General features: G+C 39.2%; 1 protein-coding gene across 2 annotated transcripts; it reads right to left on the minus strand.

Moving 5' to 3' along the window:
• Window positions 1-4694: 4694 nt before the first annotated feature.
• OPRK1 (opioid receptor kappa 1) lies at window positions 4695-31710 on the minus strand. 2 transcript variants are annotated; one of them, XM_033076124.2, is made up of 5 exons: window positions 31355-31700; window positions 27861-28235; window positions 27060-27386; window positions 12793-13145; window positions 4695-8351 (listed from the first exon to the last, which is right to left on the minus strand). In XM_033076124.2, exons 3-5 carry the CDS (start codon window positions 27317-27319, stop codon window positions 7819-7821), a joined length of 1146 nt encoding a protein of 381 aa, XP_032932015.1. In that variant the 5' UTR covers window positions 27320-27386; window positions 27861-28235; window positions 31355-31700; the 3' UTR covers window positions 4695-7818. The 2 variants fall into 2 exon arrangements, with proteins under 2 accessions (XP_032932015.1, XP_042635818.1); XM_042779884.1 differs by lacking the exon at window positions 4695-8351 and adding an exon at window positions 10822-10940 and having other exon boundaries at window positions 31355-31710.
• Window positions 31711-72089: the final 40379 nt, after the last annotated feature.

Raw genomic sequence — 72089 nt, forward strand, 5'->3', positions numbered from 1 at the left:
CTTCCCTGCTAAGTGGCAAATTTCCATTCCTTTCCTCCATTTGTTAAAGCAATGACTCAGAGGGTTCTTGAAAGTCTGAAACACCCAGGATGTGTGAAATATTCATATCAAATCAAGACACGACAGCCCACTAATTCATAAAAAGCTGCTAATATCATAGTAATCCATAAACATTTTTCTCTTTGACAGATTTTGACCCCTGTTTCTGTTTGCAGGGGAGAGGAAATTCATTCTACAGCTCATGAAGACCTCTTTCCCCGAGCAGCTACTTTAAAAATTAAATGACTCTCTAAGCCCTGCCTGATTTTTTTTCCAAGCCTTTCAGAGAACAAAAGTAGGTGGCAGAGCTAAAATAAAATGTATTTCATGTTTTCTTCTGAACGAAAAATAAAAAAAAGTCTATCAAATAGTGGATATACATCAATAGAAAAGATATGCAAAATCTGTAGCTCATTTCAAACTTTTCTATACCATCTTCTGGCATGGTATGTGCTCCCAAATAAGAGCAAACAGGCAAGTCTCCTGTGGTGGGTTGACCATAGCAGGACACCAAGTGCCCACCAAAGCTGCTCTATCATTCTCCTCCTCCACTGGGAAGTGCAGATGAAATATAACAAAAGGCTTGTGGGTCAAGATAAGGACAGGGAGAGATCACTCAGCAATTATTGGCACAGGCAAAATAGACTTGACTTACCTCAGGGGAGTTAATCATATTGCCAATCAAATCAGAATTAGGCAATGAGAAATTCTTGCTACAGAACAACATAATGCTTGTCCATTTTTTTGAGCCACATAAATACCATTCTATAAAACCTGTCTACCTTTTCCTATACAAAATAAGAAACAAGCAAAAATGTTATACATGTTGTGCAGTGTTTGTATGGGAACCTACTCTGGCATATTACATATGTATCATATGTAGGATTACAAATCTATTTATTTCTGTCCAGAACTGGTGTGAAGAGTTGAGCAGGTGAGTTCATAAAAAGAGCTCTCTATTACTCATCTGATGCTAATGGGGTTTGACTTGCAGCTGTGATCTTCCTGAGGTTATCATTAGGCCTATGTGACTTATCTGTATTTTTTCTCTGTTTAAAATTCATCTACCAGAGTGAAATCAGAAATGTAGTTTCTGTCACACATAGAGCAATTACTCTTAGTACAAAGCCTGTGGAGAGAAAGGCCTGCTGTTGTTTAAAGAATAGGTAGAATTTAACAGCAGTTTTTATAGCAGTAGCAGACTTTCTGTGTTTTTCCCAGTTGCCATTTAGTAGTACAGAAACCTACAGTCCTATACATGTCCAAATGTTTTGCTTTTTTTTATACCAAGCCTGTGCCAAACTCAAACAACTCCTTACTGAGCTCATTCTTTTGTCTGAGAGTTGTGGTCTGGAAACCTCTCCCACAATCTTCTCAGGCTTCAACATGAAGTGCAGTTGCAGCTGCTACTATTTGGTGTTCAAGCAGACAAAAATAACATTGTAGTAAAAGCATTAACTTTACACGTACATCATGCTTGATACCTGATCTGAGTCCCACCACATAAGGTTTGAATTTGAATCGATTGCTGAAAGCAACCTGAAAATGCACATGGAAAATCCTCTGTGTTGCAGAACATTTGTTGAATATGGAAATTGCAGTTTTAAATGGAAAAGCTTTTGTTTCTCACTGTATAAAACCAAAAAAATCCCAAGGCCATAACTGAGCATTTCCCTGGGATGAGAAGGCTTCTGTTCTCCCCCCAGTCCTAGAGACAGTCCTAGAGACAACTTTTACTTTCATTAAGTGAATGAAATGACGCTACAGTCTTATTTTGTGAAGAAAAAATACTATTTTCATAACAATCTATGTCATTCTATTATTATTATTATAATTACTTTTCACTTTTATGGTTGCCACTCTGAGGAATCAATTTGTAACCTGTCTGGGTTATGGCACTATCAGCAACAAAGCACTTTTAAAATGCACAAACACTATTAAGAACCAACTACAAAGTGCGGTAGAGTGGCTAAATGTCACTTTGCCCTGTCAGGCAAGAAAAAAGAAACTCCATGCCAGGGAGCACTGTATGTGCATATTTACTCATGGGGCAGATCTGTAACACCTGACAGCTCCCATAAGGCAAAAGCATCACTTTCATGTGATTCATATAGCTGGGGGTAATCTCTGAGTTTTAGGCACATGTATGAGTTAATAAAATGGAAGACAAAAAAAGAAGAAAAAACATAATATGGATTTACAGATAAGTATTTTATGCCTGTGGAATGTCTGTGTCTTCTTTTTCTTTTTTTTCCCCACTAAAAAAGAGAACTGGAACTCAAGCAGGAGTTGAAAGAAGAAGGATACAGTAGGTAAACCCAATTTCTATAGGAGCTGTCCACTCCAGATATTTCCTGCCCCATGACACAAAACAGAGATAAGAAATAGCAGACTAAGGAAAAAAGTGCTCCAAGAGCACAAAATACGAGCTTACCTGCTACAAATGGCAGCCTATTAATGCTACTTTCAGCTGAATAAAGGCATTTTTCAATTAGGGTAGTTTCTGCCATAAAAATTCTTCTTCAGGGAAGACAGGAGGAGGTACATATCCCTAAAGTGCATTCTGCCACTACCAGGGCTAATTACAGTGGTTTTGCCAAGTACTTCATTACAACTTCACAGTACAAGGGTATTTTCAATCAAATATTTGTCCAACAGATGCAGACTTTCAAAGCTGTGTTTCAGATATCTGGAAATAGAAGATAACTATAGTCAACAGATTTTTTTGCCCACATTAAGCATTTACTGAAGAGCAAGATTTAGTGGCAGGTCTGTCATTAGACTTCCTTCACCAGTTTCCTGGTGCTGCTTTCTGAAAAGCTTCTTGTACAGCAAAGTATTTTAAAAATTATAGTGGTTGTTTTGGAGACAGACAGCTAAGTATTTATTTTAATGAGAGACGGTTTGGGAGAAAACGCTTCAGCTGTAATTAGTACTTTTCTTCCAGGACATGATTGCCTCTACCAAGAACCTCTGCAATATTTCACAGTAGTTTCCAAACTCTTCTTTTATCTTGCACTGTTCTCCCACTCTGCCAAATGTTTTGTACTTCAGTACCTGTGTTGTCTACTTTATCTCCACATGTCAAGGCCCTCTAAATTGTGTCTTCAAAGCTTTTAGAGCACATTTCAGCTAATTTGAAGAGAAATTGATTGTTTTACAATATATAACTAAGAATAAACGTATAAAATCAGAGTTTGTAAATTAAAAGCAAAATGAAATCTTGTACACCCCTACATAGGTATACATGTGCTCACAACCTCTATTTTTATGTCTCCTAGTTTCTATACACTTTTTCTAAGCAACTGCTGTCACCGCCAATACAATTTTCTCATACTGTGTACCCACCATCATGTCTTCACACCACTAAATCACTAATAGACAATAACACCTCCAGGAGGTTTACTACAGGACTTGCTGTAACTTTTCAGAGGAGTACAAAGCTGTAGGTATTTTTGATATTCCTTTTAGCAAGGAAGATTCTTACAGCCATCAGTCTGCCCCGGAGCTTTTTTACTTATGAAGGAGATGGGTATTTCTCTTCTGTAGATCCCTAAGCCCATCTGAGATGTTCCCATTGGGATTAACAGAATCGGAAACTGAATAAGAGACCTTGTATTTGCTGCCAACTAAAAATCAGCATTGGAGGGAAAGCAGAGTGAAGAGACTGGAGACTTCCATGATTATTTTCCAGAAATTAATGTCCTGATTTCAGTGGGGTTATCATTAATTTTCTTCCAAGCAGCAGGTACAATGCTATGTTTTGGATTTAATAAGAGAATATATTGATAACACACTGATATTTTAGTCATGGCTAAGCAGGGCTTACTCTGAGTCAAGACTTTCCAGTTTCCCATGCTTTGCCAGCAGGCAGGTGCACAAGAAGCCAGGAAGGGACACAGTCAAAGCAGCTGACCCGATCTTGCCAAAAGAGATATTCCATGTCACAGGATTTCATGCTCAGTGTATAACTGAAGGAGTTGGCCAAGAGGAGCCAGGCACTGTGTGGGATGGGCTGGGCATTGGCCAGTGGGTGCCGAGCAATTGCATTGGGCATCAGGTGTCTGTCTTGGGTTTTATTTGTCTGTCTCCTTTTTATTACTAATAGTATTAGCATTAGGATTAATGCTAGTATATGTTACTTTGTTTCCATTATTAAACTGTTTTTATCCCAACCCCCCAGTGTTTTGGAGGGGCGGGAATGTGAGAAAGCAAGTCCATTGTTCCTTGTAGTCAGGTGAGGTTAAATCACAGTGGTGTAACCTAAAGCTGAGCAGTCCTTGTACAGTGTGTGGCAGGTTTTACCCAATGCACCAGGAGAAGCAGCTCCTGCTTTCAGCTCCTTCCCTCCAGCAAGCTGCACCTAGAGCTTGCCCATATTAGCCACACAGTTGGACGTCAAGACACTTTTAACTGAAAACACTTTTAACTAAAAAACACTTTTAACTAAGTGATCAAAATCTTCAGTCTGAGATAATTCCACCTTGCATGTCAGGGCTTTATGCAACAACAGTTTCCAATCCACATGCAGTCCAACAAAAAGAAAAACCCAAGCCGAAATACTTTGATTCAGTCAGTTGAAACATCTTTCACTCTATCTGGCATTGAATAGATGTACTCACTATATTGTATTGCACAATTAAAAATTATCCAGGTACAATTAATTTTTTTATTTGACAGATTACATAACTTACCACAAACTCAACCATTTTTTCTGAATCCACATTTTTTTCTGAAGAAAAAACTTCAATGGGAAGAAAACAGCCACATTTACAATGATTATGTTTGATTCAGAATTGATAAAAAATTAAGGAAAAAAATATTCCAGCACACTCTCCCTGTCTTTTTTGCAAAGATTACATTAATTTAACAGAGCCAAAGGGAATTCTGGCTCAAACTGGTGTGTTTTCCTTTTGTCTTTCACAGAAGAAAAATTTCATTTTCAGTTTCCTCTGAATTTCTCATCATGTTGAGATATTGCTCATTAACTACACTTGAGGTTGTTTCTCAGCATCTGAGCATCATTTCTCTGCCATATGTTGGTCTGTCCTGTACCAGAACACCAATTATATTTTCCAAATAAAAGATTTCTCAGTTAAAAGAAGCAGAAAAGACAAAAATTGACATATTAACTATCCACACTAGTTGATTGATTGGAATTTAGCCCCACAAACAGGTCCATGACTTTCGCAATACTGAATTTTTGGAACCTCCAAAAAGAAAGGGAGGTAAGAGTGGTTTCAGCAAGTACAACTAATTCCCAGGCTTCCTGCATGTGTCTGCCCCAAGTTATCTTCCTCCAGGGCCCATGGGACAGCACAGCCTGTCCCTGTTGTCCCATTCCCCACCCAGACAAACTCCTGGGCCAGGCAGCTCCTACCTTGCCTTCACCTCTTGCTCCCTCCTGGAGACAACATGAGAGAGAAGGCAAGGCCAGGAGTTACAAAGAAAATGAAGTGCTTTGCAATGGGAATTTAATCATCTACAGGCATATTCTGAGTAAAACCATTGTATCATTTTTAATGTACTTTCTCATGTGTTACAGACACCTTGGCCAGTTTTCTGCTGTTGTTCAGTGAAGTGTAATAAGCTGCTTAATTTGACAAGAAAACTTCTGAGACACCTTTCTACTGCATTCAAACTAACTTGGTGTTAATATTCCAAGAAAAAAATAAACTTTTAGGACACATTCTTATAACATTTTGTAAGCTTAATTGTTAGGAAGTTCTACTTTCCTCCCACTATGATAGAAATTATGATCTCCTTCTTAAAAACATAAACCTCCAAAAATATTATTAGAAGCCTCCTTTTTGCAAATTAAGAACATTGATTTTTCATTACAATACAGAGTATTGCACATAATGTGTAGAACAAAATTCTATTCAAGTACAGACATACATATGCAAATGGTAAGTCATTAAAAATAACACAGGTTATTTTGAATTAAAATAGTTAATTAGATTCTAGTTCTTTCCCATTTCACTTGCTCCTAACTTGATAAATATCTTAGATTTTCAACTTTTGTCTTAAACATTCTCTTTTTGTGGCCATTTAAAGATCAGGACCTAATTTAGAAAGGTGGATGCATGTTAAAAAATGAATGAATTACAGAATAGGAGGTGACACTCATTCAGCAGTTGTGTGAGCATCATTCATTTCCTCAGGTAAAGCAAGCATGAGGGTCAGCCATTCATTCTTCATGTAGAAACAACCAGAAAGTGCTAGAATTGTCCAGAAAGAGTTACCTTGAATATTCAACCACAACATCATATATCAACTTGATATCAATATTACACACATGACTATATTAACAATTAAGTGTATGGAAGTCTTGCAGGCTGAATTTCCGCAACTCTTCCACAGAAACTGGACTACTAGCTAGTCCAAGATAAAATTCATTATTTGTACTGGCGTGCATAAAGAATTTTTGGTCTGGTAGGACCAAATCAGATTGTGTTTCTGAGAAAATCTACCATGAGATGAAGGCATCCACCTTATTCTTTCTTTTGTATATAGAACAAAATTAACAAGAAGATATACGGTGTATCTGTTAAGGGTGAAGATAATGAGAGCATTCCTCCAAATTTCAGCAATAGCAGTAGTGGGAGTTGTAATATATAACATCAGGAAGACAAAAGTCTGCAGACTGGAAATTAGGCTCAGTTTTGCCTTCAGCAATCTAGAAACTTATTTTGCTCTGCCTTGATACCTCCATCTTCACAGGAAAACAGAGAAAATTACTGACTTCATAGGACTGTGTCAAAGAAAATATATCAGCATCAATAAACCAGGAACTTTTTCTGTCAAATGCCATTAAAGCATCCAGTAATATTTAATTTCCATTGTATCAATGCAGTTAATTCATGTGCTACTTCACTTGTTTCTAATTTGTCAAATATTTATTTCAGTCTGCTTACATATTGTCCAGGAAAACAAGTTACACATCAGAGTGTTTCCTCCATGTAATGCATGTAATACAGCTTTTCATCACTTTTTTAACAAGTGAAGTATTTGAAGTTTTCTAGATTCTTGTTCAATATACACTCTGAAAATGCATATATTAATTATTCAGACTCAATAAAGAAACAACCACCTTGGAAAATCACACATACAAAATATTACACATAGGTGATTAAACATGTGATAACAATTCTCCTTAAATTTCAATGTTTTTGATTGCCAAAAGGCTTTACCATACACAGATACAATAAAATCACTTTGGTATGTAGGTAGATCATGCTTAAATTTCACAGCACAGACAAGGGTTACAGATATATTAATTGAGGACAATATTTATTATAGCTCTGGCATTGTTCACAGAAACCTAACACTCTTCACTGTTAAAGAGGATCAAGTTATCAAACTCTGTACTTTAGAAGCAATCACTGTTGGAGCAGAAGTTTCTGGTGTAGCTCAGTTTTCTGACCAAAAGTTGCTTACTACAATGTTATATATTGTAAAGAGAAGAGCCAGAAGTATTCTCATCCAGAATCACCAGGTGAAACACTATCTCCTCACCCTGCAAAAGTGTGTTGTAGTGCTGGCTCAAGAACAACAGATGTGGTGCCAAAACCTGACCATCATCCAGGTCCTCTTAATTTGAGCTTGTTTTCAGGAGATTCTTTTTTATTGATAGTAAACTTGCTGGGATTTCTGACACATTCCAGAAATGTCTGTCTGGGTGAGTCGATTTCAAACTGCAGTGGTAATCTGCGTCAGTCCGAGGTCGTTGGACTCCTCTCTCTCCTGAGGACAGTAAGATGACATTTCCACAACTAGTCATACAGGTTTGTTTGTCCCACCTGCTTCCCTCATGTAAGCTGGGTCTTGCACAGTGTTTCTGACTCTGCTGGTGCTCTGCCTGTCCATCCTCATCTTGAAGGGGAAGCAGAAGTCCTTGAAGCATCTCTTGAAGTTTTCATCCAAAAACGCATAAAGGATTGGATTGAGGCTGCTGTTGGTGTAACCCAAAGCAATGCAGAAGTAATAGCTGGATATGGCAGCAGTACTGTGGGACACGTCCCCTAGGGCCTCAACCAGCACAAAAATGTGAATAGGAGTCCAGCAGATTATAAAAACTGCCACAACCACGAGAACCAACCTGGTGATGCGACGCAGGTTTCGATCTTTTTCTCGAGACCCGGAGAGAAGCCGTACGCTTTTCAGGCGCAGAATCATCAGAGTATAGCAAACAATTATAATGAGAACTGGAATAACAAATGCAAAGACGAAAACACAGATTTTCATGAAGATGTCCCACCACACATAATCTCTGTCTGGAAACTGCAAGGAGCATTCAGTGCTAGCAGTATCTAGAAGTGAAGGAAGTAACAAGAAAATTTCTTTGTTATTAGACATTCTAAACAATGTCATTATCATAGAATAACCTAGGAAAGATGATTAACATGTACTGTGATATTAATAAATGGTGTTATCATTAAATCACTCTAAGGAAGTTTTCAGTTAGCATTGAAACTGGTTTTATGCAGCTGTCTCTAGAAATTACTGCGTTTTGAGCTTTTTTAAAAGCAAAATATTGTATGAAATCTCTTTCCCATGGGAGGATCTAAAAAAGCAGAGCACAAAAACAAAATCTGTAAAGTTGTTTCTATTTGAATCTCACTGAAAGTTAAAACCAGACGGAGTACCAAGTTTGGCAAAGTAGAAATCTCACCATTATTATCAAACTACGTATGTTTTTGTCTGTGGGTGGAGAAAGATTTTTGGTAATATGAATGGCAGAAGCTGAAAGAGGTTTCGAGAGCAAGAAAATTTTGCAAATATATGATAATTGTGCAATAATCTTTTCCCATGTGGCTTTTTACAGCACAAATAGAGTACACACAAATGCTTACATTCAGAAAAACTCCTCGAAACATCATCTTTTCTCTTAAGCAGGAGCAAGCTAAATACAGGTGTGCATGGAGTCAAATGGAAGCTACTCTTTTTGAAGATCATGCAGTGCAGAGACTGCAGGATCTGGGCCACAGAGATCAGCCCACTCCTTTCCCATTACCCATGCCAGGATTCAGTCACAGGCTGTCACTTGAATGTATTTAACAGAAATATTTCATCTGACGGGAGGCAGCTAAGAAATTAAATACTTGAGGTTTCATTTGCTGACTTCATCGGAGCCTTCCAGCATATAAAAACATAAAAATAAGCAATAAGATAAATGAAAAAGCAAGAGAAGGGGTAAATTCACAACTACTCTCAGTAGTTCAACTCTGCTGAAGTCAGGGTAACACAGGGATTTTTCACTCTGAATTGTAGCTTAGATTTTATCCTGTAAAATTATTTGGATTTTTTTATCATTTTCCCCACTGAGTTTGTCATTCCTCTACAAATTATTATGTATTGTCTTTCATAGATTCAGATCTAAGAGTGAAATACTCCTGCGCATCACTTTTTCATATCTGTCTCCCTCAGGACACATCAGACAAAAAGAAATCAGGCCATATTTTCTTGTTATAAAAATGTTTCCCAAATAAAAAAGACACTGTAGAGAATTTGTTTTGAAAAACAGTTAGGGGTGAAAGTTATCATTAGAGTGCCATACACACATTTCCATGGCTAGAAATCAGAAAGCTGTTACTGGGCAATATTGACGTGAGATTTTATTTTAAATAATATGTGTGGCTCCGAAAGCTGAAAATGGAAAAGACATATTTTTCAAGGCCAATGCAGGATACTCAGATGACACCACAAGTATGACTTGACACCCAGTGAACTTATCTAAATGCTTTGTGATGTAAGTTTTCATAAGCATAGTTGCTTTTGCTTAATTTCATTCTAGAAATGCGAGCAATCATCTTCAAAGAAGTTTTCCTGTCAATTATTTGTAGTAGATCATGGCTTAGCAGTAGACATAAAATCAGGATGCAGCTGTATTATCTAAATTAGTAAAGATGCCTTCAGATGCGTGGATAAAAATGAAAAGTGTGATCAGGGATGGCTGCTCTGGGCCACATCCAGCTACTCACTGACTCACTCCCAGAAGAAATGGCCTCTTCAGATCTACTGACATATTTTCACATATTTATCAAAATTATTAGGTCATCCTCACTATATTTTTTGTTATAATTTGTAGTTGGCAATTTTAGAATTCCAAATTATCAAATAAAAAATTATTATCTTACATCTCATTGCAGTTTAATTTCTAAGGAAAATCTTATTCTAAATTCATGAATATTCAAGTATTGAACCTGATATATGTAATGCTACAGCACAGTACTTTATGGAATCCATTTACATTTTCACAGCTTACAAGTAGGAAACAGTCAATAAAAATTCTGGTCATAATGCACAATACCACATTAATTTTCTGGAACTTTGGAAGTGGAACATAATAAAATCCAATTTATATTTTAGTTTTACTGCCTGAAAAGTTGCAGAACTATGAATAGCCATAAACTTCAGATTTAATTCTGACATTTTCCACTTTGAAAGACAAATATTCCAAATACATTGATATGTTTAAGGAAAAACCCTGAACTCTATATGGTATTTGGTGTAAACATAATGTGCTTGATAAACTACCATTTAAGATTTAGCTTAATCTTCATCTAGGAAACATACATATTAGATACATAATATTGATTGTGCCACTTTCATACCCTTCATACTCTGACTGGCAGTATGAACAGTTAATTTTATACCTTTATTTTTTTGATAGCTGAAAATTCTTCAGCAAGAAAAACTCCGTTAAGGCCAGAGCAGAGAAAATTTACACAGATGTAAAATTTATTCAGCAGGAAAAATGTATCTAGAAGGACACACCTGGGAGCAATTCTGAGCTGTGATAACAAAATGGATTAAGTGAGCACGGTGATGGAACTTCAAGTACAACCACTTTCCATTTGCTGTTCAGTTGTTGCTTAAATGTGAATCCAACAGAGGCCCTGAAGCATATAAACAACAACTGTTTTAACCAACATAACATCAAGTTTCAGGCCTGAGCTCCAGCTGTCAGGCATAGGGAGCATCCTCGCCTTTCCCCTTCAGCATTTATCAGCTCAATTCGTGAACACACCAGACAAGGTAATTGGCACTAAATGCTCAAGAGAGACTTAAGATCAGACAAGCAGGCAGGAACAGTAGCAGCTGACAAGCAGTTGCCAATATTTCCAGCCTCATTTAGTCCAGCTGTGTTCTGTGTTACCAGCCTCTGTTTCACAAGTTAAAAAAAAAGGAGCTGCCTTCTACATGGCATGGAACAGACATTTAATGATTGCTGGCCCAGAGGACCCCCTTGATCTAAACGTGCTGCTGACATTGAATGACAGGAATATTCTGTTAGTTGAGCATGCTCCAGCAAAACACCTGTCTCAGCCAGTGTCCCATGACCTTCAAGGTCTCGTATGTAGCAAGACATTCTTCCCAAATATGCCTGAAGTTAATGTTCCCCCAGCTAGACCTTGTTTTATAGAGCCTGTCAAAACTTTACTGGGGAAAAGAGTTGCAGCAGAGTTGCAGACCAGGACACATGATCCCCCAAAGCACTGAATGAAGAACTTCCAGAGGACTTTTCTGTCACCTACGTAAGAGAAGACTAACAGCAAGGACAAAATCTATATATCTTCAGCCAAATCTATCAGCACTTGAGCAGCTATTACTTAAACAATTTTTCACATTGGTCTATGCCAAACAGCTTAACATACAGCATCTATTTTCTCTGCCTGATGAAGCGGTGTCCTTAGGTAAACATTTGTCTCAAGAGGAGTGAAACCATTCTAAATAGAAAAGGTAGATAGTGGAGGAAATTATGAATAATTTTTCTAAAGGTTGTTTACATCTCATACAAGACTCCTACCAAATAAATGCCTTGTATTTTATCCAGCCATCCAGTAATGAAATTACCCCAATCCAAGGACACCATTAGAAGTCTCCAGCCTTTTGAAGACAGCAAGTTGTCCCTGCACTGCATTTGTACCTGTGGGTAAGAAGCATACGTGTGTGAAAATGCTTCTCCCCCTCCTTCTCCAGGAAGATCTTGAAATCAGATTAACCCCTAGCAGAGCAATGAGTCAGGAGTTATAGGGGTTAAATTCACAGTCCTCCACGGCATAGAAATTTCAAGCAAAGCCTACACAAGGTTTTCATTGCCTTTGTGTTCTTGTGGCTGTTTCCCTGCCATAGCCTCCATAGCCTGAATTTCTGTGTCCTGTGACACTCCTTATTCTCAGCTTTTCAAGTTTCCATAGAAATTACCACCCTTTTAAAAATATGATCTTGAGATATTGTCATAAATAATGTATCTTAATTTTCTCTCTCCAGCTACTGACTTTTCCTTTCTTCACCATGCCTTCAAGTTCTATGAAACAGCTGGTGAAAATAAACTCCCTAAGAATTCTAGTTTCTGATCTTGAGACTTCATTGGAACTACTCTCACAACATCTGCAAAAAGAACCTGAAGCCCACATTTCAAGTTTCAGTCTAAACTGATCCTAGATTTATTTGTCCATTGTGATTAAACTCCTGATAATTTTCCTCTGCTGCCTGCATGTAGTTTTTGATGGACTCATTCTAGCACAGGCAGTGCTCCAAAGTGCATTTTGTTCTTTCATTTGGCACAGGCATCTGAACTTAAATGATTTATATGCTGTATTGTGATGTTCCTCTATGTATTTTGAAATGTCAGGAATTTAGATGTACTTTTGAAGAAGGACTAAATAAGGTTTGAGCAATATTTGAAGCTACAGTTTATCATCAGCTGAGAAATAAAAAGACTGAATTTTGAATGCTCACACTCACCTTCCCTGACTTTGGTGCCTCCAAGAACTATTGCTGATATACCAACAGATGAGGACAGCAGCCAGATGCAGATGTTGATTATCTTTGCTTTGAGAGGTGTACGAAAATCCAGAGCCTTCACAGGGTGACACACAGCAATGTATCGATCAACACTCATCATGGTGAGTGTGAAAATGCTGGTAAACATGTTGTAATAGTCAATAGAAATCACTATTTTACACAGCACATCACCAAAGGGCCAGGAGTTCATCAGGTACTCGGTGCTTTGGAAAGGCATGGTCGTGGTAACAAGAGCATCTGCCATAGCCAGGTTGAAGATGTAGATGTTGGTCGCCGTCTTCATCTTTGTGTACCTGCAGAACAAAAAAGTAAGGCTTTATTACTACAAGATATTATTATGTTCCTTCAGATATGTAACAGTCAGGTTTGTCCATAGTTGGGCATTTTCTCATCTGTGATAGAAATGCATACAAATGCAAGACCCTAGGGGTAAAAGTGAACACATTTTATTCAATCTCTCAGCACCTTTGTTAGCAGTTAGAGCTATTTACCACAGGCAAACCAGGTATATGAATACATTTACAGTAATTTCAAGATTATAAGCTGCACCATTTTGACTAAAATTTTGGTCCGAACCCGAAGTGCGGCTTATAATCAGGTGCGGCTTATATATGGACAAAGGATGAAAGGTTGTTGTTTTAGTTTGGAGGATAAGTGTCTGCTGAGAAAGGCAGGAGCTTCTCTTTGAAATGGAGAATGTAAACCCCCTCCCTCCAAATTATTATAATTCTGAAATCAAGCGGCTCTCAGGCAAAGATATGGGAATTAGGAATAACAGTTCTTTTCTAGGGAAATAAAAATAGAAATACAGTCCTACAAAGAAACAAACTCCAAATCCTGACAAAGTCAGAATGCAACCTGACACCCCATCAGGCAGGGTGTTGGTAGCAGTTCCATTAAATGGTGGATGCAGTCCCCTTGCAGTGACAGATGTGGTTCAGTTGAAGCAGTGCTCCTGTAGAAGGTGCAGTTTCCCTCTAAAGGTCCAGTGGTGATGTGGAGAAATCCAGTTTCCCTCTGGAGTCCAGTGGAGAAAGGGGTTCCCTTAGTGTCCCAAAACCAAAGTTTTTATTTTGGTAGAGAAATGTTGGGCTCTTCCCCCTGGCTGGAGCAACTTCCAATGGGATGAAGTAATTTTATCAGACCCACAGTGGGACTCAATGGGCCATTAGCAGAAAATGACTCGCTGGAGGAAGGATGGGTTGTGAAAAGATAAAGAACAATGCCCCGCCTGGTTTCAATGGATGGCCCATTAGCAGAATATCTCCCGTGGAGATAAGGATCACTGCTCCCACCCTCAACAGATGGTGATAGAATAGATACCTTTTATCACACTCTGTGTTGTAATGTGCGGCTTATAATCAGGTGCGGCTTATAATTGTGAAATTGCTGTAATCTAATTAGACAAATTTCAATTCTATTTTCTCAAATCCCACTACAAGAAAATATCACTGTTTAATTTGGAATTGATAAAAATGTTTTTTGTTTCCTTTTCTTACAGCTGTCAGTGATAGTGAGATATCTGGGTTTGGTTTGTGGAAGAAACTTATCCCATTCTCCAGTAAGAAAACAAGGTAATTGCTATTTCTGCTGGGCCAGATTGCCTTTTATATGATAGTTTGTCTTTCTTGAATTGACTCGAGTGCCAGCTGATACAGTTTTAGTAATTTCCCTTCCTTTTTCCTTCGCTGCCTATTTCTTCTTCTTTCTTATCATCAGCTTTTCCCAGTCCCCTTTTATGACTGATAATGTAAAAGATCACTATGTTTAAGTAGGATACCACAGTGGGGAAAAAACTGTCATGGCAGTATTTTTTCCTGCATTCTTTAATTTTATCAAAAGTAAGCCATTGTTTTGTCCAACTATTAGTTACCTGCCTACATAGAAGAACAGGATCTGATTTTTGAGATGACACCCTGCTTTGTTCAGAGACAGTCTGCAGAGGACTTCCCTTTATGGACACAACGGATGAAGAGTTTTCTAACATGGGAATTTACCTATCACTCCTTTCTGAAATGCTTCTCCTCAATACTTGTGTTTGCTCATTGCTGTTCATTTATCATTGGATTTAATGAGATTTTCTTTCTCAAAACTGCTTCAGTGCCATAGTTTGAGTGTGTGTCCAAACTAGAATGTGCACACGTAACACACATAGAAACACACGTAGCTACATTTTGTATACTAATAATTTACAGTGGAAATACAAGATTCAACCACTTTAGTCAATGAACACGTAGGACAATGTGTCTATTTGTCTTTAAAACTTTGACATGTAGAATAAAAAAATATTTAATAAGGAAATAGAGCAATGCTGCCAAATTGTGCCCAATATGTAAATTCTCTATTGAATAAAATGTAGGCAGGAATTTAATTTTATGACCAATACGAAATGTTAAAAATAGAATTGTTTTTTCTAAGATCTTCTAATTAAGATTTATCGAGGAAATAAAGCCAAAATAGTGGTTTGAAGCAAAGGGAAAAATAACACAAGGGAAGAGAGAATATCTCCTTCTCACCCACGTACCAACCCATCAACCCCCCACTAGATGAATCTCCTCAAGAGACCCATCAGGAGAGGAGGTATTCTGTACTGTAGGTTAAATTATAGCCCTTAAGGCAGTGTTCAAACACAAATATGAGTTCTTATGGTTAGAAAAAAACAAATATGACATATTAACAGAGAGAAAACTTCCCTCCTGGTTTAAAAAAAGGGAAAGAAAAAATATTATCTTCAAGTATATCTCAGCTGTAAGACCAAATAAAAGTTCACTAAAAACTCAGAACGCTCTCCTAAAATGGACTAATTTTCATTAAATGAAATAGAATAGTAGAGGGGCAATTTTACTTCTACGGACATCATGATGATATTTAGAATTGCTGTCTTGTTCATATAGTAATAAAAAGACCGTGGAAAGTTGGAATGGTTGTATAAAAAGCACTAAAAATAAGTGAAGGGACTGAAAAAAATACTTTGACTAACTTAAAGAGCTGAGCACATTTAGTTTATTAGAAAGAACACCAAGAGGTGACTTGATTACAGTGTCTGAAGACCTTCACAGGGAGAAAATAGCAGGTACCAAAAAGTTCTTTCAGACTACACAGAAAAGCATAACAAGAACAAATACATAAAACTCTTCAGAGAGAGAAATTCAGCTTAGAAACAATGACAGCTCTTTCCTAAGAGCTAAGGTGATTGTTATGGGGAAAAAGAAAGGGGTAATTTTTCCATCCACTGATGCCTGCAAATCAAGGTCTGCTGCTTTACAAAGGATTTGCTTCAGTCACATACAAGTTACTAGACTCAACACAGGAACATTCAGAAGAAATGCAATGACCTTTGATATGCAGAGGTGATACAAGTAATCATTATCCTTAATCATTATTTCTGTAGATCTTTAAAAACTTTGCCAAGGGTTTAAATTGGGAAGGTTTTCTTTGAAAATATAGAAGAATTAGTTTGACCTTTTTTCATTTAAGAAAATCAGAAAACTGGGGGGAAATGTTTAAGAAGATTTTATTAGCCTTGAAAAAGCAAATATTTGACAGTTTTTCTATCGCACATTTCCCATTCCTTGCAACCTTAATTCAATTCTTCGATGTGCATATCTTACAACTTCATATGCCGTATTCTTCCAGCACCACCACCCTTTTTCTTCTCCCTAGCCTTCCAGTGGAAGAATAACCAAGAAGTGCTGTAAAATAGGGCTAGTAAAAAGCTTGATTACTTTTGCCAGGAAATATTGACCTATGTATAAATGAGGTATTGGCCTTTAAATTTATTAGGCAGTTATTAGATAAAGTCATACATTCATTTAGAAGTTTATAAAATTCAGAAATGCCTTTGAGAATCTGGACTCAATCATTCAAACTCCTTTGAATGTTTTTAATTAAACAACTAAAAATTATTAAATGTCTACCTGCCTCTGAAGATATGTGCTTGCAGGTTTAATCAAAAGTCTTGATAAAGTAATGGAGTGACTGCTGTAGCTGTCAGACCCTTTCAAGTGGATCCTTATCAATTCCACAAGATGAGGGATTTGCCTGCTTTCCTACAACTCATTCAATTGCATCAAATCATAGAAAGAAATATATTTTGTGGTCTGGAGTTTTCTCACCATATTCTGCATTCATTTGAGCAAGGTCAAAACAATGGTTGTGTAAGGGAATCTTGTCTTCCTTTGCAAAATTAAAATTCTTGATCAAATATCTGAATTCATTTAAATTAAAAATATTTCTATCTGCTTTAATTAATTCAGCAGAACAGATAGCGTAAACTCAGACATAATTGTAACATTGGTGGCACAGTAGGAATTAATGACATTTTCCTAGTGTCTGTGGTACAAGTTTCAAAGACTGTTATAATATTTATAAACTCCTGTAACCTTTTAATAAAAGCCATTTGCCATCCACCACATTGGTGTCCACGAGCACATGGACAGAGTGGTCCTGGGGTAGGGTCACCGTGCCGTTCCTGAACCAGGTCGCTACGCCTTGAGAAGGCAACAGCCATGGTTTGTTGTTATCAACTGCTCATGGGAAATCCCATGTCTAAAAAATGGTTTGTTAAGTACTGGGACTTCTTAAGAAAATGGCAACATCTCTAATACTACATGAGAACAGGAAGTCCCTCTTTTAAACCAGGCGCTAAAATCTAATTTCAATTGCCAGAAAATATTCTGATCACTTAAGCTGGTGGATCTCAAGACTGCTTGCAAAGCTATAAGCAGGCCTTGAGCCTCTGTAGACTAAAAATTGGAAGATATATCAAAGCTACAGAAAAATAGTCAAGATTAAGCATAACACTTTAATATGGATATGCTTTTTTTTAATGGGCATATGATGAAAGCTTTTAAGGAGCAAGTTTTAAATTATATCTACTTACCTGTCAAAAGTAAAATTCTCAAAACTATTAGGCATCATTCATTTTCCAAAAATGCAAATTTCTTTGAGACTAGCTTTAAGCTGACCCCTAGAAATTTCCCTCTATTTCTTGTCTGATCATTGTCTGTTCTTTTTCCCTCTGGAGTAGGACATGCTTTTAAGACAGTAAATAAGAAGAAATCACACCTCCAGCCTATGCTATCAATGAAATTGTATTAACAGAAGAGGGGAGCATGCTACTAAGGATTTGGTGTGCTTTCAGAAAAAAATCTGCCAGTAGAGCCCCTTAAAGTTATTATCTCAAGCAGAGGAGAGGAGTGTGATTCTAAAGTACATATTACATTATAAAAGCTTATAAAAGGTGAGAAAGAGGCTCTGGTCAAACTTTTTTCATGTAACTGTCATAGGATGAAGTAATGAAATGCTCCCTGCAGTGTGAAATGAGGGATGGGGAAGGGAGCAAAACTAAAAAATGTGCTAAAACATTCTCCAGTTGCAGAGGGAAAGTACAAAGGCATCAAATACAATGAGGAATAGCAAACACAGATTTTTCACAGATACTTGGGTAAGTGAATGAAAATTAAAGCTAAAGCACATCTAAAGCAAATTGCAAAAACACCTATCAGCAGGATGCAGGCTCTGTTCCACTAGGTTCCTCTGAATGAAGTATATGGAGATCAAGCAGCTGAAAACCTTAGTCAGGAAAGCTCTAAATCTCCAGGCTATATTCTGAGTACACTCACTATAATATTGCGTCAGAACAGGAGGAAAAAAAACAACAAAAAAAAAATACAGGAGGATCTATTCCAAACCCATACATGTCGAAAGGATGGCTCTCTCTTGGATATTCATGATCCAATATAAAATCATATGCCAATATGAAATGAAGGCTAAGGTCATTTAAAGAATATATAAATTAATATGCTACGCTTTTCTTGCTTGTGTTATATGATATTAGCACATTTTGAATTGCCATATTTTAGCAGTAGATGACACTTTAAATAAAGGAAAATATTCTTACTGCACATATTTAATGGTTGCCATCTTAATCATCAAATCTTTTAGGACATGACAAAAAAATTTCTGTCTACAAAATTATATCATAAAGTGGAATTTTCTTTACTAACAAGCATCTAAAGATACCAATTTTAAGGTAGTTCAAAAAAGAAAAGCATAACTTTGCCTTTTATTCCCCCCAGACAACATAATCTATGTGAATGAAAGGCAAAAACTTTACAAATTTTCACTACCATTTCTTCTCTGCACTAGCCATAAATTGAGCCTGAACAAGACCTTCTGGATTCAGATTGGAAGTTTTTTTTCCTGAGCTAAAGAACCAGGCTCTGAATTTGTTATACGTATATTGTGGTCAATGTGGAAGAAAATTCACACTACTTAACAAAAATGAACTCATTTTTCTCCATCTATGATAAAGGCTTTTAATATTTTTATGTGAGCTCAAAAGCCTCTCTTTGAAGAAATTAAACAGTAGAAAAAAAGTGCTGTGAAATTTTTGCTTCTATGACTGATAGGAGAGCTCAGAGGTCAAGGTGCTGTGATTCACTGCAGATTAAAATGAATCAGTGAGAATGCAGAATTTCACTTAATTGGTACTTTATCTAAAGCCATTATGTCTAATAATATTATGAAAGAGCCTGGACAATTAGCTTAGACTATGTATCAAATTTTTTTGTTCTCTATTGGTAAGTAGAGATGAATACTGACCTTGTCAAGTAACTTATTCTATCTCTTGAAAAACTTCATGCTGCTGCAGATGTCTCCCAGGGACCAGTCATGCCCTGGGGAGTTCCCAAGGTGTTACACAGACCATCCTAATTCTTTTTACTTGTCATAAGTGCATTGCTCTAGTGAACATTGAATCTCTGTCTCTGGTAACATCCACCTTTCCTGTTATTCTTCTTTCTTGGAAGAATTTTTTTTTTTTTTTTTTTTTAATAAAGGGCATGAGTTTCCCGTGGTTTTGTGGGAGAGGGAATTGAGTAGAACAGAGATTTCCTGGAAAAGAGAACAAATCTCATTGCCCACGGAAACAGAGATAATATCTCCAGGAAAAGATTTCTCAGGGTCTTTCTTTCCTTGTTAGATGCAGACAACTTTTATTCAATGTTTGCTTCCCCTAGATGTTTCTGCAGGACAGAAAAAAAGGAAAGAGCTCAAAAACCATTTACTCAAGGGTCTTGGGGTATGGGTATCACTCTTCTTCCCAGAATAATGCACCTGGTCTCCTTTTTGCCACAGGGATGAATAACAACTGACATAGCTGGGAGTGTTCTATAGGACAACTACACACACAGATGTGTGGAGACCCAAATCTCTGGTCAACACTCCCATAATAAAGTTTGGGAGACAAGGGATTTCGCTCTATACCAAGTATAAGATTACGTGGTAAGAGAACAAATGCACATATCAGTAGTGAACCAGCTCAGGGAGAAATCATCAGTGCCTCTTAGGAGGCAGCTGGGAGGCTTTCTCTGGACTCCTCACATTTATCTCTTTTCCTTACCTGCCTCAGGGAAGCACACAACACAGACCAGCTGAACACACACATTCCCGAAGGAGATGATTCAAGTGAAATGCAGAAAACTTTAAGTCACAGTCAACAGAAGAGCAGAGCTTGTAGGTTCCATGGTGAAAATATTCTCCTGCCTACTTTAACAAGTCATTCTGAAAGGTGAGTCTAACAGTAAGTCCTGATGCAAGCCAGCAGCATGATGAAACAAAACTTTTCTCTGTGTGAACACTAAATGAATATTGAATAGATTGTCTGAATTAATCCTACCATGCAGCTTCTCATCTGTCACTATTCAAGGAGGTTTTTGCCAGTTGCCCAACAGTGGCCAGAGTGGCTGGACTACCAACAATGCAGTGGGAAGTGCATTTAGCAAATATAAAATCCTCTGTGTTCCACATGCAGCACAGCTAAATTTGGGAACCCTAGACACTCATTCTTAATGCACTGCTGACTTGTGGAGCAGAGATGAGCAGCTGTATGTTAGAAAGGTGGATTGGTATAAAAAATGGAGAAAACATGAAGGTCCTGCTCACTTTCTTTTGCAGAAGAATTTGCAGAAATTCATACACTGAAGAAAATTGTCTTTTCATACTCACGCAAAGATCAGAGATTTAATTGAGAACAATGTCTCAAAATTGAAAGCAGCAAACTGCCCAAAATGAATTTTAACTTCCATGAGGATTAGTAGGTGAATCTAATGAGAGCCGAACCCTCTGGCTTTGGGAGAAATAAATATTTCAAAGGTAATTCATAGCTTTGCATGACAACTTTCCCAATAGAACCATGTCAATTTAAGGCAAATTAACAAGTAATATTTTGATGTAATCAAAATCTAGTATTAATTTCAACCAATATTTTAAATCAATTTCATTTTTGTGCACATTTTTTTAAAGTTTTGTGCCCCTTTACATATTCTTTATTTATATCTTTTTTCAGTTTGTGGAGTGTCAGCATGGTCAGATATCCCTCTTCCAATATCCTTGTTGCATCTGTGCACAGTCTTTCCCCACAACTATTCCAGTTTGTGCACTCATGTCTGTCTGTAGAAAAATTATATTCCTACTACCTTTTCCACATGTCTCTCTAAATTCACAAAAGAAGATAGCAATAAGCAAAGCACAAAGTCTTCTTTAAGGAGAAGAGCACAGATCCCTCACTTTGTGAGAATTATCTGATATTTAGAGATGGGAGGTCCAAAACAGAGACCTGAAGTATACTTCTTGGAAGTGAAGTGTAGCTGGGTGCTTTTTCTTCAGAAAGAAATATGTAATTGGAATCAGAACTCTTCTTGGGAACCCATCTGTTTCAGAGAATTTAATTTAAAAGGGCAAATTTATCACAATTTAGGCAGTGACAGTGGGCAAGACAGGAAGATTATCTTCCCTTGTCCCTAATATCTTCCAGGAATTCAAATCATCTAGTTAAGAATTTCCTTTTACAACATCCTTTCAGCAAATTCAAAATCCTCTGTCCACAAAAATCTAAATTAAATATCCCCACTCATCCCTCATTTTGTCCTCTTCCCCAGAAGGGCTCAGCCAGTCTGCCCGCCCCAGCTGTGCACCCTCCCCATGCTTCATCCAGGATCATGAGCTGCCCACCACTCTCCCATCTGACAACAGGAAAGTTATCTCGAGCTTTCTGCCTTGCCAGCAGCCAAACTGGAAAGTTCTTCTAAGTTTTCACTTTCTTCCAGTTCAAAAAGGTTCTCTATAATTCATCGTGCTTGCAGACACTGATTCCAGTTATGCCTTTCTCTGAACTAAATGATTACCTGGCTGTTATCCCAGCGGAAATGTCTGGATGGATACCAAATTACTTTTCAGAAGCCAAACACATTACTCACTATAAGCTATAGCCCCTCTTTAATACTGTCTCTAGTAAATATTCCTTTCAAGCCTTTCCTCTGCTCTCCCTGCCTATTTTCAGTATCAGCTCTTCTTATCACAGCATGACCATGAGCTGGGTTTCTTGTCAGCTTATAAATCCCAGGTCTCACTTAGTCACTGTCTAGCTGGGTTTTAAAAGTATTAGAAATAGTAACATTTTGTTTAAAAGGTCTGTGTTTTCAGACTATTGATACCCTTTCATATGCCTGTCCTCTTTCATATTTCCTGTTGCCTTGTTCTTTGTGCCATCTGTAAAAGCTTTCGGTAATGATCAGTCTTCAAAGTCGTGATGGAAATTATGTCACGTTTGAACTAACACTGCAGAACTGATCAAAATTACCTCCATTCAGTGAGGTAAGGCTAAAATGCTCTTTGAAATCTGTGATGAATTGCTATGAATCCATTTGATGCCTTTCTGCTGGTAGTAGTAAGCTGTCAGATTTTTGATTAGCAAAGGAAAGGTTAAAAGTCCTAAACTTCACAAAGTATAGTACAGTTCACCTTTTGCCTTTAGCAGCCAAACCCTTGATTTCATAAAGGAACGAAATCATACAAACTACCAGCAATAGGGAACAGGTAATTCAGTTAGACTGACTCTTCTGGAGCTTAAATTTTCATTTCAGAACAATATTATTTCCAAATATAATTTAATAAAATTAGGAAAATAATTTAAAGCAATTTAACAAGTGATCTTTTGATGGTATCACAATCTATTATTAATTTAAACCAATGTGTTGAATCAATTTCATTGTTGTGTACTTTTTAAAAAGAAAATGTTATTCTTGTTTGGAATGAATGATGAAGAAATTTTAAAAACAATGTGGCAAGGAGTCAATTTTATATGACATTAGTTAATACACTCTTCCTGTTATGTAAGATGCCATTCCATTCAATGAATACAAGAACAAAAATATATTAGTGGTAAAATATTTTCTTCCACATTAGACTAAGCAGAGGATTATAAGGTCTCTCTTTTCCCTTAGGAATCAATCTATGTATATGTAACACAACCTCTTCTTAAAAATTCTTGAATGTAGAAAATTATTTAGTTCACTGGAAGCTTGAAAGAAGCTTGATCCTGTTGATATCAGTTGGTATCAGTAAATTACTTCAGGAACAATGTGGTTAAGATAAATACATAGAAAAAGTGCATCTGGAGAGGGTAAGAGAGAGCATCTCCCAGAGTTATATCAGAGTATGTTTATGGTTTTGATAAGTACAAATCCATAGCTAAAGCTATAACTTTAGTCAGATTTTCTTCTCTGTAGCGGTCACAAGAAACTACCATTTTGCTTACAGACAGCATTGAAGTTTGAAGAAAAAAGGTCATGAGGGAAGAGAAATGGAGAAAAAAGCCCTTTTGCATCCAAGGACAAATAGTTCTTTTTTATCCCCTCTGGCCAACTATTTTACCTCCAGAAATATCTTCTGAGACCTCAGAGGAAAAGGTAATCTCAAAAGAAAAGGTTTGGGGTTGAGGCGGATTCTGGTAATGCCAAGAACCACACAGCTTCAGGACTTTCCTCAGGTGAGGTCAGACAACTTTACCTGGTATCTACAAACCCATTTCATGCTTCCCCTCCTCCTCCATGGGGGAGGACTGTGCTTCTCACACAGTACCTGTATTTCCCACCAGTACAAGTGGCAATGGGATGCCCTCTTTTTCTCTTACTCTCTCCCCAGGAAAAGCAGCAGCCATAGGACAGCATCACATCCCACGTGCCGTGGCTCAGCACAGACTGTCCATCCACGCAGCTGACAGCAGAGCTCCTTGGGATGGTGCATGTGCTCACAGCTGATCCCAACATGGGGATGGTTCCTGCAAACCACCCACACTGGGAGAGCCAACTACCATGGCCAGCAGCAGAGTGCCAGTCCACTCCCTACTCAGCACAGAGCTTCTTCTGCACATTAAAAATGACCACTCTGTCTGTGTCTGAGGAGCCCAGGGTGTTTACAATAGACCTGGTCTTTCTCTGTTATAAGCTTTAGTTTCACTTTGGCTTTTAAATCTAACTTGTGTGCTATGTGTTTAAAGACAGTAAATGCCAGCATCTCTATTCTACATGTGAGAAGACCATGAAGTGACCTCATCAAGACAGGAAAAAGTGTTGAAACCTCATATTAAAACCAAGAGAAGAATCCAGGTCTCCTGATAAATGGTTTAAGAGGCCATGTTGTGGACACTGTACTAAAGGACCATTCCCAACCAGACTTCAATACAATTCTCTCCTCACAGGAGCTGTATCAGACTCAGCTACTTTTCTGTCAGGAGTTTGTACATGTGATTGAAGTGGCATTCTCCTGATATTTTTTCCTCTGAGGAAACTCTTGAGTTTTCCCTCTCAGCAGGAAAACACCCCACCAGAAGTGTAAGAGATTTCATTCACCCAGCACTCTATGCACAGGCTGCTGACTCACTGGCATCCATGAGCTTCTTTAGCAGCCCTTATGCAGAAGTAGCAAAACCAGTCCTGTAGTGGTATTAAAGCAAGGAATTGGCCAAGGCCTGCCTATACTACAGGTTGTGGCTGAATTTGAGCCAGTTTCTGAGGTATCTCAAGATTCTGGAGTCTCCTAAATCTACCACAGCACTGGCAATTCAACACTTTGACTGAAAGTCTCAGAACACAAGGGTTCTTTTTTTTTTTATCACTCAAAGAGTGACCCAGTGTCAGGCCTGGAGTGTCAGGCAGCTGGGCCAGATGATTACAGCAATAATTCCAACTGAACTATTCTAACAATATTAGATGTTTAAATGAGCAAAGGGAGAAGGAGTCATGCCTGCCTTGTTTGCCTCTTCAGAGGGGAGGAGGAGAGCAGATCTGGAATTCAGAGTTAAAAAAAATACAGCAAAGGGCCTCCAACAAAGCTTGTACTCAGCTGGAAGGTAAAAAAGAGCCACAGAATATCCCCATCCTATTTCAGAGTTGTGGCAGCTGGAGGGGGGCTATTGTGGGATGGATGGGGGGCAGGATCTGCCTCTCCCTTACCACCTTCTCTTGTCTTTCCTCATAAAAGGACATCCCTGCAGGGTACATTGTTCATAGGTCATTAAAATCCATCCTGTGAAACAATCATGCAGAGAGTATATGTGAGGAAAAAATGGAGGGAGACGAGATGTTTGGAAAAAAATGAAGAAAATAAACCTCTTGCACGAACATTTCCAGCAGTTTAAGACCATAAGAAACATTTAAAACTGTTGTCTTACATATGCTGCACTTCAGCTAATGATTCTACCAGTGTTTAAAGCATTTGCCACACACAGAAGACCTAGGAGAGAAAGATAACAAAAAACAAAACAAAACAACAACAACATAAAATTACCAACGGTGTTTTGTCTTATTTATTTATTTTTTTACCACGTAATCGAGAGATGGGTTAAGAGAAAATTCAAGGAAAGGCTAATGTGGGAACTAGAAGGAAAGTGAGCAATACCTACCTAGATCCTTGCAAAAATAATCTTAGGAGGGTAGCAGAAGGAAATAAAAAATAAATATATATGCACCGGTAAGTTTGGATTTATTTCTGCTCCCCAGGCCAGTTAATCAGCTATTTTTGTTACCAGTTGATGGCTTAGAAAATCTCTGTCTTTGCAGCTATGTGACTGTCAAGCATGGAGTCTCTTTTCTTGAAGGAGAAATAAAAAAAAAATTTAAACCTCTACCCTGAATGAAAGGCAATAGAACATGCAGGGGTATGAAAATCACATTATAAAACTGGAGCAACCACTTTTTCTAACTGGCCCCTGGCATCTTTCTTTATTGTACTGACTAGTAAATGGAATTTTATTTTCATTTTTCAAGACTATTCACCTGACTATGACTCATCTTTTTGAAGTACTTTATCAACAACTTCAGTGGTTCTCATAGTTTCCCCTTATATCAAGTCTGACAGTTACTTCATCATTCTGCAATTGTTTGACCCTTATCATGCATGCTTTACAAAAGAGAATCCCTTCCAATACCTCAATTTTTTCCATGTGCAAGCTTATTTCATTAGAGCAATGAATACTCCACAGTTCTGGGATTTTTTTTTTCCCCAGAAACTTTATCAGAATGTAAACGGGCTGTGAAGAAAGAGTCCAAAAAGTTGCATGATTTCATGCCCTGGATTGCTCATTATCACCCTGCCCAACAGCATTGTCCAAGCAAGCCTATAGATTGCAAATGAAAAGCATGAAAAGAGAGGAAGCACAATGCAAGCTAAAATATACAGTAATACATGAGTGTAAGGGCAAGCATAAGAATCAGTGCATTTCACCAGGTGATTTAGTTTGAAACCTTCACAAACAGACACAGAGCTTTCCCCCTTTCCTGAAAAACAGTGGAAAAAGTATTTCAGCACTCTCTCTGCTTTCTTCAATCAAACACCAACAACTGGACTTAAACATGCTGGACAGAGAAAAAGCATCCCTTGATTTACATTAAGCCATTCCTCCTATCTTTATAATTTCCTGGCTTTCCCTCCTTATTAAGCAAAACATTAGATGCCAAGGCAGCGATGTATCAGTGTCCACATGACTGGACTCATAAGCTGTCCCTCGGGGTCTCCTTACAATGGGAATAAAAGCTGCCTTGTAGAAGTTTCTTTCTTTCACGAGAGCCTTTTTTCCCCTCAGATGCCAGTAGCATCTCATCCCTAGAGGGCAGCCAATGAACACAGCTGCAAGCACAAAGCGCTTTCCCTCAGGCTGCAGGATTTATCGTGCTTAACCAGCTTGTCCCTTCTGTGTCTAACACAAGTCCAGGCAAACCACCGTGACTGACAATGTTTGGGTCATTTCAGTTGCTTTTTTTTCCTGTTCCTCACAGTAGAGCTTCCATAATCCACCCATTCCTCACCCTGCCAAACTTAGGGACAGTCTTTCGCACTTCATCCAACTGGTACCCAAAACCTCTTACCTTATGATGACAAACATGACCAGGGAGTTTCCCACCAAGCCAACCACGAAGACCACCGAGTAGACAGCAGTGATGATGATGGGAATGGCAGGGGAGATGCTGGTGTGGTTGTGCTGGCCATCCCCAAAGAGCCCAGTGGCGTTGCTGTCATAGTCTGCCCAGCCTGGCAGCCAGCTGCTGCTGGTGCTGGGGGGTCGGCAGGGCCCTGGGGAGCAGGTGGAGTCTGGCTCCTCACGGAAAATCTGTATGGGGGCATCCATAGGGGTACAGTCCCCACAGGCAGGAGGGAGACCAGGAGGAGAGTGCACACAGCAGGAGGCAGGTATGCTGGATAGAGGGAAGAGAGAGAAAGAAACAGAAGTATTTTTATAGCCACAGAACATTAAGACCTCTGAAACTTATATGTGTTAAGGGGAGCTCTGCTGTGGCGGGAACTGTAATTTGCCAAGCAGAGATTTAAGCAAATCACATTCATATTAAACAATTGCAAGTTTTATGTCTTGCTATGTAATGCTGCTTCTCCAAGTGCACAAGGAAAGTTTTCCTCCACTTTCAAAGGCAAGCCAGATGGGAACAGCTCAGATCCACCCCCACACTTTAACCCTGTCTTTCCCATCTTTCATATTTTAAGTCAAACTCTGTCTTAACATGGGCTCCTCATTGCCTAAGCTCTGCTATAAAGGGGAATGAGACAGAGAAACCCACCACCTCTCTGCACACCTGCTTTGACATCCTGCCCTGAGTTATTTCCTGAACCCATGCCTGCTTTCATAGAAAAGACACATTAATAACAAAAAATACCTTTCCAGTCCAGGAAAAGAAGTGGAGTCCTCACACAGGTGCTCCTTGGAGGAAAAGAAAAGAAAAAGCCGCTGTGCTCAGCTCCTGGAAGTGCCACAGACCACCTAGGACTTTAGAATGTGAGGCTCCTGTGCCCTCAGAGAGGCGTGCTGGCAGCAGAGCCGGCTCCCAGGCATGAGCTGTACCGTGCAGCAGCAGCAACAGCAGCAGATGCTGCTGCTGTTCCAGCTCCCACCACTTCGCCTTTTCTCTCTCAGGCTCCCTCTGCCTCCCTCTCGCTCTGCCAGGGCTCCAGCAGCACTCTGCACTGATGCACACGTTCTTCACTGTCTCTGTCCCCGCAGCTCAGAAGCTCACATGACTTCTTTCTAAACACTGAGATGCAGATAAATTAAAAGAAAAGCAAGAAATAAGTTCTGTTACGAAGGAATGCTTATTTTTATACACTTCTCCAAGCTGTCTTTCCTCAATTCCCCTGCACTCCCAGGCCTCAAGAAATAATTCTCTTTGCCTTATTGAATCCCACAGGATTTCAGACTAGTAGACACTGAATAAAAGAGGAATTTTAAGTTTAGATGCCTTGCCTGGTCCATCAGCTCTTTCATGCCTCAAATCCACAGCTGTGTGTCCAAAACATTTCTCACTGGGTACCTGTGCCCCTTTTCCTTTGCACCTGCAACTCCAAAGTCAGAAACTGGCTACCAAAGAAAAGAGGGGCACCCAAAATACTATATAGCTTTTTCAATCTGTCCCAGACCATGTGAGAAGCCCAGAAATCCCTCTAGCACTTCATTCTCCCAGCTGTAGCCAGAAACAGGGAGGTGGTGTGTACAGAAATCACATCCCTTGGAGTTTATCCCTGATATAGTCCCTCATGCAGGAGTTGGCAAGGCACCAATATGTGTGTTTAAGTATCCTTTAACTTGCACACAGACCTTGAAATCTCCGCAAGAACTCTCTCTAGAAGGCGAACTGGGAAAGAAGAGGCAAGACCCTGAGTTATTCCTACTTCTTCAGAAGAGGCTGGGAACAGCCGGACTGGCTGCCTCTCAAAGTTTGCAGCAGGAAAACCAGTCTCTGGAGAGAGGCTGTGGGTTTCCTTCAAGCTTTTCCTATCTTGAAACTTTACTTCATGCTCCTCTTGTTGAGTGTCTGTGATACTACTAAGCTTTCTATCCTAAAACATTTTTTTTCTAAACCTACAATCAAGAGATTAAATTATGTCAACTCTGAGTGAGAAGTCATGTAGGAGGTTTAAAAGGTAACATCCTCTAAAGAGAACACCCACTCTTAGAGGAAAAGGCTTGTTCAAATGTGATAATGACTTTGGCTATGGTCACTGCTTCCTCCAGACTTCAGTAACTGCTCATGATCATGTGTATAGAGCTGCCTAAAAGTTTCGTATCTAATGATGATGGATAAAAATGCAAAATAGCAAATGTGTGATAGAAATGTCCCTGAGACAGGGACACAAATCTGTCAAGTAATCATATTTTTGAGGATGAAGTAGATCCTAACATAAAATGTACTCTGTTGGAAAATCTCAGCTTTACAGAGACAGGGTGACTGAGATGTGTTTTTTAAAAAGATTTTATTCTATTATTGAAGGGTGAAACATAAGAGATGTAAAACTTTGCACTATTTTATTATTTTGTAAACTTTCAATCAAACTTTAAAAATCCTATACAAATCCATTTCCCACAGTACTCAAATTCTGTTTTGATCCTCTGCAATCCACGATCTCCTGCCCATGTACTGAAGGGAGATACTGTTGCTATATCTTCTCATAAATAATAAATAATTTTACTGGCAATTTTCAACTTCTTATTAGCATCTTCCACAGAATCTTCCACATTTTCAATTAAAACATACAGGACAGATTTAAGATAGCAATGTTTTAGCACTCATTGGTAATTTAGTTTTTGTGAGCAATAATTTTGTCACTGCAATTCCTACAGGTGGATCCAAAACGTCTATATGGGGAAGAAAAACTAGTATTGCTCTGAGTAAACCTGCAGCACAGATGATACAAAAAAAGCAAGATAAATAGCAGACTCATAGCTTTTACAAGCACCAATGGTTGGGCAGTAAGCTGCTCATCCTCTAGCTAAATTCTGTGCTGAAACTCTCTATGGATCTTAGCACAAAAAAGATGCGCTCACGGTTGTAGTCACTGGCCCTTCATGGAGTTTGCACTGTAACTACATGGAACTGGAGGTGGAGTTTGACCACAACATGGCAAATTACAGGTTGAGCCAGAGGCAACGTTTAAGTTGCCTGATGCTTTTTGTTTATGTGTGTTCCATGTTGGAAGCCCAGTTTGTGCTCTTGGTTGCTGTAGGACTTAGTGATACAGTAGAAAGGAAGTACTTGGCTAAGAGAGATGGGTTGTCTTCTGAAAGTCAAATCATATGCACTGTTAAAAAATAATCTTTTCATTTCTTGCATTGACTTTGCTAATGAAATCCTGAATACCAGGATTATCTTCAGTAACTGGTGTCACTGCAGGTACCAGAAACAACCACCATGATATCGAAAGAAAAACTAAAGGCAGAGAGAGAACCAGTGTGCATCACCATCTTCCTCTCCTTCAACACCTAACTGCACAGTGCTTCTGCACCCTTCCCAACAGTCCTGTAGAAAAGGGCAGGAATCTCTGGAGTCACGAGGGCAGAGAAATGCAGGGTTTGCAGGTGACCCAACCCAGACTGCCCATACACCAACGCCAGAATCCCCTGCTCCCTCTAAGGGCTTACATTGATAGAAGGTCCTGCTTTCGAAGGAAAGCAAGGAAATATTTAGAGAAGAAAGACAGCATAAGAAACCCATCATCTCACAACTCAGCTGTAATTTTCCTCCAGGAATGTTCTTACAAACATGTGGCTTGCATGCCTGCCAACTTTTTGATGTCGTACTTTATACCGGATAGTGTTCACCTCACTGGACTCTGGGAAAAGCAACAGAAACCACTTGGACTTTTAAAATTAAGAATATAAAAAATCATACACCAAATTCCATCATTATATAAAATTGTTTAAGTTGTAAATTTCAGCCCTCAAAAGTGAAAAAAAATATCGTGTTCAACTGCCCTATACCTAGGAACTACAAGTGCATTTACACAAATTTTTATTTTCCCCAGGCTCTCTGCCTCAGTCAAATATCAGCTACACAATATTGCTAAATATAAGTGGAAGAGCAGCCATAAACTGGGAATTTTGTATCTGTAAAGTGTTTTCTTTTGCAATCCTAGCGAAATTCTTTAAATGAATAAGAAACACGGGGGGAGGGAAATACATGATATTTAACAATAGCAGATAGGAAGGGCTTCAGCACTGTCTTTTTTCTTACCAAAAGCTAAGGAGCTGCCCCCATCGGCACAGTGTTTTAAAACCTTAAAGGTGTGGTGGGACATTAATTCAGCCCTGACTCAGAGGTAAGAATGAACCACTTTGAATCACTGGCACAATGATGGCAGTACCATGCCATCTGCTCACCGTGTTGCAGCACAGAGCCACCTCCGTCACCTCAGCCCACTCAGGCTTCGAGTGAAAGGTGTTTAGTTCCTGGCATTGTTTTCTAGACATGGGTTTCAGCCAAATTTGCAGGACAAGACAGACCCTGAGGTTCAGCCATGATTTGTAGCACCAGACACTTTGGAACAGGATCATTTCCAGAGATCATCTTCTGTGCTAGAGGCTGGAAAAGAGACCACATGAGTTAAATGGAGCACACTATCAAGGTGCTTTTTCAGCTAATATTTGTTTTTACTATGTGTTTGACCAAAGGCTACGATGATAGTGAGCCTGTGTAAAGGTAGGAGATGCTGGAAACACTTTCTGGCAGCTCCAGTTGCCAAGGAAACAAAGTTCTCTTGTCTCTCTGCATCCAGAAATGTTAGCTCTCTGTGTGAACACAGCTCTCACGAAATGGTGTGTTTTATGCTCTTCAAAAGACCTGCAAAGGAGAGGAAGAGGGAAAGAGAGATGAGAAAGTATATGCAACGTTACTCAAACAGCTTTTGTACACGTTTTGCTCACAGCAGACTAAATATTCAGCATAAGACTTGCACTTTGCTTTTACTTGTCAACAACAGAAGTTCATGTTACATATTGAAAAAAATTGCTGGCACAGACCTCCATTGTGACCTTCAGAAACCAGCCCAATAAAGCACTGAGCACTGGGATAGCTTCTGTCCCAAGACATGTTCTCCTTCGTCAGAAAAGTCCCTGGGTGCCTCTGAAGAGACCAGTAAGCCTCAAACTGCCAGCTTCATGGTGGGGACTGAGGCAGGCATTGAAAGGTTTCTGACCCCAGGACTTTAAGAACAAGGGGAGTTATACAGAAAAGAGCTAACTGGCAGTGAGGAAGTCAGTGGCTGGGATTAAGGAGCTCAGAAGATCCCAGCAGGAGGCTCTCTGCCTTGCTCTGCTGTCACATTGCTTCCCCCCAGCAGCACTTCTGTCCACAGCTGGCCATGGCACACATGCCAGGACCCTGGAGAGATCATTGGCAGAGGCAGGATTGTCAAAACAGGTCACCACTTTGCCATCTTCCCTGGATTTCATTTCATCAAGATACTCAGCTGGATCAAACTGAGATCAGCTCAGAAGTTTTATAACTTTTTTCTTTTCTGAAGCAGGCTAGAGCTGTGTCTCCAGAGAAAATGAAAGGATGCCTAAAGCAGATAAATGTGAGCTACAGAACAACTTTAAAGACCTCGCTTTAAAAGAGAATATTGTGGTATTCTTCAGATATCTGTATAAGGATGCAGGTATCTGATCTACAGACCAGCTCATCTGATAGATTTTTTAACAAAAAAACCCCAACTAAGCAAACAAACGAACAAAAAAAACCTCACACAAACCAACCAAAACAAAAAGAAACAATGACACAGCAAAACAATTACATCTCTCTAATTATTATTTACAACTACTTCTCCATTATCAGTTAATCATCTTTCATAGCAAGTCGCCTTCCCAGCATGTGGAACCATAGTTCTGCTGGTAAGTGGTTACACTGTTCCAGGAGGGGAAGAGGATCAGGTAACACAACTTGAACTTCGAACCCCGACTTTGGTTCTGAAACATGAAATGATGATCATGCCATTCAAAAGTTTTATGTGAATTAAAAGAAAAAAAATAAAAAATAGCCACTTTAAGATTAGCCTGGTCTTTTCTTTTTAGGATGATCCCAATAGATTGTGTGGGATAAGTACTGACTTTTCCCCAAAGAGCTCAAGATCCTGCAGTTTTCTCTTTACCTTTTTAACAAGAAAAGAAGGATGATTCATTTCCAGGAAGGGTAAGAACTCTGTTGATCATATGCCAATAAATCTTAATCTTCTTTGTTTCATACTTAGAATTATTTGTTGACTTATCCTAGTGCTTGGCAGAAGAGGGAAAAATGATGTAGCTGTAGCGAGAGAAAAGTGAATTTTTCATACAGGCCCTAAACCTTGCCCCTCCCACCTCCTCTGCTTCCCGTTTTTGGCACCTTCATGCATCGATAATTAATGGCTTAAAGACAAGTGCTGTGATGAAAGAGGGGTGAATTCAGCTCTCTGAATAAGGGTTGTGCCTGCACCAGCTGACTAAATCATTCTCTGCTGACTCTGGGACAGAGTGGCTGCTGGCTCCAAGATGGAGTGGAGAAGGCTAAACCCCACTTAGTCGTTCCCCCTTCCCTTTTTGCAGCTAATCAATCCTATTAGTCACTCACTGAATGCAATAGAGAACCTGGAGCTGCATAACAGTGCAGTAATAGTGACGTTAAGAGTCAAGAGTATAAAGTAAAACAAGGTGTGGATGCCACAGTTTTCCTCAGTGAAAGAGGAAAACTTAAACTACTAAAGCTACTTAAACGTGCACCAGTAAATCTCACAAAATAAACCCTCAATTACTTGAAGTTATTTGGATGCAGTTAAGTCACACTGAACAAAAGGATAAAAACTGGCAAGCTCAAACTCTCACCCAAGAGTCAGGGTGAAGCCCAAAAGTTGTCAAACTGCCCAGAAAGCCCATTTAGCCAGAGCACATCCAGATTGAACATGTGGTCTGCACATGATGGGGGATGAGCCCCAGTGGGGATTCCAGCAGTGGGGCTGAGGCAGCCCTTCACAGCCTCCTTCCCCCCTACTCTGCCTGGTTACACTTCATAGAATCAAAACAAAAGGCTTCATTAAGGATGGCAAAGAGCTGTAAGATCATGTATTCCAACAGTTAAACCAGCTTTGCTAAAGCCTACCATTAAACCATATTCCCCTGTGCGATATCTACACAGTCTTATAAATAGTTCCAGGGATAGTGACCCCACCATTTCTCTTTGCAGTCTCTTCCAGTGTTGGATAACTCTTTAGAAATTTTTTCCTACAATTCAACCTGAACCTCCCCTTGTGCAACTTGAGGATATTTCCTCAAGTTCTGCATTTGTTACCTGGCAGAAGATACTGACTCCCACCTGGCTACAAACTTATTTTGGGCAGTAGTAGGGAGTGATAAGATCTCCTGTGAGCCTTCTTTTCTCCAGGCTTAACAATCCCAGCTTCCTCAGCCACTTCAGCACCTCCACTGCCCTTCTCTGGACATTCTCCAGCAGCTCAGTGTCTTTCTTGTAGTGAGAGACCCAAAACTGGACACAGATTCAAGGTGTGGCCTCACCAGGGCCAGGTACAGAGGGACATTGCCCTGGTCCTGCTGGGCACACCACTGCTGATACAGACCAGGATTACATTGACGTTCTTGGCCACCTGGGCACTGGTTGGCTTATGTTCAACTGGTTGTCAACCAGAATCCCCAGGTCATTTTCTTCTAGGCAGCTTCCCAGGCACTTGTCCCCAAGAATTTAGCGCTGCCCGAGGTTGTTGTGATCCAAGTTCAGAATCCAGCACTTCACTTTTTTGGCCTCAGCTCATGGATCCAGCCTGTCCAGATCCCTCTGCAGAACCTCCCTGCCCTCCAGCAGATCAACACTCCTGTCCAATTCAGAGTCAGCTGCAAACTGACAGACAGTGGACTCAATTCCCTCTTTCACTGATAAAGGTATTGAATAGGAATATTCCCAAAACTAAGCTCTGGGGAACACAGGCAGTGACAAGACGCCAGCTGGATGTAACTCCATTCACCACCACTCTCTGGGCTTGGCCATCCAGACAGATTTTACTCAGCAAAGAGTAGATTCATCCAAGTTGTGAGCAGCCATGCTCACAATTACTTAACAGTGTCAAGCAATAGCAAGATACACATTTTAAGCCTTTTGAAGCCCTTTGCTTCAGCAAGTTTGATAAACTAAAAAAAAACATTTAAGCTCATGTATAAATGTCACAAAGAGGACAAATGGCCATTTAACACTGTCTTGTTTGATGTTGTTACTAAAAAGTAGATTACAAAGTGTGAAAATGAATCTGAAAACTCTTGCCAATGCTTGGCAGCATATGGAAGTGCTCCTTTTGAGACATTTGTTTAAATAAGCAATGCAAGAAGAAAATTAGCCTGAGATCAATTTGTCAATTGCTTAAAGCCAAGCTGAGTATAAAGCTGGAAAACTCAGGCTCCATTTAGAAGGTGCTTAGTGGGACGTATTAAATACTAAAATAAATTTTATTGTCATTACTTGCTGTGTGTAGCATGATTAAATTCAATGATACTGCTCATGGAATAAAAATACCAGGCTAAAAATTTAATTTCTAAAAGACAAGGAGGAGGGGAAGAAAAAGAAAATCAATAGAAGTATGAGAAAATATTCAAAAGCAGCCCAAGCTGAACAAAACCCACAGAAGGAGAACGTGTTGACTAGGCATCAGTGCAACCAAGTGGCATCAAGAAGAAATATCAAGTGAGAAATAACAATTTGGAAGGAGAACAAAGAAAATCATCAAGGGCTTAATCATTACACTGAAGTATGCCCTGTGGATGGGCTGTCTTGACCTTTTTTCTGATTTCACTTCATTTACTGATAGTATAAATGCCCATTATTAAAAATTGTCAGCATATTCATAAAGTAAATGGCACCAAGCCAGTCTCTTTTTGTTTTAATAAACTAAAATCTTGTACCAGCTAATTTTCCAAAGTACTTTTCAATTGTGGTGAAAGAAGAATTCTAATTACTTTAGGTTAGTAATCGCTCTACATACCAAAGGATTTTTTTTAGTAAATGCAAAGATCCTTTGAAATCTCAAGGACAGAAAGTATTTTATTCCCTAATGGCTTTGTTTTCACTGTTGCAATAGCATGACTTAAGTGAAGACACAAGTGTGTCTTTACTGCCTGAGAGCTCATGCTTGCTCTGTTGCACAGCGACAGAAACTGCTGCTTTCTGCCAGCAGGGAGAGTTGGCCAGTCAGGCATCTCACACAGATGAAAGAAAGTGAAATAATTTGGGGCTCATCCATGAAGACTATTGAAGGACAACATATTAAACATGTTTAATTTAAAAAAAATTAAAAAAATATAAGCTCACTGATAAGCTTTAGAAAACACAAGTCATGTTCCTGGCATGTGACCCATGGTTTTGTTTTCATTCTACAGACAGAACTCTCCAAGAAAATACTCACCTTAGAAGAACTCACCCAGGCTGTCAGTTTCTTATGCAGATATACAGTTTCTATGAAAATCTTCTTCATAATTAAAACCATTTTTACAGCTAAGTTTATCAGAATTTAAACACTTTTAAATAAGGTGCACCACTAAGCAATTTTGCACAAAAACTGACAAATTGTCTGCGATCAGCTAGCAAAATACTGTGTTGTATAGCAGGTTTTCATCAAACCAGAAAAAAACAGGTTCCCCAAAGAGATGATAAATTCCCCATCCATGAAAACATTCAAGGTCAGGTTGGACATGGCTCTGAAAACTCTGATCTAGTTCAGAATGTCCCTGCTCATTTCAGGGGGTTGGACTAGATGAAATCAAAGTATTCTGTGGTTCTAAGATCTGCAAATAACTCATTCCTGAACAAAATAGCCATTTATTTCCATGGCACTTTTTGCTACCAAAGAATGAAAATGGATGCACACACATTTACAGGGTGATTGAGAGAGAGGGAGCTCCAGCAGCTGAGGTTGGCAAATGGCACTTTTAGGTTTTTCTTTTTAGTTTCTTCTCCTGGACCCAGCCCATCATAGATAAACAAGTATTCGGAGAAGGACAGATTGCTGCTCTTGTCTATTAACCAAAACTCTTGCTAGACATGTGGAAAGCCCAGACTCACCTCCTTGCTCTAAACCAGATGCTATAACTGCCTTGATCTCCCACATGCTGACCAAATGAGCCTGTTCCACCAGTAATGGTTTTCATTTCATCCAGAATATTCATATTTAAATTTCCTGTAGCAATTCAACCTGTACATTCTAGTAATAAAACTTATATATTTCAATGTAAATGATAAAACCATCTCACTATATTTTTAGGTGTGAATCTGAGTGTCGTACTTAGATCATTCAAATCTGATCCTTTGACTGTTGATTTTTATTTATTTTTGTGGACACTGCTACCAGCCTGGGAAAAATCCTGGCTGGATTTTTCCTAGGTCACCAGCAGTGTCCACATATTTTTATCTTGATTTTACCAAGTGTTTATAGGACACTGTATACTTTAAAGTCAATGCTTGATACACCTCTTAAATTAATGAAGAGGTAGGAAAGTGTCAAAAACTGTTCAAGTAAGATTTATTTTTTCAGCTAGTCAGCAATAAATTTAGATATAGATATGGGTCCTCTAGCAAGATAGGTTTACTAATTATGATGTCAAAATTCTTAGAGAAAAGGCTAAAAGTAATGTAAAAAACTTATTCAAGGAAAATTATGTCCTGCTGTTCTGGAATAGCCATGCAAGTGTAGCAGGATTAAAATATTTATTTCAGAATTGAAAATGCTGGATTCTTCTCATGCTACCTATCAGTGACCCACACAGTATTGATTTAGAAATCACAGAGTAGGTGTCATCTCAGAGGAGATCACCTTAGACATTTCCAGGGATGAATCCTCATTCCAAGAAAATAAGGCTCTGGCTTATATAGACAGGTCCACTGAGTGCAAAGGACCATGATGAGGGGTTCTTCTTTATATTTTTCATAACAATAAAGGATACCTCTGGCAATTAGCTTTCCCTCCGTTATGAGGGACTCGGAAAAATAGGACCAGTTTCTAGTAACTGAAGAGAATAAAAGAGATGAGCTACAGGAGAAGCGACACTCTAAATTTTATATGTAGCCTGGACAATAGAAGAATGAACCATTTAAGGCCCCTGCTCTTGTACCTTTGTTACCTCTGAAAAAAAAATGAGTGATCCTCAGGCTGCTGCAAAGAGTTACATTCCTGGCTTTCTATAGGTGTCATGGGGGAAAAAGCAGATAAGCTCTTCCTATAATTAGATTTTCTCCTATTTTGAATGTCCATGGCAACAATGTAATGAGGTCTCTTCAGAGTTCATGGGCATTCCTGCTGTTGAGCTATACCCCAGGAAAAAAATGAGTCCCACTGCTGCTGGAAGAGCTTCATGCCCGCATACCAGGTTTTAGGTGAAGGTCCTCTTTCAGGGATGTTGCCATGGAAGCTTCTTAGTAACTTGGCTCTGATAAGCCTTTGCTGTGCAATTAGCAGCTGGTGGCTTGGCTCAGAAAGCCTTCAGTCCCTTGGCACTGTGATTAATCTGAGACCCGTGGTGTGTTCGAGCTGACACTGGTATTATGTGCCTGGGATTTGCCTTGACTTGTTAACCCTCCACTCAAACTTCTGGTTTTCCTGGTCACCCATTCTCCCTGTAATTCCTACTCCATAGGGGCTAGTTTACTCCATGGCTTAGTATATTTTACCAGAAATATATATTAGGGAAAAATTGTAAAGAAATAGATTAAATTCATTCCTATTTAATGATTAACTTTTGCAACCCAACTATTTCTGCGTATCTAATGCAATAAGATGGTGATAATCAGGTGAAATAGTAACCTTGTCTAAATCCTATGAGCTTTCTGCAGACACCATTTCTGCAGCAACTTATGTCAATAAATTGACATCAGTTTTATTTGTTATTTTGCAGACTATGTTAATGAATATTGTTCTTTTACAGATTCTGTCACTTGAAAGGGTAAGTAAGACTTCACCATTTCCAGATTAATTATTTCTTCTGGAGAGAAGATGCTTCTGAGAAAGGATCCAGGTTCAACATTTTTGAACCCATGTACCATATGTACTCACAGTTACTGCTTTCTCTCTGAGATTGGTTCGTGTTGGTTTAGAGTAATGCACAAATGGATTTCTGGGGTACCCTTCATTAAGCAATTGGAATTATAATTATGTATCCAGAAGGTAAATTAATTGCTCATGATCTTATTATTTTGGTAAGTTTTGCGCATCTGTGAGGTTTGAAAAAGATGCCTTAAGAAGTATGAATTGATACATGGATCTTCAAAGAGGTATAGCATTATGATCTTTTCAATACAACCAAGAAATAAGAAAAACAAAAAATAAGAAAGGATGGAAAGTCATAGAACACAGTTTCATTGAAGCTGGAAAAGACCTCTGAGATCTTTATATCTAACCATTAACCTAACACTACCAGATCAACCATTAAACCACATCTCTAAGAACACATCCACTCCTTTTTAAACACTTCCCAAGCTGGTGATTCTACCACTTCCTTGGCAGCCTGTTCCAATGATTCATTTAATTCTGACACAAATTTATCTATAGGTGCAGTCACCATAGATATGAGATATATCTGCCAAGATATAATTTTCTCCTCTTGGGGAGGATTCCATTTTGGAAGCCTATTAAATATTTAAAAATATTTTAGAAATGGTTCCAAAGTAATTTATTCCACGAAATACTTGACTCCACACTATTCTTCTACCATATAAGATGCGTGTATCTTTGCTTCTAAAATACTATACATGGACACGCCCCTAGAAAAAGAATTAAGGCGTTAAAACTTTCCCATTATTGTTTTTAACGATATTTTTTCTTTTGTCTTCCAGAATTTTTCCCTCAACAGGAAAGACGTATTTCCTTTAGAATCAAATCTGCTCCAGCTACATTCTGAACACATAACTGCTGATTTCTCTCTTCACTGTGAGATCCAAACTTAATTTCTACTACATATGTATTTGCGTTTTGAGATGCAGACATACACGTTTAGAAGATGCAATGTGAGATAAAATAGGACAGCTTCCCTGGTTCAAATTTAGATTTTTTTATCTTCTGAAGTACCAAATTTGTTCTATCTTGATGAGCTTGGTGACTCTTCCTCAATTTAAAAAAGTGTTCTACACCCATCAAGTATTTCATTCAAGTAGCATAAAGACAGTTATATTAAAAGAAAGAAAATAGTAGATGATATTGAACATCTTCTGAGAGTTGTATAGTTTTACCAATACTATCATTCTGCTTTTCATGTAAAGTCAAATTGTCAGTGGTAAAAAAATCATCAAACTCAAAAAAGACAGGTTATGCCTGACTAACAAGGAAAACACTTCCAGAATGAATATTTGAAAAGCTTGCTTAACCTACCCTGCCCTAAGTATATTTGCACTGAAAACATGAAAACCAGAATAAACATTAAGAAAATATGCTTCCTTTGAAAACTGGTCCCAATGGCTTAGATGGCTACAAGTAGATATTGGGATTAAGACACTTTGTCAAATCACCAAATCCACCAAAACAAGCACAAGACTGTGGCCCCAGCCCCCTTGCCCCACAGCAGCCAAAGAAAAGCATCATCAGCAATCCCTGTACAAAAATGAGTGACCTCCATCTAAAAAAAGCAAAGAAAGTGTCCCCCTGCCGCTTCTCATATTCCCCAGTGGAGGGTTATTCCCAGAGAGTTTGAGATCAGCCTTTAAGTTACTGCTGCAGCAGGAGGAATTGCTCAAATGTTGTCCTCTCTGAGACACTGTTTTCAGTTTTTAGGTAAACTTTTAATGTTGGATCTGCTTGTATTTTTTTTTTTCCTTCATGCTAATTTTCAGCCTTTAGTTTATTGATTTTGAGTCAAATTTGTAAAGAAAAGAAAAAGATACACAGAGGGAAAGGACAAAGAGGAATATTATAAGTTTAGGGAGACAGGACAAAGAGGCAGAGACACACAAAAGCAGATGACTGTTTGCCTTCTGCCTTTAGACTAAGACATAATAACTGTAGAAACTACATGGAAAACTATTATTTTTATAAGGTCTGTGGAGAGAGTCCAGTCTAAGAAAATAGTCTGTGATTATTTTTTAACTTCTGAACAGAGACAGTAAACATAATTCTGAGCACTTGAATAGTTTTTTCTACCTGTTCCACTTTAAGATTTTTTCCCATAGCATTTCCCATCAACATACAAATCATTGAACAACATAGACTAAAAGCAGCTGAATATGCAAGGATTTGAGTGATATCTCCTCATATTTTTCCGAAATAGAGTCACAGGGCAGAGAGATTCAGAAGATTTGATTTTTCTGGCCTGTAGCAAACAAAAAATTCAAGGCTCATCAAATCAGACTACAAATTACTAGTGCAGGGAATTACACTACTACTGTTTTACAGTTTGTTTTACTGTTCATCCTTTTCTTCTGCAAGCCACGTTCAGCAGGGCATCTTTCAAGTTCTAACATTCAATCACTATGTTCATACTTTCCTCTATTGCTGCCTTTTTACTTCAGAAACCCATAGGAAATACCACAAAATTGCTTATTTCCCACCTCATTACAAGGTGGATGTGAAAAGGAACCTCCTTTACAATCACATTTATTAAGTTTATTTTTTTAGAAATGCTTTGATGTAAATCACCCAAATAAACTGAAGTTAGACTTGGGGAAAAAAACCAGATTCTCTGAAGTTCTGTTATTTCAGGGCTTGATGTTTGCAGGTACCAGCACTGGATCTGGTGAGGTCAATTTTTTTTGCCCCTTTTGTTAGACTCTTATTATCTGCTGTTCTGTAGTGTGACATGGAGAACCTTCTAGAGCAACAAGAGTAGACTCAGGCAGGTCCATCAGCTGGTAAACATTTGTTGCCTTCACCTCCACCACTCTGAAATTAACTTCTTTTTGGAATCAGAAAAACAAAAGATGTGCTCAAAACAGCAGAAAATCTCTTCTGGGTTGAAGGTTTATTCCCCATTTCTCTGCCTTTGCCTTCTAGTCTTCTCCCTTCAAAACCCTGAAGTCTTTGATCCAAGAATGTATTTATAGAAACAAAGAGACACTATTTCACAAACCACTTTAGTTCTTCCAATCTGAGGTGATAAAAGTTAAACTAAAAATAGATGGAAAATCCTGAGCATTTTCCAGAATAATTACAGAATGACAACCATTGATTTCTTCACCATTATGACTGTATGTGACATTTACAGTGTTTATGGGTTTTAGAAAACATAGTAAAGGGAATTTTGGGTACATGAAAGATGGAATTATTCTACACTGAATTCTTCCTAGCTGCATATCCTGCCTTCTTTAAAAATCTTTAAACAGATTTCTGTCTAGGTCTTGTGTGGAAAACCTTGCATATGTTCTTGTAAGAAGAATTTGTTGAACTACCTCTTTGCTCTCAAATTTAAAAAAAAAAAAACCTACTTGAAAAGGACAGTTACGCTGTCACAGTTATGTGAGTGCTTCTAATTAAACCTACATAAAACTACCATGAATAAATGTCTAAGAAAAATAACAGTAACTTAATATGAAAGCAATTTTTCAAGCTTATTTTGATTTTGAACACAATTAAATAAAGCATGTAATATTTAAAAGGGGGACCAAGGATGGATATCAAGCAATATTCTTAATATTAGGAAAAAATACAAGTAACAAATACTGCTTTTGCTATGATACCAACACAGTACTCATGGCTAGTTTAGAATGCAATGCTATAAACCAATATAATAGTCTAGCTAGTTTATATACAGTCTGTCTGGCTTGTATACATTCTATCTAGTTTATATATGTTTTTCAGAGATTACATTCTTCCGGTTTAGAGAAAAATGTAGAAGAACGTGTTGTATCTGAAGTTAATCAGCATGCTATTCCCAGAGAACCACTCAATCCAGACTTAGAGACACTAAGAGATTGTCAAAAATGCACTGTTCCTAGTGGACAAGTGGTGCTCAATCTGGCATTTGGAAAACACTAATTTATAAAACACTTCATCATATAGTACATTTTTAAGTGTACTTGGCTTAGAAGGAATTATATGTACATCAATTCTGTTGGTTTCTGCTTTCCTGATATAAATAATAAAATAGTGCACTGTGACCCAGACAGCTAATCTAAAGCAAGCCAGGTCAGTGATCACCATGGAGACCTTTAAGAACTCAAAAATGCTTTAAAAATAAAATCTGCTGTCCTAGAGGTAATAATTCCTGTCCTCTTTTAAACTTTTTTCAGCCTCTGCCTCATATGGGGCTTCTCGTGTGCCCTCTCTTTGCCATCCAACCACTCAACTTCACCAAACACATCTCACGAATTAAGTACTTTTGATTAATCCTTTGACAAACTGGATTAAAATTGGCCAATAACTTTAAAAAAAGAAACAGAAAGAAAGGTACAGATGACATTTAGTTTTCTTAATTTTGCATAAAATCAAGTGATGCAATTTGATACCTGCTGAACTGTAGGCACTCTGTACCTAGCACAAGATCACCATGTCAGTCATGTCATAACTTCAAAACTGACCAGGTTTTTAAGGCTGGAGATTAAAAGAAGATAGGATTCTGAAAACACTACTATCTCACCCTCCAGTGTAATGAAGCTGAGGTTTCTATAAATAGGGACCAGCCTCAGAGAAGCTAAAGTTGCATAGAAATTTCTCCTCATTCAGGATAAATGTGATGCATAAAAATGAGTCCCTGTAGTGGAATGCACTGGGCATCTGGGTTGTAACAACAGCAGAAGGAAGGAAGGATCTTCCATGAATTACTGCAATTTATTTTATATATATATATAAGAAAAGAGAAAAAAATCCAAACAAACAAACAAACAATGAACAGAATAAAAACTTGGAAGGCTAACTCCTTACAAATAAGAATCTGGAATAATATTGCTTAACAGGAGAAGGATGCAGAGATAGAGTGATAGAATAATTTTGGTCCCTGTGGTTCCAAAATAAATGATAGTCTATGACACATAGTTGAATGATTTGATATAGATGAGAAAGCAGAAGGAGGAGCCTTTCCTCCAATTTAAAGACAGAAGATTACCTCACAGACATTTCACAGAATGGTTGGAAGGTACCTCCAAGTCCAACCCATGCCCTAACACCTCAACTAAACCATGGCACCGAATGCCACATCCAATCATTTTTTAAACACTTCCAGGGATGGTGACTCCACCATCTCCCTGGGCAGACTATTCCAGTACTTCATTATTCTATCCGTGAAAAATTTTTTCATAATACCCAACCTATATTTCCCTTGGCACAGTTTGAGACTGTGTCCTTTCATTCTGTCAGTGCTGCCTGGAGAAAGAGACCAACGCCCACCTGACCACAGCCACCTTTCAGGGAGCTGTAGAGAGTGATAAGGTCACCCCTGAGTCTCCTTTTCTCCAGGTTGAACAACCCCAACTCCTTCAGCCGTTCCTCACAGGGTTTGTGTTCCAAGCCTCTCACCAGCATTTCCTGTCCTTTGCACCCACTTAGCATGCCATTTGCATTTGCGTCCATTTTATGAGTAGATCAGTCACAGCCCATTTAAAATTCCAGTTTTGACGATGTTAAAAACTACCAAATTAACAGACCATTGGCTTTACCTCAATGTGAAACTAAAACTGAAAAGGAGGAGCAAACTATTAGAAATATTACCTAACCTAAGTAAAGGTCATGCCTTTGTCATATTTTCCTAAGTCAGAATTATGTTGATGGCTTTAAATTCAGTAAGTATTTTATATTTGCCTTCTCTTTTAAACTCTAAGTAATCAACATCATGAGTTTGTTTTCTAAAATATAAGTTGAAGTTTTTTCCTCCCTACTAAATTAATTTTGCATCTTTGTATTTCTACAGTTGATAGGATTGGCAGTACTTAGACTAAACTTAAATCCTACTTTTTACTTTAGGTATATTTATCATACATTATATTTACTAGATCTCTGAAAGTCTTCCAAAATATTCTTTATAAAAATACAGTAATTTCAAGATTATAAGCCGCACCATTTTGACTACAATTTTGGTCCGAACCCAAAGTGCGGCTTATAATCAGGTGTGGCTTATATATGGACAAAGAACAAAAAGTTGCTGTTTTAGTTTGGAGGACAGGTGTCTGCTGAGAAAGGTAGGAACTTCTCTTTGAAATGGAGAATGTAAACCTCCTCTCTCCAAATTATTATAATTTTGAAATCAAGCAGCTTTCAGGCAAAAATATGGAAATTAGGAATAACAGTTCTTTTCTAGGGAAATCAAAATAGAAATACAGTACTACAAAGAAACAAACTCCAAACCCTGACAAAGTCAGAGTACAACCTGACACCCCGTCAGCCAGGGTGTTAGTAGCAGTCCCATTAAATGGTGGCTGCATCCCCCTGCAGTGACAGATATGATTCAGTTGGAGCAGTGCTCCTGTACAAGGTGCAGTTTCCCTCTAAAGGTCCAGTGGTGATGTGGAGAAATCCAGTTTTCCACTGCAGTCCAGTGGAGAAAGGGGCTCCCTTAGTGTCCCAAAACCTCTGGTTTTTATCTTGGTAAGAAATGTTGGGCCCTTCCCCCTGGCTGGAGCAACTTCCAATGGGATGAAGTAATTTTATCAGTCCCACAGTGGGACTCAATGGCCATTAGCAGACAATGACTCCCTGGAGGAAGGGTGGGGTGTGAAAAGATAAAGAACAATGCCCTGCCTGATTTCAATGGATGGCCCATTAGCAGAATATCTGCCATTGAGATAAGGATCACTGCCCCCATCCTCAACAGATGGTGATAGAATAGATAGATTTTATCACACTCCGTATTGTAAAGTGCGGCTTATAATCAGGTGTGGCTTATATATGGACAAAAAACCAAAAAGTTGCTGAAACCCAGAAGTGCGGCTTATACTCAGTGCGGCTTATAATCGCGAAATTACTGTAAGAAATATTTACTTTGTTTGTAAAATTTATGTTTGTTTCAAAATCAGTAGGAAATAAGGAGCGAGGGTTTGAAACAGAAAAATAATTTTGGCAGAAGTAGATTACTGTTTTTTCCTTGTCCAGCACTGATAAAAACTTAATTAGCAACATAATAGATTAACTAGAGAATTTTTTCCTAGTTATGGAAGTGAGTATAGATTGGAGGTTTTTACAAAGCAGGCAGAAATCTTGGGGTATTCTTGAATCACAGAGGAAAGAGAATAATCCTCAAGAATGATGACTGACTTGCTCTGAAATTTGTCATTGTAAAGGGTAATGCATGCAAAAGAAAACCGAGGAAATAAAACTTATTAAATATTCTGAAAAGTAAATTATCAGACATATCTGATCCTGAGGCAACAAATCTACTTGGTTCCAAGTAGCCAGATTGATATATCCAAATATCTGGATTGGAGAGGCTGGAAATTTCTCACAGCTCTACTAGATGTGGTCAGCTGAGACTCCCAGGAAACTGGGGACCCCAGAAAGAATCCTGGTCAGAATCCTGCCCACCTGCCCACGTGTGGGTCAGGAGTACAGTTCAGGAGATTCAAAACAGGGATTCCCATGAGATACCCACAAGTTGGGCAGCAGGAAAGTTCAGCCCAATCTAGCAGCCGAAAGATAGTTTTGGCATGGGGAATAATGCTGACTGAAATTGGGCAGAACAAAACTGATAGCAAGATGTGCAGATGTGACCTTTTGGCATCTGACTGGATCAGAAACAGGAAAATGAAGAACAACCATCTCTACCCACAAACTCCTTTTGATGCACTTAGTGGTAAGAGATACGTTAGAGCCAACCAGATAAATGACAGGAGCATTCCCTCTGCCTAACCCACCTTTCCACCATATTATTTCCAGCTAGTGTGAATTCATCCTACTGCTTTTTAAATTTTTTTAATCAAGGTCTCTCTGATATTTGAGATTTTTTTTCTCTGGCATTTATATGACAGAAACATTCAAATATACTTTGCGCTAACCTGTCTTCCATATTGTAAAATTTCAATTAAAAGAGAAATACAATGAGAAGCATTTAATATTCACAACAGTCCATATTGCTGTCCTTACACAAAGAGAAAGGAAACTCATTATGTTGTCTTAGCATACTCTGTTTCTGTACAGCATAGTCACAAAGTCACTAAGACTGCTTCCCTGACACAGGGGAATTAAATAATTCCTAAATTTTAGCCCCAAATCAGTTACAAATGTTGATGCCTGTCTCCCAAAAGGCAGGAGTGCCATAGGTGTCTCAGGACAGGTAGCAGCTCATGGTCATTCCCATTTTCAGCACCCACAGCCTCTGCCCTGAGTGCTTGACCAGTTGCATTCATGGGAGCATTCTGAAGTTGCCAATAGAACATTGCCAGGTTCCTATCCCATATCCATTGCATCCATCGGTGCTTGTTAGCAGCATGTTTAGCACAACCTGAAATTAAGGTCCTTTATGATGACCTTCCTACACACAGTGGTAGGCCATGTCTGCTGCAAATTTCTTATTATCAAAAGAGAAAATAAGAGAATTTCTTATTCTCCAAAGGCAGCCCATCTGCAGGGCTGGACCTCTTCCAGGTCACTGGGCACTTGCTGTCTACTCAAGGTTATTTCTCCGACTTCCCTCTATCGTCTGTAAGAGAGACTCACCACAACAGTTGTCCCACCAAGAAGGCTGGGCTGGTCTCTTGCTGAGAGTGGTCACTAGATCAGATTGCTTAAATGTGAAACACCAAACAATGAGTATCTCCAATCTTATATTTCACCTTGAGGATGCCCTTCAGAGAATAATTAAGTCCAAGCTCTAAATCTCTAAAGAAAAGCTCAAATCACACTCACGACTATAAACAGAGTAGTTTACACATTAACTCATCTAAAAGAACGTATTGTTGCTAAACCCAAATGTCCAGTAAAGTGTTCTCCAAAGAATGTTTGAATTACCCACAGTTCAGTAGCTAGGAGGTCAATAAAATGCTTCATAACTTTTGGGACTGCTATAAGGTTTTGATAAAATTTTCAGGACTACTATTAGGTCTTGATAAATAAATTAGTCTATAGCCCTGTAAGCAGGTTTTATTCCTTGCTTTCTTTAAAATGTTAATAGCCAATTTTAACAACCACATGGTTCAAGAGGTTTGTGCCATTAAATTGGACAAGTACTTCATGCCTGCAGACTCTCCTAATGCCATTCTTTAGAATGATATTCAAGTTATTCTTAAATATAAAGGGAAAAATTATTGAAACCTGAAATCTCCCCCCTGAGAAATCCATCATTGATTCTGTATATGTTAGACTCCAGTAATACATACAAAAGGTTTAGAACATTTTCACTGCTCTAAGGAGATTATAGTCCTGCAAGGATATAAAAAATTTATTGGAGTTTCACAGACAGCTATTTTTTATCCTGTTCTGGTTGGATTGTATTCTGTCCAGAGAGAATGAAGAAAGGTGTCCTGACCTTCTAAAGATGACTGGGATTACTGGGCTAAATTTCACTCTTCTGCTTACTGAATAGCATGGAGTTTTCTTTCTTTTTTCTGTTTATTTTCCCCAAAATTTCATCTTTATATCTAAAATTTACTTTGAAATTTCTGTAACACTTTACTTGTCCATTGTGTCGGTACATAGCTACAGTTCAGTGTAAAAAAATAAAGCATTAAATGAAAATTATTTTTGTCCCTAGGAGATAAAAAACATTAAATATCTCCACAGTTATTTGTTGTCATTGTATTTGGAATATTCCTGTAATTCACAGGGTACTGCAGTGGTGGCATCACTGATTTTCACATGTTTACTGTGCCTCAATACAGTATATTTAGAGATAAAAAGGCAGTTTTCTTGAAGACTCAACACCACCTACAAGAATAGGAGGATTTTATGGTTTTTTAGTTATTATTTTTCCATTCTGATCAGAAATAAACATTTTTAGACAAATCTTGGCCCTGCCTGTATTTCAGTAATTCTAAAGTTTTTACCACCAGCTTTTGGAGACAGTTGTAACACCATCATACTTTGTACAGTGAGATTCATCAGCCTGTGATGTCCATTAGCAGTGGGTACATATATTTTTTTCAGTTTAGCCAGTATTTCTTTGATGAGACACTAGCTGTGGCTTTGTTGAATTAGAACAGTCATGCTTTCAGATATCATCAAAAGGTTATTTCATCAATCAAGGTTTACCCTATGAGTTCCTGGGTTTTCTAGCACACTGAATTTCTGAGGAAAGCAAAAGGGATAATTATAAACAATTGTTTCCACACTGCTGCCAATATCTAGGGCAAAGGCAAGGCACCTTTTAATATGCTTTAATAAAATGTTTTATCTAACTGAAGTTTTCTTTCTTGAAAAAAGTCTCCAGTTGAGATCCTGGCCTCACAAAATTCAGTCTGATTGTGTCCAAAATTGTCAGTCACAGTCTGTCACTTCTGCCACTCCCTCAGCGTATTAGGAATGAGAGGGTGTGAAAAAACCAGGCTATGGTTTCTCAAGCAGCCACAAGAGCTTCAGGGAAGCGTTCTTTGCAGAGACTACATAAATGTTTTCCCTTTGAAATTCCCCAGCTATGCTTTTTAACCTTGTAAACAACATGTCTGCAGCACCAACAAGCCTCATGTTGTTCTTCAGCACTGAGCTGGTTGTACATCCAGATTCAAAATAAAAATGTTTTGCATTTGCATTGAAAAAATGATGGATAGATGTATCACACAAGGGCTGTAAAATCTTGACCACTTTACTGTGCAATGCCAGCAGAAGCTTTCATTCCCCTGCAGTTAGTATGCTGAAACTTTCATGTGCTGGACCATGTTTTCCCTTTCTGCGGTCAGCAAGGACCCTGCCAGCACAGCCCAGGACTAGGCACTGCCTCAGCCCTGTGCTACACTAGTGTGACTTTTACTTTCATATGCCACAAAGACCAAGCTACAGAAACCACCAGTATTGCAAAACTTGACAGATACAGATACAGATAAAGAATATCTATAGAATGAGAACAAGACTTTTAAGAATGTTTGGATATTTTTTCAATTCTTTTATACCTTATCACCAATTATGCCAGCTATGATCTTCTGGTTTACATTAAAAACCAGAACTCTATCAACCACAACTTCTTCATACAAAACAGGTGATCATTGGTCCAGTGCTGGTCCAGGACAACATGTATTTATATCAGTGCTATTATCATTATGCAGATGTTTCCAAAGCTAGCCAAGCTGTTTTCAAACATTTTGTTTATTCTTGAAATTTCAAAAATCAAGCCCAGATTGAAGATTGACTTGTCCTTTAAAATGTATAAAAATTTCCAGTTTGTATCTTATTTATATACTATGCAAGTCAATTTCATTTTGCACAAATGCCTGATGTCTCATTTGTCACAGAACCTTACCACAGAACTCATTCAATCCAAACAGTAGAAAAAAAAATCATGGAACATAAAGGACATCATACATCTTCTAAAGCCCATCCATATTTGTAATGTACGTCAATAAAATATATTTCATCTCAGACATCCTTACTTCTAATCTAATTATTATGAATTTTTGGTAGTATTTTTAATCTTGATTCTGGTGTCAAAATGCTATTATAAATGTTATCAGCAAACAGACACTATTTTTAGAACGTATTTATTGAAGGACATTTGATAAAGTATTTTTGATCTGAGATAGTCTCATACATGTGCATGCCTGTGTGCATGCATATGTAAACATAAACAGAAATATGCAAATGTAAAACTGCAACAGTTGATTAAATTTTTAAGACATTTTTAAAGCTATTTTGTAGTATGTTTAATTCCAGCAGCATTTTTCAGATTACCGAGGAGCTATTATTTATCTTTAATTACCATGGTTGAAATTTACTTATTTAAATGCAACATTTTCAATATGAGAAGATCCCCAGGCTGGGTACAGAAGAGCCAAACAAGGCAGAGGGAAGATTGCTTGGGTTTGACTTGGTTTTATCTGTGCAACTCTCCCTACAGTGCACATGCATTACCATGGAGATTTTGAAGGAGATGAACAGTTTTGTTATTACCTTCAGGATTTCTGCTTCATGCAGGGAACACATTCAGGAGGGAGATGTAGTGAAAATATCAGTATAGCTTTATTCATTATGATTGATGTGAGCTGGTGCCAAGAGCAATCCAACATCATCATTGCAGCTGTGGGATGCTGCAGGAGTTCAGGTTCCAGTTTAATTTCGGAGACGAATTTCTTTGTAATGTTAAACAAGTCCTGCCAGGCATCACATTTGCTGAGGGAAAGGCAGCAATATTCCTCAACCTCACAATGACAGGTTGAAGCTGAATTATATAGCATCTTGCTACAAACATGTATTTGCCCACAACTGGACAATTATAAAATAAATTCAAGTCTTAATTCAATGCTGAGTGAAAAGAAGTTGCATGGGCTGTGTTGCAACACCTCTCTTCACTCTCATCGTGGGGTACTTATAAATCTACAAATCCTGTGGCCTCTCACTGCAGGCTCTTTAATTCACCAACTATCACAACTACCTAGCTCCACAGCTGGGAAGAAAAGTGAACAAATCATATATATGTTCATCATCTATTTGACATCCATTCACTTCTAACCTTGCTCAGATCAGGAATTCCTTGTATCAGAACCCTGTTGAAATTAGGTTTATTTTCTAAATTTTTGTCTATTCTTTACCCCAACTGATTCTTAAGCAGTGTCTTTATGTCATATATCTCTGTGGTGGGCTGATGTTTGTTGAATTCCAGGTCCTCACCCAGCTGCTCTCTCACTCCCTATCCTCAACAGCACGAGGGGACAAAATAACATGGAAAAGCTAGTGGTTTGAGGTAAGAATAAGGAGATCAATTATTAAGTGGTCCAGACTACAGTTTCTGCCAGAAAACCTGCTCCTGTGTGGGCTCCTCTTCACAGGTTGCAATTGCTACAAGGAGCCTGTTCCTGCATGGGCTCCTCTCCATGGTCTGCAGGGGACACATCCACCTGCTGCAGCACAGGATCCTGCACAGACTGCAGTAAGGATACTGCAGTAAGGATATCTGCTCTGCTGTGCTCCTCCCTCGGCTGCAGGGAGACATCCTGCCTCACCATGGTCATCACCACAGGCTGCAGGGGAATCTCTGCTCCAGCACCTGGAGCACCTCCGATCCTCCCAACACTGACCTCGGTGTCTGCAGAGCTGTATCTCTCACATATTTTCACTTCTCTCTCTGAGTTGCTGCACAACATTTTTTACCCTCACTTTAATATCTTTTTCAGAAGAAGCTGCAGCTGATGGGTGCAGCTCTAGGCAGTGATAGATCCATGGCGCATCTCACTGGAACTGACAACTCACTGAGGAGCAGCTCCTAAGCTCTTCTCAGAGAGACTATCCCTGCTGCCCTCCCCCCCAACCCTAAAATCCTGCCACACAGACACAATCCCATACACTTTATTGTATCTTTCCCATTCTATTTGAATATCAGCTCTCATTAGGCCCAAACATCAGACTCCAGTGCATACACAAGAAATATGAGAAAAGAAGATGAAAATTCATAAAAAGGTAGTGAAGAATTCTTTTTATACTTTATAGAAAAGAGAAAAACATTTCATCAGTCCTCTTGCAAAGTATCTGCCTCAGTATCTTTGACATTTGCTAAAGGCAATATTTATCATTTTCCTCCATAATACTTATCGTTCTCTTTCAGTACCACTTGAATGACATGATGCTTTCTTAAAGTCACTGTGAAGTCTGTAAATCAGTTTAGTGCTTAGAACATATGAAATTCATTATTCAAGCACCAGGGCTATTGACAGTATATCAAAAAGGTCAAATGAGCAGATTAAAACCTTGCAGTATGAATTAAACATATCAGTTGTTCTTTACGACATAGAATACATTTCACACAGGCAAATGAGGTTTGCACATTTCCTGTTAACAAATTTGGGCACATCTTTTGCACTTGCTGCTTGAGGAAGTGCAAAATATGTTTGGAGAGAGGCAAATGACAAGTAATGAGGTAATAAGAATGTGAAATTTTTCCTCTGATTTTAAAGGGAAATGTGATCTGAGAGTTGTAATAAAAAGAGTATAAATGTTAATCCTCCTAAATCAAAGGAAAAAAATTTTGACTAAAGAGACAGTCAAATTTTTACATATATGGGTACCATATATACAAATAAAAAATAAAACATTTTCAATTTTTAAAGCATCCTATAAACAGTTTCCAGAAATCGGAATCACTTTGTAGACTGCATGCAATCTTCGCTAGGAAGGAAACATAATTCTGAACACAGCACATGAATCAGAGTCCATCAGACTAGAAAATCCAGACATTGGAAAAATTATCCAGATGGAAAGAGTAATGCAAATTTCTAGTAATTTTGCTAAGGAATCAAGTTTGATCTGAAGATAAAATAAAATAAAATAAAATAAAATAAAATAAAATAAAATAAAATAAAATAAAATAAAATAAAATAAAATAAAATAAAATAAAATAAATGGAGGAAAAGGTGAACTGAAATATATATAAATGTATACAAATATTCTGTATTAGGTTTTTCTCCTGGTTTTCCGAAAGCAGCAAGCTCCCAAGAAAATAGGTGTGACTCATTTTTATCACTGACCTCTTTCAGATAGCAGGTGCCATCTGTTCATCTGATGAGTGCACAATATTGCATCCTCCAGGTGATTGATAAAGATGTAAAAGTCCCAGGACTGGCCCCTCTGATGCTCTGCTTCTCACCAGCCTCCAGGTAGAATACAACCCATTAACCACCAACCTCTGAGCCCAACCATCCCAGCAGTCTCTAGGGTTTGGCAGTGTCAGAGAAACTGTCTGATAAACATGATAAAAAACAAATTAGCACAGCACGGTTCTCCATGCTAGACCTTTTATATGGAGAGATTTTTCCTAACTGAGTCTGCTTGTCTGAGTAGCTGCATCTTCCAGATGTCATGAAAAGAGAAAAATCAAACTAAACAGGCTTTTTTTTCACATGAGACTATTTACATTGTGCCAGGCCATATAAGTGTTCATGTCTCTAAAACCATAAAACACACATTCAGACAAAAAAGAGAGACAAGCGACCAATAATCTGTGGGAGATCAGAATTACGAATCTGCAATCACAAAAGACTACTGAGAAACAGAACAGAAAGAAATATCAGTCTGAACCCTATGGAGTAGTTGGGCTGTTTCTACTGCTGGTGTTTTAGTCTTTAAATTGCCGTTTTTCCACAGTAAATTAAAGGAAAAAGAAAACAGTTTTGGTTGCATCTGCAGCTGTCTGTGAAATACAACAGCAGATTAAACCACGGCACTACAGGAATAACAGTTATGTTTGGCCAAAAGGAATTCATCCCAGGAAATATCAAATCACTGGTTAAAGAGGTCAGTGACTGTTTCAGTCAATTGCTGTTGAAACACATGGTTACCTCCTGATTTCACAGCAGAGCAGTACTTTGTGCTCATTATAAGTTTTGAAAGGACTGCACAGCGAGGACAGGTCTGCTCCCACGATAGTGCATACCCAAGGTTTATACATTCCATAAATTTGTGCAAACTCTGTAAGCATAACTTGGGTAATGGAAGTTTCTCTGTATCAGTGGTGATTAGCATCATTAGGTGTTCCAGTGCTCCAAGCTAACACCTACAGTGCTCCAAGCTAACACAGTTCTATACAATACTGCTGTTCATGTCCAGACTTCAAAGAAAGCCTGTTGCTCCATTACCTTACCAGTCTCCAAGCTTCAGAAGAGAATGCACCACACCAACACCCCCTTGAAAGGCCCCTGTCAGCCTAGGGAGAAAAAAAAATTACAAAATTGATACCTGGATACTGCACTAAAGCAGAGAATGGAACATTCATGCCCACACATTGCTTCAATTCCTCTTAAAATAAGTATGCCAAATTCAGGGCTTTATAAATCAGAAGTACTGGCTGTACAAGTCAAAATTTTATGTCAAGCAGAGTTCTCATTCCAAGTGCTCAGTCACAAGGCTTTTCTTCTCTCAGTCAAAAGAGCAAATTGGTAACATGGTGCTATAAGCATGATGACTTCCTTGGAATGTACAGTGGCATCTCTCACTCATGATCACTCTTGTCATGTAATCTGTATATCCAAGCATCTCAAATAACCTGCTCTGTTGTTATTATAATAAAACTCTGCAGTTCCTGATTTGGACTGGCTTATTTCAGTGCCACTCAAGTTTTTTCCTTTCTAGTGTAGAACCTGTATTTAATCTGAACAACTGCCCATTTAGTTGCAAAATTGGTCAAGCAGCAATCCATCCACCCAACAGAGTTCTTCAGGCAGGATAATTCTCTGTAATATTTCACTACTCTGATTTTAGAGCCTGAACAATGCAATTTCCACCATATGCAGCTCTTTTGAGATTAAACTTTTTTTTTCTTTTAGTGGTAAACAGTCTAGCACTCTTATTTACACCCCCATATAAAAGTGAAACCAATGGGTTTGAGTCTGGAGCTGCTCTGTGGCTTTCCTTGGTTCCTGGAGAAATTTCCTCCTGCAGACTCAAGACATCCCAAGGGTCAAACTGATAAGCACAGCATCTCTGGCCTAATTCCTGTTCACTGGAAATGTTGCTTCCCTGGAGCCAAAATATCAATTAACTGCTCTTTACCCAGGCACCTCAGGTTGCTAAGACTCAGGAGAAAATGTCTATTAAGAGAGGAGACATTCTTTCTGAAGCGGGCATTTCATATCTCCAATTGTACATCTGTGTTGTCATTATAAGCATCCAAGACTCAGGGAAAGCTAAAAGCATGCTGTAGTTTAAATTAAAATAATCATCAAGCACTATTCCAGACAATTCAGTGCATAATCAGTCAAACTACAGACGGTATTTGCGTTTTTACCTTCAGAAGAATCAATCCAATTTTAACAGAAATAAAGCCAATATCATAAAGTCAATCATAGAATTATAGAATTTGCACAATTGGAAGAGACCCCACAGGAACATTGAGTCCAACTTCTGGTCTTGCTGAACATGTAATAATGAAGATGGTTTGTACTTGCAAATTAGTCCTTTCTTCCTTCCTGTTTCCTAAAAGCATTCTTTCTAAACTGTCAAGTGTGCTGCATTTAGAGATCTGTTAAGTAGAAAAACCACCTATGTCCTCTGATAGTGTTTTCTTGTATCTTTAGACCAGCAGAAACCTGTCTGTTTTTCCTCTGCATTTGTATGATTTGTCATAACCAGGATCACAGGATTACAAAGGGTTTATAGCATCACTATCTATAGTTAAACTGCTGCCCACTGTCACACATTTTTTGACATTATGTTTTTCAAAGTTTGTGCTTCATATGGAAGCACACTCCACTCCCATTCCCCTCCCCCTTCTTTTTGCATTTTTTCAATTTAAATGTGATTTTAGAGTGTTTTGTCTCCAATTCTAATCTGTCTAGGTAGTACTGAATTATTCTTCTGATTTAAATGTCTTTTGCATATTGGCATTCCTGTGGACGTTATTTTTCTTGCAGAGTATTTTCCAAAGATCTGTATGTTCCAGCTCTGTCTGTAGTTCGTATAGATATAGATATAGATATATAGACATAGATAAAAATTTTAAAAAGGGAAGCTTGGCTGGTTTCTTCCTGCACCTTAAGTTAACAGGCTCCACAATCTAGGACTATCATTCTGTCATCTACAAGCCTTGAATGTAAAGTACTCCCATAACACATTTAATGCACCAGCTCAGATAGCAAAGGGGTTTTAAATTAACCAACTGTGCACAGAGCCTATGGGACTGTCACACAAACTACAGGTGTCACTGCAACTGTGTCACCTCAGCTCACAGTTACATAAAGCAGGTGCTTAGACTTGTGTCAGTGTGAATTTATTTTGAATTTCTGCTGCATCTTTCTGCCTTCTCCTCAGAAACTAGATAAAGTTAATGCTTTTAATTGACCACAAAAACCAGATTTTCTCCGTGTCCTGCACAGGGGCTTGTAACAGGGTCCAGCATCCTACGCAGAAGTTCACAGCAGGTAAGAGAGGCTGCAGGCAACCACAGTGCCAATCCAGGCTCCTGAATCCATAGTGAGTCCATCTGCTCAAGGCCAAGCACAGCTTTACTCAGCATCAGCCCTTAACACCTTCAGGAGCTCCAGTTCCCAAACAACACCCCCCGAACAGCCTGATCACAGGGTATTTGGGTACCTTTTGGGCTGTGACTATTCAAATGGGTTTCTGGAAGAGAAAGAAAGTTGGGTTAATTCCCTGTTGGATGTCTCCATTATCGTAGCTCTGTCAGTGTAAATTAAACGTTCTCATTCTGATAGACACAGTGTGTCACTTGGAATTCATTATGAATATTTGATAAGGTGTTGTTTATTTGTGGCAAGTCGATTGTTTATTTCTCACCCACAGATACAGTTTTAAGCAGTTACATAGCCAATATAGTTATAGTATACTTACACATCTATCTATATATAATATATTTATATTTATATATTAAAATTATATATATATAATTTTATATAATTTATGTATTATTACTATAGATAGATAGAGATATAGATAGATGTAGATGTAGATGTAGATGTAGATGTAGATGTAGATGTAGATGTAGATGTAGATGTAGATGTAGATGTAGATGTAGATAGATATAGATGATATAGATATAGAAATATAGATATACACAGTTCAGTCCATCAGTCTATGTTCTTAGGCTGCAGAGCTACATTTAAGTAACAGCAAAGTTCTTTGAATGATAAGGAGGACACATAGAAGGGGTTCTTGACAACAAAGTGTTTCAAACTCTTTCACCAACCTTCTTTGTAAAACCTACATTTCTGGAGAAGTTCAGAGGTACCTTTAACTAATAAGTAAAGAGCCTCTCAGCCAGAAGTGCAGTAGAAAGGTTCAACAAAAAAAGAATTTGTCTGAACTATGTTTTGACTTCAATAGTCCTTGAGAGTTCTCGATATCCAAAAAACTGGACTGGAGCTGCAAACACAAATACCAAGTTTAAGTTTCCCTTACCACACAGTAGTTTCAGCTGAAGCACTTTTCTTTTTTAACCAGTGCTTGAGTGGATAAAGCAGAAGTGATAATGGATAACCTTCCAAATGTTAAATATATTGGTATGTAAATTTCCAGGAGAAAGGTTCCTCTTGCTAGAACAGGTTTTGTCTGTTTCTAAGGGTTTCTTTCTGCAACTCCACATCCACTTCCACAGAGAAGAATTAATTATAATCCATTGTTTTCACCCTTATTATTACTGAACGCCACGTTCAACTTGAGACATAGGTCTATCACTTCTGCAGAACAATTTCTGCTTCCTTCTAGTCGGAAGAGTGCTGAAAGGGAGGAAAGAAGGTAATTAAGATTGTTCTCACTCATAAGAGCACACACAACGTTCACTTAAATTTATATTAATATCACTGAAATAATAACTTGTAACTTCTTAGGACAGTTTGAGAGCCAGTGTAAATTGAAGTTGCTCATTTGAAGGAAAGTGAAGCTTTAGCATAGGTAGCTCTTTAGAAGGTAACAGTGATTTATTCTATCTGAGAATCTAAGCTGGAATCTGGAAAAATCAATGGTACTCTAAAATCATCAGCTTGTATAGAACCTGTTCAATAAATAAAATGCTTTTGCTTTAGGACAAACAGTTTTCCAAGTGATGTTTTACAGAAATACCTATTCTGCACTATGCAAAGCATCAAATTCTGAATATGCATTGCCCCACAGAGCTTACTGCAGTCTTCTCCCCATACTATGGACTTCTTGCTCAGCCTCCACTTGGAGTGGAAGTGTCCTCCTGTCCTCGTCTAGTTCCAAGTCATTCTGCACTGCAGTGGTTTTCTCTAAGGAGCACTGAGGCAGCACTGAAGAAGCACAAGGGTCCCATTTGCCACACGGTGGGGCCCAGCTCTTGGCCATGCTGGGCATCAGCTACCCTGGTCAAACACAGAAGTCTGGTGTGCTGCTAGAGGATACCAGTGAGTTTGTTCCCTTTTACCGCTGGTGAAAAATACTCCTTTTTAAGTTGTGGTAAAGCACAAAATGCCACCCAAATTTCTTTTCATAAATGCGTTATTCATCCCACATGCATGTTTTCCAGACTCCTGCTTATGAAGGGACAGACTGCACAGGGGAGCTCGGAGTAGACGAAGGGGAGGTCTTTAGCCACACAAACAATTCTGTGACCTAATGTGAAAATGGTGCATACAGCCACCCAAGCACCAAGCTCAATCACCAACCTGCCTGTTGGCACCTAGCCACCACCTTTCCTGCCACCACTAGCTCCATGGGGCAGCACCTGGGAAGTCCTGCTTGGGCCAGCCACACTGGGGCTGACTTCAGAATGTGCCCATGCCAGTGATGGTGGATGACAAACTCTGACCGAGGACAAATTCACTTTCCAGGGTCACTGTCTGTTGCTTCTCTCCCCTGGGCATACTGTGCAGGGTCAATGAAGGAACCTTCCCAGTCTTGATCCACCATGACTTGGACTTTTTTGGGTGATCGCTAGTCTGACATTTGGTTGGATATTTCCTCAACCATATTGTCATGATTTTATCTAGTCTCCAGCAGACCTCATACCCATCTAGTGTTAGTTTAAAAAAAGGTTATTCAGGGTCAACAGTTCCTGTTTAAGTTGTACTAATTCCTTACAGCTCACCAGTTACTCTTGTAGATGTCTGGCAGGCTCCAGGTTTCAAGAGAAGGCTGAGTGGTTTTCTCCACAAAGGCCAGCTTCTTAAACAGCAATCCTCTTCTGGGCGAAGCTCAACATTTGCATTTTCTTCCATATTTTAGCATAAATATGTTCCTTCTCATCTTGAACAAGACTACACAAAGGCCACATAAAATGGACAGTGGCACCGAGAAAGATTGTTGCTAAGTGTTGCCTTTTTCCTAAGCTGGAAATGAAGCTCGAGATAATTTTAGTAAGGAGGCAATATAGTAAGGAGGGCCACAAAAGACCCCTCCCAGCAATGAGTACATATTTATAGATTTTAGGAAATTAGCATAATTGATAAAAAACACCAGTTAGGAGGACAAGTGGTGGTGCAATTCCCCGCCAGGTAAAGCTCCTTCTCTGTACTCTGTCCATGAGAATGAATCTCCAAGATTTGTTCTCAGCCTTGGTTCCCAGGAAGAGCCAAGGTAGAACTGGAGCCTTGCACCCCCTGGGCTTGGAGCTATGGAATTGGTTTTGTCTTTCTGCTTAGGGAAAGACCATGGAAAAGTACTGGGTAAATGCAGAGAGTCAGGGGCATGCGTGCGGAAGATATCGGGCTGTATGGTCAGATAGGACCCCTTCCCCTCTGCAGTCAGACCTCTGCTCCGTACCTGGCTGCACCCAGCCGGATGTGAGCAGAAGGAAACGACGCTGACTGCCCAAGTTATAAAAACCCCTGTAACCCTTCAATAAATGCCATTTGCTGTCCACCACATTGGCGTCCGGGAGCATATGGACCGAGTGACCCTGGGGTGGGTTGCCGTGCCGGACTAAGGACCAGGTCACCACGCCAGAGACGACAACAGGGTAAACAAGTCACTAATATAACAGGCTACAAAGCTACACAAATATGCACGAAAAATACAGAGAGCATATTTAAAAAAAAAAAAAAAAGGTAGAACTCAAACCAGCATCATAACCATGGATTAAGTCCCAGTCTCACCAGCACTACATGCTCCTTTCTTCAGGTTAATAACATAAAACAATGAGACATTCCATGATCAGATGCAACTGGAGGGGGGGAAAAAGTGTGCCCAGTGGGGAAAAGAGAACCAGTGCCCAGTGTCTGGCTATTCTATTTTCCTATATCAATAAGAACTGGAAACTTCTGGGAGAGAAATTACAAGCCATAAAGAAGGAATTGTATAACATGATTTTGTGAACAGGGACTGACATTTTCCCCAAACAGAGTTTTTCCCTAATAGGATCAAATATAGTGAATCAATACTTTAGCCCAGGTGGGGTTCGTGATTTCCAGAGGAATCTTTCTGGAGCAAGGTACACATTTCCTATAAATACAACTAGTATTTTAAGATACTATAGCTAAAGAGAACTATAGTTCTGTCTAATTTCATTTTAATTCTGTTACCAGGGGGAAGGGGAAAAAGAAGGGGGAAGAGGAAAGAGAGGGGGAGACTTTCTGTCCTGACACACTAGAGCACAGACCAGATGTGGCTGGAAAATGCTGCTGCTTCCCTAGAAATATTGTATCTGTGGGTACAATAAACCCAGGAGGTTAGTGAGCAATAAACAAAAGTATGTTTGTTATTAACTTGTGTTCTTGCTTTTATCGAGTCTCATGTTTCTCTGCCAGAATGAACATCATTAGCTTTCCTGCTTTACCTCCCAAATTTATTCAAGCTGTACAAACTGGAGAGGTTATTCCTCAATTACACTTTCATGCATTTAAATAGAAAAATATATATACAGAGACACACCAAGCATGAGATAATTTTGATAAAAGTAACATTTGTAAACAATATATTGATAATTAATAGTTTATTATATATTTAGGAGGTTAATAGATAAGCATATATGTACATATACAATTTTTTTTTTTTGTAGAAAAATGCGTGGGATCAGCACTTAGAGTTGCTGCATATCTCAGAGTTTCACTTTAATCCAGTAACTTTTTACTGAATTCCCTGTTCTCCCAGTTCAACTCATTCTTTCATTTTCCTTCACTTCCAAAGCTATGAGTAGGAAAAACTACAGCAACCTCCCATCTAATGCTTTTCTAGAGGTCTCCAGTACAGTAGCACAGTACAAGTGCTCACTCTTTAGCATTATGGCTATACCAGTCCCTTCCAAGTTTTATTTTTTCTGGAACCAATGAAGATTTCCTGGTCAGAGAAAGAACAAATTCCTTAGAAACCATCATTTTATGGACTGCTCACTACAAAGAGCAAATTCAAAGTTCATCAAGAAGTTTTCTTTTGAACTGTTGTGTGTTATCTGTTCTCCTCCTTATCCACCTGCTTTTCTGCTGACCACTCTCATTCATCTTTGCAAACAAGGTTTTACATAGGAATTTTTAAATTTGAGCCTCTATGTAAATAGGCCCTCAGAAATTCATTCTCAGCATGTCATTCACATACAGCTTTAATTGTATAAAATACATGTATTTGATTAAATAGCAGTGAATTTTTTCAATCTATTTAGCTCATTTTATTAGTTGTAGGAAGCAGCAGTGTAGCAGCCTCGGCAAACAAAAAGGAGCAGATGTTGCACTGAGGAAGGGAGATTATTTTCCTTTATATATTCAGCATCTGCTCTACTCTCCTTTGACCTGTGGAAAGATTAAGTTCCAGTGAGATTGTTTGCACTTAGATCTTCCTGAAGCCTCCTCTTACCAGGAAGGATTCTGTAATTATTAAGAAGGATTTGATGATCTACCTATTCAATATTAAAATAGATAATAGATAATTCTGCTGCTTCTTTGTTCCAAAAATAGCATGTTCCCTTCCTGCTATCTGGACACTGTTTTGAGTAGAAAAAGCACTGCACTAAGCATTAAAACATTTTTCCTTTGTACAGCTTTAGCTTGTAAACTTGGGTCAATAATAAAAGCAGTCATACAAATACAAGTAAAAAGAGTAGATTATGTGTCTGTTACTAGTTTTCAGTAAAAGTTTCTCATTCTCTTGAAAGTGCTAATATTTGAATGCTAATGGTAGACAAGTGACCTCCTGTGAGCTCTTCTGGTTACATGCATCAGTATTGTCCAGGTTGTGCTTTGAATGTAAATGCTGGGAGAGGTAACTATTGGTGGATCCAGATTTTAATGACTGAAATAGAGACATACAGAAGATTTAGTTAAAGTCTTGGAACCCAAAAGCATATTAATAACATATTAAACATAATCAAGCAAATATTTTTTTCAATGCATCTTATTTCTTTTTTAGATATATGGAATATTCCTTGCCAATAAATGTACAAACACAGAACATAAACCTATTCCTTACAGCTACTTCTGTGATGCTACAAACACACAAGCTGACTGTTTCTAGCCCAACAATTTCACAGAAACATCCTCTATGTCACACATTTCATCAATTAAAAGTATGGACTCTTTGGTACCATTTACATGACTCTAAGTTATTGGTGTGAAAGGAAGAGCTGAAGGGAGACCATCCCCTCCAGTGCTGAATATCATCCATTTCCACGGAGCTGTACCACCTTTACTGGGGTAACAGTCTATTTCTGTGTAAGCATGAATGGAAGACTGCTACAAAACTATGTTACAGTGGAAATTTTGCATTTTAATTTGAAGGAATTTAAAATCTGCTCTTTTTTCTGTTCCATAAGAAAACATAAACTTTATATACTTTGTAAAACCAATGACAACAAAGCAAAGAAAAACTGGAAAGACAGACTCCATAGTGAAGAACCTTGAATCTCATCAGAAAGATTCTGGGGGTTTTAATGATGACAGGAAAATATTTTGTCATGCTCTCACTGACCTCATTCATTATTTCTGTGTGAAAAACTCTTGAACTAATAGGCTTCTATCTGTTTAAGAGAGCCTGAGTAGGCAGATGAGTAAAGACAGACAGATCAGAGGAAGAGTAACCGGCAAAACATCTCTCTCAGGATCATCTTTGCACTACTCTCTTATTTTAGATACCTTTCTAATTTTCTGATAAACACCAGAAAATTTGTATTTTCAAACACTTTACTGCCATTCCACACCCCCCAGTTTTATGAGGTCCTTGGAAGAGGAGACAATAGGCATGCTACAGCACTACCCAGATGTGGGCTGGCAGCTCCTATTCACAGCCATTCAGCACCTCCCTGAAGAGCTCTGTGCATCAGAACAGGACTCAAGGCAACCACAAGATGTAGCAATTGTTGGCAGGGATTCTCATTTCAATTATCATCCTAGTGGCCTTGCAGAATTCACTTCCCTTACGCTTGTTTGGAACAGGAGTCCTCATACAATTACTGTGTGATAGTAGTGATTATGGAAATGATGATAATAATGATTATTATAATAATGACCATTATAATAATAATTTCATCTGGTCATTGCAAGGACTGAGTGTTCTTGAACACATTACACATCCCAAAGATAGAGGCTTTCCCAACAGACTATTCTGTATTTTAAAAGTATGTAAGTAACATATGCTACCATAAGCTCTTAATACAGAAAAGCTGTAATTAGGAGCAAGATGCTTGTGCTGTTGGTATCTGAAATTAAATTAGATATTGTTTTCATATTCACACATGTATGGACGTATCTAATTTCTTTGTGGTTTTTTTCAGGAGGACAACTATAACTTTTCCCTAAAAATATCACATTATTTCCTTAAACTTTAATGATTCAACAATTATGACTCCCTAAAATAAAAGACAAAAGTGTCTTGACTACTTTACAATGTAAAAACAGTATCTAAATTTTAAGTATTCAATAATTATGCCCCCCTAATATAAGAGTTGGAGAAATTTTCACTTAGATACAAAGAGAGGTTGAGCATGTAACTTTCATTAGATCTGAATTTCAATTATGAAAAAACATGTTAAAAGAAATTATCTGACTGTGCACCCGAACTCTGAGAGAATCCACACTTAGAGGGACTATGCTGTTTTTTGTAAATGGGGAAACTGCCTTGTGCCTCATCAGTGACCATCGGAGAAATTAGATCAGAGCAACCAGCTTACTATAAATTATTACACTCTTGCTAACTGCAAAATAACTTTCTCCAGTAAACAAGACGTGTGAGAAAACATACCTGGTTGTGGAGAATTGCTCTCTCATCATAGCACTGTTGGAGGAGTGTCATAGATTTTAAAAATATATTTGAATTATTTTTTCATAAGAATGCAGATAGAGTTGAGAAATTTATCCTGAAATTTAAGGTCTGGCAGAAATGTTTTTAAATATACGACAACAAAGATATATTGATGGTAAAAAAATTTTTGGAACAATTCTTGATATGTATATGATATGAGCAAGCTAAAGATTATGAATACAAATACTTCAATAGCTACCCAAAATTAATTATTCGTGCTTAAACATTTGCCACAATTGTACCTGGAGGATAGGGACTCTCTTCACAAGTGGATTCAGTATCTCGTGTGCTTCTTGCCAATCAAGTTGTATTATACAGAGAAAATGTGGCTTTCTAAAAAGGGAAGGACACATTGTTAAATGTTTGTTTTTCCCTGGATTAATTATTTATACTCTGCCACATCACCTAGAAATTTAACAAATGCATTACATACTTTATAAGGATTGTACAGACTTTATAAGGATTGTACTGGTATTTCATGCACAAAAGAGGAAGGAAAGATTACTGCTAATCTCAGCAACAGCTGTCAGAACTGCAATTATAAACCGCTTGAAATACCACTCAATAAAAACTGTATGAAGAATTTTGCACTTTAACTGTTTCTAATATCACTTTTAGAGCCTCTACCCAGCAGTTTGCTCATAGTGTGTGCTGCAATCCTTAGAAATAACTTGTTTGCGATTTTAGATCACACTAAGATCTCCCAATGTATATGCCATCCTTAGCATATACAAGTGAAAATTAATTTGAATCATGTCAGTGACAAAATCCCTCAGGCTGCAGCCACTGTCCATAAAGACAACCAGCAGGAAAGCACAACCAAAGCCTGCATGACCCATGGTGACCAGTGCAAATGATCCATGTACCGTGCAGATTCAGCAGCTCACAAGGTTGGTTATATTCTTTAACAGGTATGTTCGTATAAAAGATAATCAACCCCTATCAAAGCTAGAATGAAAGCGATAACCATGTTTGGGCGCTTTCCAGTATTAATCTTAGGCATTCTGAATGTCTTTGAAAATTTAGTCATCTCCAGTATAATTTTTGGTGAAACTCTCTGGTTTTGAGCTTGAAGTCCATTTAACATAGAGAAAATAGGAGGGATTTTATAGATACATATGTGTGTGTGTGTGTGTGTGTGTGTGTGTGTGTGTATACACTCAAATTTATATATCTATAATTGGGAGTCACTCTGGCAATAAGGAAGATAACATCTGAATAAAATCTGCATCCCCAAGACAGTTCTCTCAGCCCTCCTTTGTTCAGGATGAGACGGATTGGAAATGGGGATGCCAGATAAACTCCAGTGATCTGGGATCTCAGCTCCTTATTTAGATCCTCATCAGTCCTTAGAGCTGCATACAGGGAGCAGAGTGACTCTGCAGACAGCTGCAGGATGTTTCTATGCCAAATTCAAGCCCCAGCCTGATCAGCTGAAGCTGGTGTTAATAAGCCAGATGTGAAGCATGGCAAATGCCTGACTGAGACCCACCCCTCTCCCACACCTATTTATGGGTCTGGTAGGTACAATGGTCTCTCACAGAGCTGAGAAACTGGGGCAGCAACCTTGCTGTCAGATTAAGAGCTTCAAACAGATATGCAAAATAAGCAATAATTTTGAGTATCTCAGTGACATTTCTGCTTTCTTTGATTGCTTCTAGAAGGACAAGGAGGTCTTTCCCCTAGGTGGAGTTTGGCTGTGGAAGAAGAAACCAGCAACACAAACACCATATTCCTCCAGGAAAATATGATCTGCTGTAACAGCCCGTCACACACCAAACCCCTGGGTGAAGCCACCAACCTTTTGTCCTTAAAGGGTGAGAATAACCCCAAGAAAATGGATAAAAAACAAGACTCTGTGTGTGTGCGTGTGCATGTGTGTGTGTGTGCGTGTGTGTGTGTAAAATAAATAAATTCTTGGCTTACTTTTATGTACATGTCATACTTCTTTGACAGCAGTCAGGATTTTGAGCATGGCAGCACCAAAATGTTAGACATGCCACTCCAATACAGCCTTCACAGCACTCTGCCAGGCTGCCAACACTTCCTGAGCTGAGCTCCTCATGAATGCTTAGCAAAGAGATAGTGGGAATGGTCTGGTGGTGGTAATTTTTCCCTAGAAAACATAAAGCAGGATGTCTTCCAGATTTAGGTTGTAGAGAAAAATAGGACTTGAAATTCCTCTCCCCATACAAAAGTACTCTGTGTAGGAAAGTCACTAGTTAGTTGCTGATTATAAGCTTTGCAGATCCTGTCCATGCACAATTCCTTAACTGCATTTCTGTTCAGCACTGGACAGCTCTGGGTTTTTAAGAACTTCCTTTGTTAAAAAAGTATTATGTAATTTTCCATCATACAGTTAACCCTCTTGTAATCTTAAAATGAAGGCTAATGGTAAAGTAACACCTTTATTCATTTGACCAGAATTAAAATTTATAAGGGCATGATTTATACAGGAAAAATAACCCTGTGTGTGTACAAAGACAATACAGAAAATTTCACAGAGAGATAAAACATGGATAAGTCTAACTTTTCCTCAAGATGCAATTATTTCCATGTCTTTAAAATAAAAATGATATATGGTAATAACACCATATTTCGAGTAAAATATTATTAGATTCTTGGTAAATCACATCCATCTGTCTTAAGCCTTTAATCAGAGCCCTACCCTGCCTACTAGTCAAAAATGTTGCACATATCATATCCATCTTCTAACTGGTGTCCATCTCATCCATGCAAATCATTGCCAAATCCCAGTAACTCATAAACTGGTAAAATTATCAAGGGAAAAAAAAAAAAAAAAACAACACAATGCATGAAAACTCTTGCTATAGAATTATGTGTAAGGGAGGACAGATTTTACTGTTGAGATTCAAGCCTATGCCAAAATTTAGTATCCAAAAAAAAAAAAGTCTAGATATATTATCGTTGCTTTAACAAAGGGATGGGACTACAGTCGACCCAAAAACAATTTATTGCTTAGATACAAATCAGTCTTAAGGCCATGAGATTTCAGAGGAGCAAGAATTCAGCCACAGCTCAAAATAATCACAAGTTCCTTCATTACAAGGCAATATATAATATTCTAACCCAATAGAAAGTCGTTGGTCATTTTATTGTGTTTTTCTTATCTATCACCTTTATTTAATTCTACTGCACTGCATATACTTTTATGCAATGAGCTACTATTACGCTTAGGCAGAGTGCTTCTGTTACAACATCTAAACTCTTAGTTTACCCTATAAAATAAAAGTAATTTCATGACTATAAGGCGCATCTTTTTCACCAAAATTTTTGTCTGAACCTGGAAGTGCATCAATTACACCAGAGAACCTTATATATGGACAAAGTTCGGAAATTTGCCAACCCAGAAGTGCGAGCTGCAAGATGAACCACAACCAAAACAAACCCCGAACACTGACACAGTGTTTTGGGTTACAACACAGGATGTGATCAAAGTATCTATTCTGTCACTATCTGTTGTGAGCAGGGGGAGCAGTGATGCTTATCTCTGTGGGAGATATTCTGCTAATGGGCCATCCACTGAAACCAGTAGGGCATTGTGCTTTATCTTTGCACCCCCCCATCCTTCCTCCAGGGAGTTTTCTTCTGCTAATGGCCCATTGACTCCCACTCTGTGACTGATAAAATTACTTTATCCCATTGAGAGTTGCTCCAACCAGGGCAGAGAGCCAAGCCTTTCTTATCTAGGTAAAAACTGAAATTCTAGGACATCGAGTAGCCCTTTCTCTACCGGAATCTAGAAAAAAAACGAGATTTCTCCACATCACTGCTGGACCTCTGGTAGGAAACTGCACCTTCTACAAGCCCATTGCTTCAACTGAACCACATCTGTCACTGCAAGAAGACGGCAGCCACTGTTTAATCAAACTGCTACCAATACCCTGCCTGATGGGGTGTCAGGTTGTACTCTGACTTTGTCAGGGTTTGGGGTTTGTTTCTTTGTAGTACTGTATTTCTATTTTTATTTCCCTAGTAAAGAGCTATTATTCCTAATTCCCATATCTTTATCTGAGAGCCCCTTGATTTCAAAATTATAATAATTTGGAGAGAAGGGATTTACATGCTCCATTTCAAAGAGAGGCTCCGGTCCTTCTCAGCACATACCTGTCCTCCAAATTAAGACACAAAGTCAGAGCACAACCTGACACCCTGTCAGGGTGACACCCGTCAGTCAGGGTGTTGGTAGCAGTCCCATTCAATGGTGGCTACAGTCCTCCTGCAGTGACAGATGTGGTTCAGATGAAGCAGTGGTCTTGTAGAAGGGTGCAGCCTCCCTCTGAAGGTCCAGCAATGATATGGAAAAAAAGTCCAGTTTTCCTCTGGAGTCCAGGGAAAAGAGGGTGACTTGGTGTCCCAGAATTTCAGTTTATATCTAGGTAGGAAAGGCTGGGCTCTCCGCCCTGGTTGGAGCAACTCTCAATGGGATAAAGTAATTCTATCAGTCACAGAGTGGGACTCAATGGGCCATTAGAAGAAGACAACTCCCTGGAGGAAGGATGGGGGTTGCAAAGATAAAGCACAATGCCCTACTGGTTTCAGTGGATGGCCCACCAGCAGAATATCTCCCACAGAGATAAGCATCACTGCCCCAGCTAGTCACAGCTGATAGTGATAGAATAGATACTTTGATCACATCCTGTATTGTAACCCTAAACAGCATGTCTAGCATGGTTGTTACTAATTCATTACATTGTTGCGCGCGGATCCTCGCTGCAAAAATAAAGTGCACCTTATAGTCCGGTGCGCCTTATATATGGACAAAGTTTGGAAAATTACCGACTCCCAAAGGTACGCCTTATAATGCGGTGCACCCTGTAGTCGTGAAATTACTCTAAGTTCCTCCCCCAGCCAGACATGAGGTTGCTTTGGAGCACTGGAGAGGCTGCTCCTGCAGCAGGGCAGTCCCGGGCAGGCACAAAGGCAGACCTCCACATGGATGTCCTGTCCCTGCTCTCACAAAGACCAGCAGCACAGCATTTGTAGGAGCAGAGCAGGGCCGTGACTCTGTCCCTACAAATCCTCCAAGCACTTGGGTGCATTTGCCAGCCCCACGGGCATCTCTGTCAGAAGGATGTCATAGGAAATGACAAAAATACCTTTGGGGGTTGAAACTGATTCTTACTCAGCCCTAAGGAGAAACAGGACTTTAATCAAATCAAGTAGTTCAGAATTCCACAGCATTCCCAGCTGGAACTCAAATCCAGCACTGAGCCAGTTCCTGAGAAAAATGAATTCTCTCCCAGTCAAACGCAGAAAATCAGAAGCACTCAGACAGTTCTTTGAGGGAATGCTAATTTACTTAACGCCTATCCTAACTTATTGAACACCTATCCTAATTTATGTCCATCTATCATAGAAGGGCCCTCCCATGACAGTGAACACCAGTTTGGAGCCTGGGGGCCGTCTCGGGCGAGCCTCCTGGAGACCATGCAGCCTCCGTGGTCTCCTGGACACCGTCTGTGCCACCGAGCTTGCGCTGTCACCAGCTGGTTCCGGCACAGCATCCTGGGAGCCCTGTGGTGGACACTCGTGGCTGCAGAACACTTGTGCCTCTGCCACCTGCTCCTGGGAATGCTTCTCTGGTTCCAGCTTGGCTCCCATTTCTGCTTCCCGGCTTTCCCTGGCTGTGTCAACGTTCTGGGTTGTGCCGGTGCTGACGATGTTCATGGGGTGTTGTTGATCTCGAAGGGAGCAGGAAAAGCTGTCCAGGCGTTCCTCGGTGTCCATAAACTGGAAGGGCTTCCCGAGTGGCTGGGGGGGATCGAGGCCTCCAGGAGTGAGTCTTTCGAAGGGCGGCAGGAAGTTGGAGTGAAGGACGGGTCTTGGTACGTGGAGGATCTTGAAGGACTGGGGGCTCTCAGCAGGAATGGGGGCTGTGGGAAGCTGCTCGCAGGGACGTGGCGTCTCAGTGATGGGGAGGTTCTGCGATGGAGAGAGGTGGTCAACATCAGGGAGGGTCTTGCAGCCTTGGCGGCTGTCAGAGGCAGTGGAGGCTCCTGGAGTGCTGGATCTCTGACAGCCTGAGCTTCTTGGAGGGATGGTTGGTCCACGGTGGAATCTCCTCAGAGGGCTGGTGGTTGTCCCAAGGATGGCCAGTCTGAGTGGGAGCAGGCTCTTGGAGGGACGGAGGCGCCTGGAGCAGCGGGCTGAGGCACAGCAGGGCAGGTGGCCTTGCTTCCACAGCTGCTGTAGTTGTAGCCAGAGTGCCTGCCACATCCCGGAATAAAGTGAAGATGATGTCCCACACGGAACCCAGAGCAGCAGCAGCAGCCTCTGCAGCTCTTTGGCCATACTCAGGCAGGGGCCGCAGCTGCAGGGCACGCTCGGGAAATTCACGGGAACCTGTGGTCGCTTCCAACGGGTTGCATGAGGCCTGGAGGTCCTGGGAGCCACAGGGGCTCCTGGCCTCCTCCGTGGGCCCCTGACTTGGACTCTGGGGCGCTTGTGCAGCTTCTGAGTCCTGGCCTGCTGCCCCCGTGGTGCCCGGTGGCCAGTGGCCCACCAGACAGCCGCGGTGGCCAGCCGCAGGACAAGTGCAGCCAGCAGGACACTGACGTCGCTCATGGCTCCGGCATGTGCCATTGCAACTGCACTGGCGGCTGTGGGGCTGGCTCAGTATTTATAGGGATGGCCCTGTGATGTCACAGTGCTGGAGCCACGACACTGTCTACACCACAGCTCAGCCTCACGCCACTGTCACCCCCTTTGTGCTGTCACAGCCTCGCCCGCCTCAGGGCAGCAGGACCGGTTCAGCCCTGAGGGTGCTCATGGCCAGGAAAGGCCTGGAAGTGGAAAGGGGAGTCCAACCCGTGGCAGTGAAGCATTCCTAGGAGCAAGGGGCACATCTGGAAGACGCCTGGTGCCACCACTGCCCACCCCATGGCTCCCAGGACAGTGTGGCAGTGCCAGTTGGGCACAGCCTTTGCCCTGTGCATGAGAAGATCCTGCAGACAGACACCTTACATACTGGATTAAAGATTTGGGCCACCAGCTAGCCCTGCCAGAGTTTGTCATATTGAATAGAAACCTGATTTACTGATAAAGTGAGGACCAGGCAGTCCCTGCCTGCAGCATGATACAGGCACGGTGACACAGACATGGTGACATGGCCATGTTGACTGGCACAGCCCTCTGGCAACCCAAGTACAGTAATTTCACGACTATCTGGCGCATCTTTTTCACCAAAATTTTGGTCTGAACCTGGAAGTGCACCTTATACTCCGGAGCGCATGATACATGGACAATGGTCAGAAATTTGCCAACCCGGAAGTGCGAGCTGCAAGATGAACTGCAGCCAAAACAGAACAGTGTTTTGAGTTACAATACAGGACATGATCAAAGTATCTATTCTATCACTATCGGCTGTGACCAGGTGAGGCAGTGATCTTTATCTCTGT

Source organism: Catharus ustulatus, chromosome 1 (genome assembly GCF_009819885.2).
Source record: "Catharus ustulatus isolate bCatUst1 chromosome 1, bCatUst1.pri.v2, whole genome shotgun sequence".
NCBI lineage: Eukaryota > Metazoa > Chordata > Aves > Passeriformes > Turdidae > Catharus > Catharus ustulatus.

What these genes read in the sequence shown, in the direction of transcription:
- OPRK1 (XM_033076124.2), bottom strand. Translation starts at nt 27,319, where the DNA reads ATGGATGCCCCCATACAGATTTTCCGTGAGGAGCCAGACTCCACCTGC. An exon ending in GTCATGTTTGTCATCATAAG is followed by an intron (nt 13,146 to 27,059) that starts GTAAGAGGTTTT and finishes TTTGTTCTGCAG; the next exon opens with GTACACAAAGATGAAGACGG. An exon ending in AGGCACCAAAGTCAGGGAAG is followed by an intron (nt 8,352 to 12,792) that starts GTGAGTGTGAGC and finishes CTTCACTTCTAG; the next exon opens with ATACTGCTAGCACTGAATGC.